The 71,643-nt window shown below is 46.1% G+C and overlaps 1 protein-coding gene across 3 annotated transcripts; it reads right to left on the reverse strand.

Annotated features, from left to right (window-relative positions):
- Nucleotides 1-1,160: 1,160 nt before the first annotated feature.
- Nucleotides 1,161-32,636, reverse strand: SEPHS1 (selenophosphate synthetase 1). 3 transcript variants are annotated; one of them, XM_030819281.1, is made up of 9 exons: nt 31,635-32,021; nt 29,143-29,413; nt 23,084-23,187; nt 20,603-20,710; nt 18,161-18,315; nt 14,032-14,122; nt 12,672-12,771; nt 6,496-6,708; nt 1,161-3,086 (listed from the first exon to the last, which is right to left on the reverse strand). In XM_030819281.1, the coding sequence occupies exons 2-9, from the start codon at nt 29,333-29,335 to the stop codon at nt 2,872-2,874; spliced, it is 1,179 nt and encodes a 392-aa protein (XP_030675141.1). In that variant the 5' UTR covers nt 29,336-29,413; nt 31,635-32,021; the 3' UTR covers nt 1,161-2,871. The 3 variants fall into 3 exon arrangements, with proteins under 3 accessions (XP_030675141.1, XP_030675142.1, XP_003257700.1); XM_030819282.1 differs by lacking the exon at nt 31,635-32,021 and adding an exon at nt 31,109-31,304; XM_003257652.4 differs by lacking the exon at nt 31,635-32,021 and adding an exon at nt 32,348-32,636 and having other exon boundaries at nt 1,166-3,086.
- Nucleotides 32,637-71,643: the final 39,007 nt, after the last annotated feature.

Consider the following 71,643-nt stretch of genomic DNA (forward strand, 5'->3'; position numbering starts at 1 on the left):
TGAGCTCAGTTTGAGACCAACATGGCAAAACCCTGTCTCTACTGAAAATACAAAAATTAGTCAGGCTTGGTGGCATGCGCCTGTAATCCCAGCTACTTGGGAGGCTGAGGTGGGAGAATCACTGGAACCTGGGAAGCAGAGGTTGCAGTGAGCTGAGATCGTACCACTGCACTCCAGCCTGGCTGACAGAGTGAGACTCTGCCTCGAAAAAAAAAAAAAAAAAAAAAAAGTTGCAAAACCAGGTCCTCTTACTTTCCCTGCCTTCCTCTGCAACATTCCTTTCAAGATCAGTTATTATTATTATTTATACTTTTAAGTTTTAGGGTACATGTGCACAACGTGCAGGTTTGTTACATATGTATACATGTGCCACGTTGGTGTGCTGCACCCATGGTTCTGAAACTTTTTTGGCCATAGCCCCATGGGGTCCTTATTTAACACATTCCCAAAGTCCCACACCCCAGAAATTCTGATTCTGTGAATCTGGAAAATCAGGGGCAGGAATGTTGCCTTCTAACACCCCGGGTGATTCTAACACAGGTGGATCTGGGCCACTATGCAATACTGTTTTTTGTTTGCTTGTTGAGACTGAGTCTCAAAAGAGCTTGAGTTTGTTTTTTGAGACTGAGTCTCCGTCGCCCACGCTGGAGTGCAGTGGTGTGATTGCAGGTTGCTCACTGCAACCTCTGTCTCCCGGGTTCAAGTGATTCTCATGCCTCAGCCTACCCAGCAGCTGGGATTACAGGCACGCGCCACCAAACCCAGCTAATTTTTGTATTTTTAGTAAAGACAGGGTTTCACCATGTTGGCCAGGCTGGTCTTGAACTCTGGACCTCTGGTCATCTGCCCACCTCGGCCTCCCAAAGTGCTGATATTACAGGTGTGAGCCACCATGCCCAGCCAACACTGCTTTAAATACAAATTCTTCCTCTTGGGATCATAAGACTTACACGGACCTCTAAGTACCCAACATTTTCTCTTTATAAATATCAATCTTCACAAAGATTATTTCCTTAAGTACATACTCCACTTAGCTCCCTCCTCTCAACAGGCCTGCCACTGAGGGAAAACACCAGCTCTCAGGGCACAGGCCACACTGAAGTTCAGATTCAGTCATCATTTAAAAAAAAAAAAAAAAAAAAAAAAAGCTCAACAGTAGGTTTATCTTACTCAGAGGTTTCCAACACACTTTATTTTGCAGACCACTGGTTTGTAGCTTTTGAGGACCAACATCTGTATCAATTCCTATAAAATGTCCAATCAATTTCAGTTCCGTAGCAGGCTCTTCCATACTGCACACCATGCTTATGGCTGGAGATTCAGTTAACACATGCGTGAAGGCTGCCCTGCCCGCTGGTTCCTGGAGGAGGGCGCGTCCGAGTTCAAGCCTCTTCCAGGAGCTTGATCTTCCCAGGGGTCATTTCCTTTGGCAAGAAGTCAGTTTACATGTGTGGCCTTGGTGCCTGTGAGCAGGAAGCACCAGAAACGTGCAGGATGTGCTGCTTTTTCTCTCATGAAGATGGGCACTTGAGGATCCAATGCCCTTGTGCTTAATGACAGGAATCCCTCCTCATTGCTTAGTAGGTTAAAATATAAGGAAGCCTCCACTTTACGAAACACAGAGAACACCTTTTTAGATTGCCTATTTATTCTAGAACTACAAAATTTAATTCAAGAAAATATAGGTCCCATGAAAGACTTAAAAGTTTTATAAAACTAAAATCTAGTTTTTCCCGATAAATTGTACTTTAGGCAAAACCCTCCCAACGCTTCTAAAATAATACTAAAAGGGGAATCTGATTATACAAGAGCAATTTAAAAAATTAAATATTTATTTGAATAACAAGTTTAAGTTCGAGCTGCAATGTTGGCAATGCAGGTTTTTAACACAGATCACAAAAACCGTGCACAAAAAAGTACTGGCGCAAAGGACAAAATAATGCTAAGAATTAGGCTAAATAGCTGCTGATTTTAACAAAAGGCCTGAAATCACTATACAAAATATAAAATGTATTAAACACTACCATCCACAGAACAGTCTTTATTATTGATTATATTTAAAAATTATTTGCGTAATTATATATTGAATTGTAAATGAGTATTATACATGAACCTCCATTCGGAAGGCAATTCCTTGTAGCACTATAGAACATCTAATTACATTGCAAAAATTATCCTTTTTTGCTATCGATAAAACAGTTAATGGTATACTGTAAATATCAGGAAGGCTACAAAAAAAGAAATAAGATTTCTTTTTTGTCTTCAAAGTGTTTTCCATGCAGTGAAGCACTTGCTGTGTTAAACTGAATGCACTACTGGAGAATGTTCTGGGTCCGAGATGCTCTTGAGAGACAAGACTAGGCTTTTCAAATCAAACACTCAAAGGAATCATGCAACCCTCTTAGGACTGGGATACCATCATGTGCCACTTACCAATGCTGTCTTTCCAGAAAACCATTCAAGACGCTTAAAAAAAAAAATCAGACTTATGATAAATATACATAAAATGAAGACACCAACTGCTATTTGACACGACGACTGGTAATGTCTGTGCTATGTGAGAGCACCTTTAAAAAGAGCCTATGCGGCAAGAGCTAAGTGTCTAAAGATTCAAAATGAATCAACAGTATTGGATAACAATATAATTCTCAACTCAGAAGCTGCCTCAAGATTAGGTGCATCTTCAGTTAATGTAACAGGAAAAAAAGGCAATGGATTTTATTTTATTAATTGTATCCACTTACAAACCGACCTAAGGTCACCCCGATGTGTAGACACAATGAGATTTTTGTTGTTTATAGTCTTTAATTGAAGTGATAAGGGAAATAGATCTATTTAAAAAAAAAAACCAAACAGCTATTTCTGTCTAGATTAAGAGGTGGCCCCGGGTGTGGGATTCACGTTTTGAGTGGCCACTTGTGGTGCAACCTCGATGATCCGGGGTTTGTCTATGATTCTCGCTGTGCGGTTGCCCTTCTCTACAATCCCAATAATCCATGCTTGGTGGCCTTCACCATATTTGGGGGACTTTATCTCTGCACAGAACCGAGCTGCTTGCTCACGTGGTAAACAGATCAGAAGGCCACCTGGCAAAAGAAAACAAGAATGACTGTTAGTGTTGACATGACAGCAGCTTCTCTGCCTCTGCTGCTTCTGCAGAGATCCAACTTCCATCAACAACTTGCTGCCACCTATATGCAAGTAGCTCTTCCCATTCAACTAAGCAGCTTTTTTTTTGAGACAGGGTCTCACTCTGTGGCCCAAGCTGGAGTGCAGTGGTACAATCACAGCTCAATGCAGCCTCAATGTCCTGGCTCCGGTGACCCTCCCACTTCAGCTTTCCCAGTAGCTGGGATTACAAGTGTGCACCACCATACCTGGCCAATTTTTTGTAGAGACAAGGTTTCACTGTGTTGTCCAGGCTGGTCTAAAACTCCTGGACTCAAGAATCCACCTGCCTTGCCCTCCCATAGTGCTGAGATTACAGGAATGAACCACCATTCCCAGCCTAAGAGGCCTATTCTATGCTGTAATTAAGCAATTGCTAGTAAACTCCTAACACACACACATATACACTCCAACTTTCAACTGTGAAAATGACCTATTTGTGAACCACATAACACTGTGTAGGGGTAAGGTGTTTGGGGCTTCAATAACCCATGTGGTAGCTATTTTTTCCAAGCTACACTGAAACAAATATTGACAAACAAAAGGGAACTTTTGATTCTCTACATCGACTCTCTCATTTTACCGAGAATGCTTTTTTGTATTTTTAGAAAATTTAAGACTCATGAAACAGTGTATGCCCCAAAGTATCTAGGTTCCAGTCTTGACTCTGTCATTATATCCAAAAGACAAACAGTATAAAATACATTAAAATAAACCTTTGTTGCTCTTTCCGGTAACTAGGCCAGAAAATTTTTTTCTTTTTTTTTTTGAGACGGCGTCTTGCTCTGTCTCCCAGGCTGAAGTGCAGTGGCACGATCTCGGCTCACTGCAAGCTCCACCTCCTGGGTTCACGCCATTCTCCTGCTTCAGCCTCCCAAGTAGCTGGGACTACAGGTGCCCACCACCACGCCTGGCTAATTTTTTGTATTTTTAGTAGAGACGGGGTTTCACCATGTTAGCCAGGATGGTCTAAGTAGAAATAAGATGATGAGGAAAAACCGTAGTCTACTTCTACAAAATGTAAAACCCTTGTGGCCAGTCACGGTGGCTCACGCGTGTAATCCCAGCACTTTGGGAGGCCGAGGCGGATGGATCATCTGAGATCAGGAGTTAGTTCGAGACCAGCCTGGCCAACATGGTAAAATCCCCTCTCTAAATTAGCTGGGCATGGTGGCACACTCCTGTCATCTCAGCTACTCCGGAGGCTGAGGCAAGAGAATCGCTTGAACCAGGGAGGCAGAGGTTGTAGTAGGCTGAGATCGTGCCATTGCACTCCAGCCTGGGCGACAAGAGCAAAACTCTATCATTAAAAAAAAAAAAAAAAAAAAAGTAAAAACTTCTTATTTCTGAAGAAAGGACACAAATTTAAATGGCTGGTAACATTCATCAATTCATTCAATTTCCATTCAGTGCCCAATTATGTGGCAGACACTGTCCTGGACAGAGCCTGAACCAGCAGGGGAAAAAAACCCTACCCTGTTGGAGCTTACTTCTAGAAAATAGTTTGTTTTTTAAACGGGAGGCTGAAGGTCCTCTATAAAGGCGGTGAGAGGCCTGGCGGAGTCTTGAAGCCCCCTCGCCACTGCACGGGTCGATGTGACCAGGGCTTTGTGTTCTCAGCACTGTGGTCCCTTGCCCCGGCCTACTACGGAATCTCCCAGGGGGCCGGCACAGACGCTGAGGCCCAGGCCTGCCCAAGATGCATCCCACCGTTTTTGGGAGGCTGGGGCTAGGCATGCGTATTTTTCTTTTTTTTTTTTGAGACAGAGTCTCACTCTGTTGCCCAGGCTGGAGTGCAGTGGGGCAATCTCGGCTCACTGCAACCTGTGCCTCCCGGGTTCAAGCGATTCTCCTGCCTCAGCCTCTGGAGTAGCTGGGATTACAGGGCACACACCACCACGTCCCGCTAATTTTGGTATTTTTAGTAGAGACAGGGTTTCACCATGTGGGTCAGGCTGGTCTCGAACTCCTGACCTCAACCTCTCAAAGTGCTGGAATTACAGGTGTGAGCCACCAGGCCTGGCCGGCACGTGTATATTTAAAATCCTAAGGTGATTCCACTCTTTTGTGGGTAGAAAACTAGAGTTCTAGAGGAAAGGAAATAGAAAAAGAGAAATCAAAAAAAAGGGAAAAATAGGGAGACTTAAAAGATGAAATAGTCAAGGTAAAGGGAACAAAGGGGGCAAAAGAAAAATGGCACTTTAGGAGGATGCACCATCTGCCTCTGGCTGGGGCCGCAGGAGCGGGAACGATCAATGGCGAGCCTGTAAGCCTGTGGGTGGTGGCCTTGGCGGCCAGCAGGCCATGGTGGAGTATCTGCCATGATGAAGAGGAGGACGTCCCACAAGTTCCGGACAGATGCGGCCACCAAATTAATGAGGAAACAAAAGGACGTTAAGCTTAGAAAAATGATAAGGGATATAAAAGCTCCCTAGTACTCAAATTACTGGGGCGTATGGTGTCAGACCTGCACTGCTGTCTGACGGCTCTCTCTACCTATGCTTGTTCCATCTTCCATTTATCCTCCATTTATGTTTCCTCTAATACATTATTGTACATCTAAGAAAAAAGAAAAATGGCACTTTAAAGACATAATATCCTATTGCATTCTTTTTTATTCTATATCATTCTTTTCTTTCTTTTTTTTTTTTTTTTGAGGTAGAATCTTGCTCTGTCGCCCAGGCTGGAGTGCAGTGGCGCAATCTCGGCTCACTGCAACCTCTGTCTCCCAGGTTCAAGCGATTCTCCTGGCTCAGCCTCCCAGGCAGCTGGGATTAAAGGCATGTACCACCACGCCCAGCTACTTTTTTTTGTATTTTTAGTGGAGATGGGGTTTCACCATGTTGGCCAGGCTGGTCTTCAACTCCTGACCTCACGTGATGTGCCTGCCTCAGCCTCCTGAGGTGCCAGAATTACAGGCAAGAGCCACCACGCCCGGCCCCTTTTTTTCTCTATCATTCTTAAAACCACGTTAGACAATTTTCAAGGAAAAAAATATCACCTGTTCAAAGTAACCTAGGAGTATGGCAGTTAATTTCAAATGCGAAGCTTTCAGTAAAAACTGAATGCTTACTTATTTCCCCCATCACCATATTCTTGCATCAAAAAGAGCACGGGCCACTCAACTTCAGCAAGGCTGCTGGATCCGCCCAGGATGGCGGGGACCAAACCCACCGGGAGGAAAGGCACCAGCTGCTGTGGAGGCCGAGATCGGCAGCACGGAACTCAAACAGAGTGGGGGCCCACTCGGGGTGGGGCTGCTGCTCTCTCGCTGAGCCTTCTGTTAGCCTCACTATTTGGTCCTCAGACGCGCCCAGCATCCTGTACCTGAAGTCTCCGGGCAGGTCCCGTGCATGAGGCCGAACATGTTTCCGCAGGCCTTGCTCACTGCAGCCATCTTGGCCAGTACCGGGAGGTTGTGAATTACAAACGACACCTCGTTCCTCTGCTGCTTGGCCAGGTTCTGCGCATGGCCCAAAATCCCGAAGCCCGTGATGTCAGTGGCGGCGTGGGCATTGAACGTGTGCATGAGTCCTGCAGCTGGGAGAGAGAGGGGCGACTCTGAGGAAAAACACCTTTCCTTAACTCAAAAATCTTACGTCCGCAATTAATCTGCAACTTCCTCACTTGTCAGGGAGATGACATATCGGAATATTGAAAACGCAATGTTGTAAAATCAACCAAAGACATAGTGAAATTCCAAAAGTTATTTCAGTTTGAGCCACCTGAAAACTATCAGAAGCTTCAATCAATAGTAATTTTCCAGTAAACTAAAAAAACTATGCAGAAAGATTATGATCTCAGGGGAAGGTAAACCTGCCAAGACCATCCTAAAACCAAAGACCAGCACTTTTTTCTTTTTTCTTTTTTTGAGACGGAGTCTTGCTCTGTCGCCCAGGCTGGAATGCAGTGGCGCAATCTCGGCTCACTGCAAGCTCCGCCTCTCGGGTTCACGCCATTCTCCTGCCTCAGCCTCTCCGAGTAGCTGGGACTACAGGCGCCCGCCACCACGACCGGCTAATTTTTTGTATTTTTAGTAGAGACGTGGTTTCACCGTGGTCTCCATCTCCTGACCTCGTGATCTGCCCGCCTCGGCCTCCCAAAGTGCTGGGATTACAAGCGTGAGCCACCGCGCCCGGCCTACTTTTTTCTTTTTTTGAGATGGAGTCTCGCTCTGTCATCCAAGCTGGGGTGCAGCGTACCATCTCGGCTCACTGCAACCTCTGCCTCCAGGGCTCAAGTGATTCTCCTGCCTCAGCCTCCTGAATAGCTGGTACTACAGGTGCGCCCCACCACGCCCAGCTAATTTCTGTATTTTTAGCAGAAACAGGGTTTCACCATATTGGCCAGGCTGGTCTTGAACTCCTGACCTCATGATCCGCCTGCGCTGGCCTCCCAAAGTGCTGGGGTTACAGACGTGAGCCACCACAGCCAGCCAAGACCAGCACTTTTTAAGAAGGCCTTGCTCAATATCAAGGTACTCCCGCTAAAGGTGAATTGTGTGAAAGTTTATTTTTAAATTTCCTTTTTTTTAAAGAGACAGAGTCTTGCTCTATTGCCCCGGCTGCAGTGCAGTGGCATGATCATAACTCACTGCAGCCCCATCCTCTTGGGCTCAGGCAATCGTCCTGCCTTAGCCTCCCAAAGCGCTGGGATTACAAGTGTGAGCCACTGCACCTGACCTATTATTTAATTTTAAAAAAATTTATAAGCTTTATTTTTTGGAGCAGTTTTGGGTTTAGAAACAAATTAAGTAGGAATTAACAGGAAGCTGCCATTACCCTTCGCCCCAGGTTTCGCCTATATTAACATGTCACATTAGTGTAGTGTATTTGATAAGTCAATAGTAATACATGACTATTAACTAAAGTCATAGAGGACACTAGGGTTCACCCTTTGCTGTCAATTCTACATATCCAACATTACAGTATCACAGAGAGAACTTTCATTGCCCTAAAAATCCTCAGTGCTCCACCTGGTCCCCTTCTTCTCCGATAACCTCTGGCCACCACTGATCTTTTCTGCATCTCTACAGTTTTGCAGAATGTCATACAGTTGGAATCCTTCTGTATGGAGCTTTTTCAGACTGGCTTCTTTCACTTAGTAATATGCACTTAAGATTCCTCCACATCTTTTCATGGCTTGATAGCTCATTTCTTTTTACTGCTCAATAATATTCCATACTACAGATACACTACATTTTGTTTATCCATTCATTCACTCACCTACTGAAGAAATGAATGATTGCTTCCAAGTTTTGGCAATTATGAATAATGCTGCTATGAACATTTGTCTGCAGGCTTTTGTGTGAATATAAGTTTTCAACTTTTTTGAGGGAATATCAAGGAGTATAATCGCTGCATCATATAACATATTTAGTTTCATAAGAAACTGCCAAACTGACTTTCAAAGTGGCTGTGCCAGTTTTCAGTCTTACCAGTAATGAATCAGAGTTCCTTCCTGTTTCTCTACATTCTTGCCAGTAGTTGGTATTATCAGCGTTTTTGGTTTTTTTTTGAGACAGGGTCTCGCTTTGTCACCCAGGCTGGAGTGAGGTGGTGCGATTACAGCTTACTGCAGCCACGACCTCCTGGGCTCAAGGGATCCTCCCACCTCAGCTTCCCAAGTAGCTGGGACTAAGGCGCAAGCCACCATGCCCAGCTAATGTTTTGTATTTTTTTGGTAGAGATGGGGTTTCACCATGTTGCCCAGGCTATTCTCAGTGTTTTGGATTTTAGCCATTCTAACAGGTATGTAGTGGCATCTCAATCACTGCTTTAATCTACAGTTCCCTATTGACGTATGACACTGAAGGTTTCCTTTTATGCTTATTTGCCATCTGTGTATCTTCTTTCATGGTGTCTGTCAAGGTCTTTGGGCCATGTTTAAATTGGGTTGCTTTTTTATTATTGAGTTTTAAGAGTTCTTTGTATATTTTGGATACCTGACCTTGAACAGGTATGTGTTCGGCAAAATTTTTCTCCCAGTCTGTGGCTTGTCTTTTCATCCCCTTAACAGTGTTTTTCACGGAGCATAAGTCTTTGATATTAATAAAGCCAAACTTACCAATTTTTTAATAGATAGTGCTTTTGGTGTTATAAAGTCAACACCAAACCCAAAGCCACCTAAATTTTCTCTGATGTTACTTTCTTCCAGTTTTATATTGTTGTGTTTTATTTAGGTCTACGAATCATCGATATGGTCTGGCTCTGTGTCCCCACCCAAAGCTCATCTCGAATTGTAATCCCCACGTCAAGAGCGGGACCTGGTAGGAGGTGACTGAATCATGGAGGCGGTTTCCCTCATGCTGTCCTCGTCAGGGTGAATGAATTCTCATGAGATCTGATGGTTTTGTAAGTGGCAGTTTCCCCTGCTCTTCTCTGTCCTGCTGCCTCATGAAGAATCTAGGTGCCTGTTTCCCCTTCACCATTTGCCACGACTGTAAGTTTCCTGAGGCCTCCCCAGCCATGTGAAACTGTGAGTCAATTAAACCTCCTTCCTTTATAAATTACCCAGTCAGCCAGGCCTGGTGGCTCATGCCTGCAACTCCAGCACTTTGGGAGGCCAAGGTCAGGAGTTCAAGACCAGCCTGACCAACATGGTGAAACCCCGTCTCCACTAAAAACACCAAAATTAGTGGGGTGTGGTGGCGTGCGCCCTGCAATCCCAGCTACTCCAGAGGCTGAGGCAGGAGAATCGCTTGAACCTGGGAGGCACAGGTTGCAGTGACCCGAGATCGCCCCACTGCACTCTAGCCTAGGTGACACAGTGAGACTCCGTCTACAAAAAAAACAATAATAGGCCGGGCACAGTGGCTCATGCCTGCAATCCCAGCACTTTGGGAGGCCGAGACGGGAGGATCATGAGGTCAGGAGATCGAGACCATCCTGGCTAACACGGTGAAACCCTGTGTCTACTAAAAATATAAAAAATTAGCCGGGCGCAGTGGTGGGCGCCTGTAGTCCCAGCTACTCGGGAGGCTGAGGCAGGAGAATGGCGTGAACCCAGAAGGTGGAGCTTGCAGTGAGCTGAGATAGCGCCACTGCACTCCAGCCTGGGCGAAACAGCGAGACTCTGTCTCAAAAAAAAATAAAAATAAAAATAAATAAATAAATAATAATAATAATAAATGAATAAATAAATTACCCAGTCTTGGCTATTTATAGCAGGGTGAAAACACACTAAACATTCATTTTGAGTTAATCTTTATGAAAGGTGTAAGATCTGCATCCAGAATAATTTTTTTCATATGAATGTCCACTTGTTCCAGCACCATTTGGTGAAAAGACTCTTTTCTCCAATGAACTGCCTTTACTCCTTTGTCAAAAATCAGTTGACTAGGACAGGTGCAGTGGCTCACGCCTGTAATCCAAGTACTTTGGGAGGCCGAGACAGGCGGATCACAAGGTCAGGGGTTGAAGACTAGCCTGGCCAACATGGTGAAACCCCATCTCTATTAAAAATACAAAAATTAGCCAGGCATGGTGGCGGGCGCCTATAATCCCAGCTACTTGGGAGGCTGAGGCAGAAGAATCACTTGAAATCGGAAGGCAGAGGTTGCGGTGGGCCAAGATCCTGCCACTGCACTTCAGCCTGGGCAAAAGAGCAAAACTCCATCTCAAAAAAATCAGTTGACTATAATATGGACCTACCTCTGGATTCTCTATTCTGTTCCTCTGATCTATAACTTTTTTTTTTGAGACACGGTCTCACTCTGTCACCCAGACTGAAGTGTAGGGGTATGATCACTACTCACTGCAGTCTCAACATCCTGGGCTCAAGTAATCCTCCCACCTCAGCCTAGCTTAGACTACAGGAATGCACCAGGCACAGCTAGTTTTTTTTTTTTTTTTTTTTTTGAAGAGACGAGATGGGGTCTCACTATGTTGCCTAGGCTGGTCTCAAACTGCTGGACTCAAGTGATCCTCCTGCCTCAGCCTCCCAAAGTGCTGGATTATAGGCGTGAGCCACTGTGCCTGGCTATAACTTTCTTGCAAGTAACAACAAATTACAGAAAATTTTTATTTCCAAATGAATTGTTAAAAAATAGGTAAAAGATAATTGTGGTACATTTCTTTGGTAGAACATTATCTAGCCATTAAAAATTATGTGTACGAGGAGGTGGTGGCTCACGCCTGTAATCCCAGCACTTTGGGAGGCCGAGGAGGGTGGATCATCTGAGGTCAGGAGTTCGAGACCAGCCTGGCCAACATAGTGAAACCCCGTCTCTACCAAAAATACAAAAACCCGCCGGGCATGGTGATGCGTGCCTGTAGTCCCAGCTACTGGGAAGGCTGAGGCAACAGAATTGCTTGAACCTGGTAGGTGGCGGTTGCAGTGAGCCAAGATCACACCAATGCACTCCAGCCTGGGCGACAGAGTTAGATTCTGTCTCCAAAAAAAAAAAAAAGTTTACTAGGATATGTAATATGGGAAACATTAGTCATGTCAAAACAACAAAAGCAGGCACTCCAAATACATAAACTTAAACTAACCATTATGTAGTGAAAACTTATACTAACCACTACTTTAAAACAACAATAGTAAACCACCAGCCAAACATGAAAAAAGTCCTGGAGGAATACATAAAAATGCTAGCCAGAGCTGTTCTGGGTGGAGGGATTATGGACAACTTTTTTCTCTACTATTTTCCATTTTCTAAAAACTTTTCTATAATAAGCATGTAATTCTTTTATAGTAGAAAATATGTATAAAATAAATGGGAAGAGAAGACATATTAAAAAACGCTTTTTAAACATGGCGTGCCACTGTAAACTGTGGTGAACACTTTGGAAGACAGTTTGGCACTATCTATAAAAGCTGAGCAAGTACTGATCTCTTACACGTGCATCAGAGGGCTGGGCTGAGGAAGCCCATAGCAGTCGACCCAGTGTGAAACAGGAGAGCAGAGAAGCCAGCGGAAAAATCAACACAGCAGTCAAAAGGAATCTACTACAGCTACATATAACAAGGAGACTCTCAGGAACGATGGTGGATAAAACAAGTAAAAAAAAAATGTAAAACTAATTTACTGCTTAAGAACACAAGGGCTGTGCAATAAAAATATTCTAAAATGCAAGAAAATAAACACAAAATTCAGTGGTTACCCCTAAGCAGGAATGCAGGGGATGGGTGGAAGAGGGGGCACCTCTAGGCTTTCAAGGTTATGTTCTGGAAATAGCTCCAGTATATTAAACTTTCTAAATTTCCATTCTGAATGGTTTGCTTCCAAATCTTACACAGGTAACCCACACAAATGCTTTCTAGAAATAGTTCCTCTGCTATGTCAGAGGTTAGGACTTCCTTCTTAACTATAAAGCACGGTAAGTTGGGGACCATCTGCAGTGATCTATGGAACGCCAACCTGGTACCAGGGGAAGATGGTCTGCAGTCACTGGCCAAAAATCTGGCCACATACCCTGAGACTGTATGTGGCCAGCAAAACCTAAGATATTTACTGTCTTGGACCCCTGGGACTGAAGCGCCCTTCCCGCCTGTCATACCTGTCCTGTTGAGCCTCGCCATGTTCATCATCGCCTCCTGGTAGGCCAGCTCTACATCTTCTTGGGTGACCACTAGTTTAATCTTATTCCATTTCTCAGGCTAATAATAGGAACGTAGGTGAGGGAGAGAAAGAGAGGAAAATGTGATTAATCTTCACTTCTAGCAACTGAAAAAAAAAAAACAGCAACTTTTTCTTATTTAACTTTTAAGGACTTTAATTCAGACAACTGAATTTTCCAACTCTGGTTTTTCTGTGGATAGTATTTTAGGTGTCCATTAGACCTGTCAGCATGGCGTCTTTTCTGTTCTCATCTCACATTTCTGTAATCAAATGCTATGATTTATTGGGTATATGTAGCCTAGCGGGACACACGGCGGCACTGCTGTACACGAAGTGTAGTGTCCTGCTAGTGGAAAAGGGTTCCCCCAGCCCTGACACTCCCTGCCTCGCCTGCTTCCAGCTCCCTGCTAGCTCAGGCCTGGGAGGTGGGGCTGGAAGGCACCTCTGTGCAACATCCCCACAATGGCCTTCCGCTCTGCTCCCCATCACAGGGGGAGGAGGGAAAAACTGCTAAAGAAAGTGGCAGCCTTAGAGAATTTCTCTACCCTGCTACATCAAGCTAAGATATACCAGGTTGATGAAAGACGTGCAATTATTGATTATTCTCTTTCAACTGTTTCTCAGGACTGGTAGTTTCAGATGATAGTTGTAGAAATTAAATGCACCATGATATGTGAGAATATACCCCAATCTTATTAATTTGTGAGTTGTTATGGCAATGAAGAAAACCAATCTTAAAGTATGATTATAGCTCAATGGAAAAATGACTCATGAGATACATCCTCATTATAGATAGATTCATTCTGCACAAGAGAATTATTTATCAAAATGTTCTGAGTTACTAATCAGTTTAAAAAGACAAAACTGCCAAACAAAAACAACCAAAAACTGCATAAAACAATTTAAACTGTCAATAACCCTGGTTTTATTTATACCCCAAACACTACGCCTTCCACAAATTCTCCTCCATATTATTTCTTAGTGATGTTTAAGACATGAAAGACGAAGCTATCTCAGGGCCAAGTAAACAAAGCTAACCCCCTGCCAAGCAAATTCTTTACAGAAAAATCTTAAAGCTCCAAGCTGGGGCTTACCTACTGCAATCAAGCATTCAATATGTAAATATGTAAAACTGTTATTTAAAGAATATGAACGATTCCTAGGATTTCTTTAAGGACTTGACTAATATTAACTCCCTGGATATGAAACTAAAACACCTCAATTCCCAAATCCTCCAACAAAAATTACCTGCAAACGTACCATTCCCCTCCCTCCCATCACAGCAGTGGTTTACTCACAATATCCAGCCACTGGTGCACAGCCACTGCCACCTGTGTCCCCAGGGGTTTTGTCAACACCAGCACGTCCCCTGGCACTGCATTGTCTGGCCTGAAGAAAAGAAAAGAGCACGTTCTAGTCAAACTAACCAAGGAGATGAGCTCATTGTCATTAACACATGAGAAGGAATCTGTCAAAAAGATATTTGCCTTTGCATTTACTTAAATTGAAGCCAAATACCAGCATGCATGGGACAGAGCCTTGCAACCTGCTACTGAGGCTATTGCTGGAACAAAACATTCAGCCGTCAGGCTGGACACAGTGGCTCATTTCTGTAATCCCAGCACTTTGAGAGGTCAAGGTGGGAGGATCATTTGAGCCCAGGAGTTCAGGACCAGCCTGGGCAACACAACAAGGACCCCATTTCAAAAATAATACATGTATTTTTAGAAAGAATGAAACATTTAGCCTTCAGATGTTTCATCAGGTGCAGATTTCCCCTCGACCACATACGAATGTGTGTGTAATTTTCACTACAGACCCAATAGCATTCAAAAGCTTCTGAAACAGAGAGTGCTTCTTTATGATGACTGATATGCTAGAGACTCAGGATAGATTTTTCGGCCCAGGGGATTTGGTGGATTTGCTGGCAATCTGTGGGTCTAATGTCTTGGTGATTTCTGCCTCCAGGTTCTCAAACTCAGACTGACCGATGGTGAGTTTCCTGCCTGGCACCCAGACGCCTTGGTGGTCCCTGTCTTAGAGACAGAAGGCAATACTAAAAAGGCACCTCTAAAAGACGACAACTGGTGCCCCGAATGAAACATCTACCACATTTGCAACCACACTACCAGGAAGCAGGTCTGAGAGTTGTGCCTTTTGCAGCTTCAGGAGCTGAGCTCCTGAATCATTCCATTCCCCGATCCTGGCCTCCTGAGGTACTCACCCAAGTCGATGAAAACAAAGCCAGGGCCACAGACTTCAATACCAACACCCAGCTCCCTAGGCAACCTATACCATTTGTATCCACTCTGAAAATAGAATTCTGTGACTATGCAAGAAACTTGTTTTCCAAAAACCAGACCTGAAGACATAAATGTCTTTTAATTCAGACTCAGTTGTACCATAAAGCTGATGTTCTTTTTTTAAAAATTTTTTTAAAATTATACTTTTTAAGTTCTAGGGTACATGTACACAACGTACAGGTTTGATACATAGGTATACATGTGCCATGTTGGTTTGCTGCACCCATCGACCTGTCATTTACATTAGGTATTTCTCCTAGTGCTATCCCTCCCCCAGCTCCCTACCGCCTGACAGGCCCTGGTGTGTGATGTTACTCGCCCTGTGTCCAAGTGTTCTCATTGTTCAACTCCCACCTATGAGTGAGAACATGCGGCGTTTGGTTTTCTGTCCTTTTGATAGTTTGCTTAGAATGATGGTTTCCAGCTTCATCCATCTCCCTGCAAAGGACATGAACTCATCCTTTTTTATTGCTACATAGTATTCTATGGTGTATATGTGCCACATTTTCTTAATCCAGTCTGTCATTGATGGACATTTGAGTTGGTTCCAAGTCTTAGCTATTGTGAATAGTGCTGCAATAAACATATGTGTGCATGTGTTTTTATAATAGCATGATTTATAATCCTTTGGGTATACACCAGCAATGGGATCGTTGGGTCAAATGGTATTTCTAGTTCTAGATGTTTTTTTTTTCTTTTTTTTTTGAGACTGAGTTTCACTCTGTCACCCAGGCTGGAGTGCAGTGGCACGATCTCGGCTCACTGCAACCTCCACCTCCCGGGTTCAAACCACTCTCCTCAGTCTCCTGAGTAGCTAGGATTACAGGCGCCTGCCATCGTGCCCAGCTAATTTTTTGTATTTTTAGTAGAGACAGGGTTTCACCATGTTGGCCAGGCTGGTCTTGAACTCCTGACCTCAGATGATCCACCCGTCTTGGCTCCCCGAAGTGCTGGGATTACAGGCATGAGCCACCACGCCCGACCAAAAGACCAACTTTTCTTAACAAGACATCAAATGTGGAAAGTGACAACTTGGTTGGGAGAGAAACTTCTCCGAAGAAGATACACAAACGGGTGGTAAGCACATGAAAAGATGCTCGGCCTCATCAGTCATCAGGCAGGCACAAATCAAAACCACAAAGACATTCCACTTCACACCCACTAGGCTGGCTAGAATCCAAAACACAGACAGGAAAACAGGTACTGGAGGGGTCATAGAGAAATTGGAATCCTCATACACTGCTGCTGGGAAAGTAAAAAATGGCACAGCCATTTTGGAGACCAGTCTGATGATTCCTCAAGTTAAAACATAATTACCACATGACCCAGTCAATTCCTAGATGTACACCCAAGAGAACTGGAACTTACGTCCACACAAAAACTTAGAATGTTCAATGGCAGCATCATTCCTAGTAGGTGGAAACAACCCAAAGGTCCATCACCTGAGGAATGGCTAAATAAAGCAGGGCCCATCCATGCAATGGATTATACAGCCATGGAAAGGAATGCAATACTGATTCATGCTACAACATGGATGGACGCGGAAAACATTCTGCTATGGGAATGAAGCCAGACACAACATGTCATGCTGCACGATTCCATTTCTATACAATGTCCAGAACAGGCAAATCCTTAGAGACAAAAGCACATTCTTGGTTGCCAGAGGATGGGAGCAGGAGGGAAATGGGAGTGAGCTACAGGGCTTCTTTTTGGGGTGATGAAAACGTTCGATAGTGGTGATGGGTGCACAACCTTGTCAATACTAAAAACCAACACATTGTATACTTCAAAATGCTGAATTCTATGTTATGTGAAATTTTGTTATGTGAATTATACTTCGATTAAAAAACCTAAAATGTCAGACGGGCGTGGTGGCTCACGCCTGTAATCCCAGCACTTTGGGAGGCCGAGGCGGGTGGATCACGAGGTCGGGAGATCGAGACCATCCTGCCTAACATGGTGAAACCCCATCTCTACTAAAAATACAAAAAATTAGCCGGGCGTGGTGGCGGGCGCCTGTAGTTCCAGCTACCCGGGAGGATGAGGCAGGAGAATGGTGTGAACCCGGGAGGCGGAGCTTGCAGCGAGCCGAGATCGCGCCACTGCACTCCAGCCTGGGTGACAAAGTAAGACTCTGTCTCAAAAAAAAAAAAAACCCTAAAATGTCTTAAAAATAGGATTAAAATACTGACACATGCTACAAAATAGATGACCCTTAAAAGTATGCTAATACTACGCTAAGTGCCAAAATCCAGGATGGGGCAAGAGGAATGAACAGTGAGAGCTGAGGAGGATGGGGTTTCTTCCTGCAGTGATGAAAACATCCTAACATCAACTCTGGTAACGGTTGTACAACTTGGAATATACTCCAAACCACTGACTCTTTAAATGGGTGAACTGTATAGTACACAAATTGTATCTTAATACAGCAATTTTTTTTTTTTTTTTTTGAGATGGAGTGTCGCTCTTATTGCCCAGGCTGGAGTGCAGTGGCGCGATCTCGGCTCACCGCAGCCTCCGCCTTCTGGGTTCAAGCGATTCTCCTGCCTCAGCCTCCCAAGCAGCTGGGATTAGAGGCATGCGCCACCACGCCCAGCTAATTTTGTATTTTTAGTAGAGACGGGGTTTCTCCATGTTGGTCAGGCTGGTCTCAAACTCCCGACCTCAGGTGATCCACCCGCCTTGGCCTCCCAAAGTGCTGGGATTACAGACATGAGCCACTGCGCCCAGCCTTGCGTTCTTGTTTTTTTGTTTTTTTTTTTTTTTGAGAGAGAATCTCGTTCTGTTGCCCAGGCTAGAGTATAGGGGCATGATCTCGGCTCACTGCAACCTCCACCCCTGGGGTTCAAGCGATTCTCCTGCCTCAGCCTCCAGAGTAGCTGGAACTACAGGCTCGCGCCACCATGCCTGGCTAATTTTTGTATTTTTAGTACAGACAGGGTTTCACCACATTGGCCAGGCTGGTCTCAAACTCCTGACCTCAGGTGATCTGCCCGCCTCGGCCTACCAAAGTCTGGGATTATATGCATGAGCCACCGCACCTGACCTTAATACATCAATTTTTAAAAAGAGAGGACAGACAGAGAAAAACAGGTCAGGTGATATGAAACAAAAATCAACTTACATGATAAATTCATTGGGCTGGCAGACAGTGGTAGCGACTCCTCCCAGGACAATCCAGGGGTTTAGTACTGTTTGGCCACCCGTTACTGACGTTCCTGCTTCCTCAGCTGCGTCTTTAAAACCTTGGATAATCAGAGGCATCACTTTATCCCTTTCCTAGGGTTGAAAAAGGTACAAATAAAAAGTCAAACAATTCTGTTCAAAACCCAGAAAAGAAGGTTTTTACACTTACAGTTATAAAAAGAACCATAAAATCCTAAAGGAAGTGCTCAAAGTTTACAGACAGGACATGTTGTTAACCAAAGCTAGGGGCCAGGCCTAATCGCTCACGCCTGTAATCCCAGCACTTTGGGAGACCGAGGTGGGCAGAGAGCTTGAGCCCAGGAGTTTAAGACCAGTCTGGGCAATGCAGACAGACCCTTTTCTCTACAAAACATGTAAAAATTGCTGGGTGACCGGGCACGGTGGCTCATGCCTGTATTCCCAGCACTTTGGGAGGCTGAGGCCGGCAAATCACCTGAGGTCAGGAGTTCGAGACCAGCCTGGCCAACATGGTGAAACCCCATCTCTACTAAAAATACAAAAATTAGCCGGGTGTGGTAGCATGCGCCTGTAATCCCAGCTACTTGGGAGGCCGAGGCAGGAGAATCACTTGAACCCGGGAGGCAGAGGTTGCAGTGAGCTGAGATCGCGCCACTGCACTCCAGCCCCGGGCACAAGAGTGAGACTTCATCTCAAAAAAAAAAAAAAAAAAAAAAAAAAAATTGCTGGGTGTGGTGGCATGTGCCTGTGGTCCCAGCTATTCCGGAGGCTGAAGTGGGAGGATGTCTTGAGCCCGGGAGGCTGAGGCTGCTGCTGTGAGCTCTCATCACGCCACAGCACTCCAACCTGGGCAACACGGAGATCTTGTCTCAAAAACAAAAACAAAAGCTAGAAAATATTTCACACTGTAATCGTTTTATCCACTGCTGGAAGATGTTCTAGACAACAATGTAAATAAAGCCCAGACACCAACATTGTCTGTGACTCAGCGCACTGGACCAGCCCTAGGTGTGATGACTGCTGAAAGCCAGCTGTCCAGTGCTCCTTGAGAATCTCAAGACTGGCTTCTTAAGCGCAGGCCCCCTGCCCTGGAGTAGGCAACCATCCCACCAAGGATTGGCTGCAGGCTATGAGTAACCCACACTGACACAGCCTGCGCCAAGACCACCATGCAGGATGACTACAGCCCATGTTCGAGGGCAGGAAAGGGCCTACTGGAAATGAGTTTCTCTAAGGCAGGGCAAACTGTTGGGGGATTTTGGGACAAAAACAAGTACCTGTCTATCTAAATAGGAATTCATCTCTGGTTCAAAGAACAGGTTCAGGCAGCAAGGGCACAGAACGCTAGGCGATGACACAGAGGCGTGAACACCTGGTGGCCCTAGCCCCTGTCACCATCTACATCCATGACATCCCTAGCCACAGCAGAGCGGGTGCCCTCTAAGTGCCACGTGTCCCAGATCTGTAAGGCTGTGCCTGATTCACACTGAGGCACCATTACTATGGCCGAAACTTTATTTTAAAAAACACACAGGTCGGGCGCGGTGGCTCATGCCTATGATCTCAGCACTTTGGGAGGCTGAGGTGGGCGGATCACGAGCTCAGGAGTTCAAGACCAGCCTGACCAACATGGTGAAACCCCGTCTCTACTGAAAATACAAAAATTAGCCGGGGGTGCTGGTGTGCCCCTGTAATCCCAGCTACTTGGGAGGCTAAGGCAGGAGAATCGCTTGAACCTGGGAGGTGGAGGGTGCAGTGAGCTGAGCTTGCGCCACTACACTCTAGCCTGGGTGACAGAGTGAGACACCGTCTCAAAAAAAAACAAAAAAACACACACACACAAATGTCTTGGGCCGGGCACGGTGTTTCAGGCCTGCAATCCCAGCACTTTGGGATGCTGAGATGGGTGGATTACCTGAGGTCAGGAGTTTGAGAACAGCCTGGCCAATGTGGTAAAATCCTGTCTCTAATAAAAATCCACAAATTAGCCAGGTGTGGTGGTACACGCCTGTAATCCCAGCTACTTGGGAGGCTGAGGCAGGAGAATTGCTTGAACCCGGGAGGCGGACGTTGCAGTGGACTGAGATTGCGCCACTACACTCCAGCCTGGGTGACAGAGCGAGACTCCTGTCTCAAAAAAAAAAAAAAAAAAAAAAAAGTCTTGGTTTCAGTCTACCGGGAAGAGAGAAAGGGAGCAGGTGGCAGAAGTGAAGAGATGAATAGGCCAGGCTTCTTCATTTTAATTTACTGGTAACTGCCAAAAAGTGCAAAGCTAGAAGGAGTGCAGGGAGCCATATGGCCTGCGCTCCTTGCTTTCCAGATGGGAAACCAAGTCTAACCAAGGCCAGAGATGCCACCAGGACAACATGGACCAGGCAGCAGCCGGGTAGCTCCTACTTACCCTGTCGGTCATTTTATTACTGACTCCAAGGAGCATCAGCATATTGTCACATTCCGTGACCCCCATTGCATAGAGGTCACTGAGGACATTGGCACATGCTATCCTGCCCTGGGAAGAGAGGGAAACGTGAGAAAGGATGACTGGGGACTTTCCATCTGCAGAAACTGAGTGAGCCATGGAGCGGACTCCACAGAGAACGTGGGGACTTTCCAGGAGTGGCAGCTACTGGGATGGGGTCCTCAGTTTCTATGATTTGCAGACTGGCAACCTTTCCTGCATCAGAGTCACCAGGCCATTCGTTTTTTCTCAGACATTCCTGTTACCACCTCTTTTTGTGCAGAACAAACAATGTACCAGTTTTTCTCCATTCTAAATTTTAGAAGTCTGCAATTTGTTTAGATAGGCGAAGCGGTATATGTGCAGCGAATGAGGAGGAGAAGCAAGGTTAGAACTGACAGTTTTGGGGGAAGAGCTATGGAGCGAAAAAGCCTGCAAACAACTCTCCTAAAGAAAAGTTGGAAACAGCCACATATCCCAAACAGATTCTAAAAATGGCTGGCTTTAGTGGTTATAGAGAAGGAGATAGTCTTTGTGCACTTGGATTAAGAAACGTTTGCAGTTTAGGCTGGGTGTGACAGCTCACGCCTGTAATCCCAGCAATTTGAGAGGCCGAATCAGGTGGATCACTTGAGCCCAGGAGTTAAAGACCAGCCTGGCCAACATGGCAAAACGCTGTTTCTACTAAAAATATAAAAATTAGCTGGGCATGGTGGCGCACACCTGTAGTCCCAGCTACTTGAGAGGCTGAGGCATGAGAATCGCTTGAACCTGGGAGGTGGAGGTTGTAGTGAGCTGAGATCGTGCCACTGCACTCTAGCCTGGGCAACAGAGCAAGACTCTGTCAATAAACAACAACAATAAACAACAATAAACAACAACAACAACCAAAAAAAATTTGTGTAGCTTCTTTTCAAGGTTGTATGAGATAAACAGAAAAATCATCTTAAGAAACAAATAAAAAATTACCCAGGGCTGAAGTCATATTGCTTTCAAAAGAAAAAGAGAAGCATTTCCCAGTAAATGATGTCATTTTATTAGGAACTTTAAAATACAATTCAACAGAAATGTGGTAATGAAGATTTTTTTATTGCCACTGGAGATTTTTAAAAGTTAAGTTGCCCTTATCTAAATTTTTATCTTTTATAGACAATAAAAAGAAAATACAAATTTTCCTTCTGACATAAGGATAATCAAACTCCCAAGTGTTATCATTTCCAATGGCTGTTTAGTTGCTTGCTTTATGCTTTCTTATACATTCCTGGAGGTCAGCAATGCAGCTCAACAACCATCTGTGGCTGCACTTGCAGTATCAAGCCAGTCCACGAGGCCAACAGGCGGTCTACAACTTGGACAAGCCAATCGCTAGTTGGGGGGGCGGTGACTTAGTGCCCCTTCTGTTCTGGGTGCTCTCATTTTAGGAGATGCTGGAAAACAATGGACTCTGGTTTTAGCCATCCCTGCCACCTGGTCACGTGGGACCTGGGCTGTGGCTTACCTGTCCAGTCTCAAGAGTATTGCTCCAGAGGAGAAAACGTACAGATGTGCGGAAGAAATATAGGTTTCCAATAATATGGTATTTGTCACTGGTACCTGAGGGTGAACACCTCCCACGTGGCTGCCTCATGATAAAGTCCCTACAGTGCAGCCTGCTCCCACTGTCCTTGCCACACATGAAGAACACCTGGCATTTTATAGCAAACCGGATTTTCCTAGTCTCCCACTGGCTCCTCCTAGGTGGTAGCAAATTGGGGTTAAAGGTTGGGTGGATCAAAGGGTGGCTGGCTGCAACTATGCAGTGAACAACTGGGGAACACACCTCAGCAGTGTATCATCAGTAGCCAGGAACTTTAACTCAGTGGTCAGAAACCCACTACGTACAGCGGCACATCACACGGTGGTGGGTGTCCAGGTGGCTGGGTTGAGTGAATTAACCAGATACCCGAATTAATGTTTGAGGCATCTAATTGTGATGAGATACTAGCTCCTTAATTTCCTGAAGGAAACATTTAGGATCAGTCCTATTACAGAGGACAGTAACATCTCCAGCCTAAAACACAGGGGTGATGGAGGTTACCAATGTCAAAGAAGGGAAGGTGCAAGAAAGAAGAAAATGATAAAAACCTTAGTCCATTGACACGCTACTCAACAAGAGGTGTTCTTACTCACAGCATGTACTCAGGTGCAACAGCAGCAGAGGGCCTTCCCTGCTTCCTCCCTAATTGCTTTATGCCCAGTGCCAAGTGTGGGCAGGGGACAGGCCCGAATTCAGTGACTGCAGGAGCCTGGGCAGGGTGGGGCAGCATAGTCGGGATATAACAGAAATAAAACCAAAACCCCACAGATACATACAAAACCCCAGCCACAACCCAAACCAAACGAATAAGCCCTTCCAGTCACAAAAACACATCGGCTCACGCTTACCATCATGTAAGGGTCGTCTACGATCGGGTAAATGTAATCTGTGGTTTGAACCAAGGAAAGCCCACCGTGCCTCAAAGGAATGACACAAGTATCCATTCCAATGCCTGTGGAGATGGAAGTCATTAGCATCCAAAAATAAAACGGGAAAGCCATTTCATTTTATACCACCAGTGCTCTGAACAGGAAGAGCTCATAAGATACTTATGGCAACTGCAGGCTGCCAATGAAGCCATGTGTTTCCTATCAAGAAGCGTAACTGAAATAAACGTGAAACATATCCAGCTTAGGATGGAAAATGCCAATGAAAATGTTACTCATCAAGACTCAACTCCAATATGGCATAGTTTTAAATCCTTAATGATGCCTTGAATAAAACTCTTTTTCACTGTATGACTTTTATTATTTTACTGTATTACTGTAGCGTGTGACTGGTACCATATGCAATTTCTTTGAAGATGAGAATCCTCTAAATGGAACTTGGGTTATCTTAATTATAGTTATTTTGAGTACATCTTTATAGACATTATCATATTGTCCCATCAGAAACTCTGTAAAATATTTTTACATTGAAAAATGCTATTACTTGTACATGTTAGTCAAAAGTGAAAATGACACACACACAGATGAAATGAAAAGGACAAATCCCAATTGACAATTCAACGGAATTTCCAGTCAAGCCTGGATATAAACACTCTGGCGTCTATGTCAGAGGAGTCCCAAGACCACCAGTAGTGGTCAAGATAAGCTACTCCTTGTCTTGGAGATAAGGCTGTACTCCTTTAAAAATTACTTGTAACGCAGGCATTTTACAAAATCAGACTAGCATTCCCACCAAGAAAGCTGAACACAGCGAGCAGCCCTACACCCCTCAGAAGGACACTCTTCTGTCCTCTTATGAGGACAGCTGTTCCTTGGTATCTGTGGGGGACTGGTTCCAGGACTCCCAGACACCAAAATCCACAGATGCTCAAATCACTGATTTGAAATGTCCCAATATTTGCATATAACCTATGCACATCTTCTCACATACCTTAAATCATGTCTAGATCACCTATGACACCTAATATGATGTAAAGGCAATGTAAATATTTGTTATACTGTACTGTTTAGGGAATAATGACAAGACAAAAAAAAGTCTGTGCGTGTTCAGATGCAACCATCCATTTTCTTCCCTGCATATTTTCAGTCTGCGATTGGTTGAATCCCCCGATGAGGATCCTGCAGATACAGAGGGGGACGCTGTACTTCTACTTTGCAGCCCAATAGCCAAAAGCAGGGAAAAAGCCAGAATTAGGACAAAAGGAAGCAAATTACGTATCTGAATCTACCCTATAAATTCAGAATTTCAAATAAGTTTAAGTCATATCTGAATCGCACTAAAATGACCTTTAATATTCTGCATAAGTGAAAGAGTGTGAAGCACTGCCTCACTCGGTCTCACAACAGCAGCAGACCTCACAGAGGTGGGTCATAGAGGCACCAGATCTTTCCTGCCGTAAAAATGAAATCGCGCTGAATAAAAAGCCATAGGCTGTGAAGACAGGCTGATTTTTTATTACACTAGATAACAAAGTAGAAACTTGCTGGAAGACCTTGCCTAGGGAATGGAGAAGTGAAGTTCAGAATGGCAAGTTTCAACAATTTCAGGCACTGGATCAGTTTTCATTTGTCAGAGGAGAATGTGTGCGATGATTCACGTCAATAGCCCATGGGCACAACCTCTCAGAAATCTGTCTCGCCACACTCTTTAGCACCTAAATAGAAAAATCATTCTCTAACTCAATGGATTCTCCCTAAATGGATAATTCCCACAACTGGTTATTCCGAGTATATTACTATTTACTTTGGAAAACAGTAAGAGGCAGTTTTCTTTCAGGCTTCCATTTAAACTGGAGGACTACTGAAAGAGACACTAAAATCGTTGCTGAATGTTAGCTTTAAATGTTTTTAATTTGAATAATCTTAAATTTGAATGAAATATATTTGATTTGTAAAGCACTTTATTTCTAAACTTAGCAAGTCCTTTGATAAGAGTAACTGGGGACTCTTGAGCACGCCCCTAGGGCTGAAAAGCAGCTCCGTTATCCACGGTTTCTCTTTCACACCTGGGCCACCACAGTCTACTAGAATAGGGTCTGGTGCTGTCCAATGTGGTTGACACTAGCCACAGGGGGTGGCTGCACATCTAACAGGTCCTGTAAGTATAAAACAGACACCTGATTTTAAACACCTAGTACCAACAACCAACATCTCATTAATAATGTCTTATATATACATATTGAAAAGACATTTTTATATATTGTGTTAAAATAGATGATAATTAATTCCATCTGATTCTTATTGGGTTTTTAAAAATATGACTACTATAAATTTGAAAATTACACATGTGGTTTGCATTGTATTTTTGGACAGCACTGGTCTACAGTGATTGGTTTAGAAATCACCAACCACATTTCAAGGAAGGAAAAGAGAAGAGGTGAGCCTGAGATGCCCACAGGCCTTGAAAAACTAGGGTTTCAAATGGAAAGAGAGAGGGACGGTCCAGAGGGAAGGTAACTGGGAACAGAGGAAAGTGCCACAGGGTCGGGGAAGCCTTAAATACTAGACTGAGCAGTTTAGGTTTAATGACCAGGAGGCAATGGGCAATCTTGCTGGAAGGTTTTCAGTAATACTGACATCCTCCATCAGAAAGACAACGCAAGTTACCATATCACTACCCACCCCCCCACCCCCGCACCACCCCCCCAGCAGCAGCAATCATTACTTGATAGCTCTTAGGTACCAGGCAACAGATGTCTCAGGTTCTAAGGCACATTTCTTTTAACATTTCTTTAGTTAGGATACATTTAGTAAACATGTGTACATTTAAAAGCTATTTTGGTTAACCCTTCAATTAACACCATTTTTGAAGCCAGAAAACGTGACATTCAATTAGAAAAAAGTTAAAAACATAAACAGGCTGGGCTCGGGGGCTCACGCCTTTAATCCCAGCACTTTGGGAGGCCGAGGTGGGTGGATCACTTAGAGTCAGGAGTTCCAGAGCAGCCTGACCAACATGGTGAAACCCTGTCTCTATTAAAAATACAAAAAAACTAGCTCGGTGTGGTGGTGTGCGTCTGTCATTCCAGCTACTTGGAGGGAGGCTGAGGCATGAGAATCAGGCCTGGCGACCTTGAGGGCCAGGGCCTTGAACCTGGGAGGCAGAGGTTGCAGTGAGCTGAGATTGCACCACTGTACTCAAGCCTGGGTGATGGAGTAAGACTCTGTCTCAAGAAAAAAAAAAAAAAAAAAAAAAAAAAAGATGGCCGGGTGCAGTGGCTCACGCCTGCAATACCAGCACTTTGGGAGGCTGAGGCGGGTGGATCACGAGGTCAGGAGATCGAGACCACGGTGAAACCCCGTCTGTACTAAAAATACAAAAAATTAGCTGGTAGCAGTGGTGGACGCCTGCAGTGCCAGCTACTCGGGAGGCTGAGGCAGGAGAATGGCATGAACCCAGGAGGCGGAGCTTTCAATGAGCAGAGATCCCGTCACTGCACTCCAGCCTGGGCGACAGAGCGAGACTCCGTCTCAAAAAAAAAAAAATAAAAAAAAATAAAATAAAATAAACATACAGCCGGCCATGGTGGCTCAAGCCTGTAATCCCAGCACTTTAGGAGGCCGAGGTGGGTGGATAACCTGAGCTCAGGAGCTTGAGACCAGCCTGGCCAACACCTTGAAACCCTGTCTCTACTAAAAACACAAAAAAAGGTAGCTGGGCGTGGTAGCATGCACCTGTAGTCCCAGCTACTTGGGAGGCAGAGGCAGGAGATCATTGCTTGACCCCAGGAAGCGGAGGTTGCAGTGAGCCGAGATTGTGCCACTGCACTCTAGCCTGGGCGACAGAGTGAGACTTCATCTCAAAAAAAAAAAAAAAAAAAAACTCAAAAAAACCCATACACATATACCATATATACGTGTGTACAGATGTATACACACACATGTATTATATATGTAAGTACAGATATACGTGGCACAACTACACACATTTTTGGTACAACAATGCAAAACAGTCATTTTTTTCTTCTTTTTGAGGCAGGGTCTCACTCTGTCACCCAGTCTACAGTACAGTGGTGTGACCTCAGCTCACTGTAGCCTCTGCCTCCCGAGCTCAAGGGATCCTCCCACCTCAGCCTCCCAAGTAGCTGAAACTACAGGTGCACACCAGCAAGCCCAGCTAACTTTTGTATTTTTAGTAGAGATGGGTTTCACCATGTTGCCCAGGCTGGTCTTGAACTCCTGACCTCGAGTAATCCACCTGCCTTGGCCTCCCAAAGTGCTGGGATTACAGGTGTGAGCCACTGCACACAATCCCAAACAGTAATTATTATTTTATAGATTAGGAAGCTGAGGCTCAGGAAGGCTGGGTGACATTCATGACATAATATGAGTGACTAGTAAGTGACTGTGCCAGAGGAAGTTATAAATAGTAATTCTTACTTTATCCCGTAATGTTTTAATTTCATTGGTTTTTGAGCATTAAGTATTAATAGCTTTTTTCTTGACAGTTATCTAACAGCTTACTCAGTATATTCTCATTTCTCGACAAATAAGCCAACATCAAACCCAGCTCGCTCACGTGGTATTTCTCCACAGCTTGGCCATCAGCTGGACGGCAGGAACCGTTTTCAAACTGAGCTCCTCAAAGTCCTGCAGGTCACCACAGACTGGGGTGTAACATTTCTTCCCTTCCAACGAAAGCAAGTCTGCTTTTATTTGCTTTCCCTATCTGGGAGGAAAGGAGACCCCAGGCTCATAACCAATGAACTTTACAGAATAATGGGCAAAAAGAAATGAAATGAAAACCTTGGCTGGGTGTGGTGCCTTATGCCTGTAATCCCAGCACTTTGGGAGGCTGAGGCAGGCAGATCACCTGACGTCAGGAGTTCAACAGCCTGGCCAACATAGTAAAACTCCATCTCTACTAAAAATATAAAAATTAGCTGGGCAGGGTGGCTGGGGCCTATAATCGCAGCTACTTGGGAGGCTGAGGCAGGAGAATCACTTGAACCCAGGAGGCAGAGCTTGCAGTGAGCCAAGATCATGCCACCGCACTCCAGCCTGGGTGACAGAGTGAGAATCCATTTCAAAAAAAAAAAGGAAGAAAACTGATCAAGTCACACAGTAATTATCAAACATCCAAACCTCAAAAACTATGCGTCGAACACAAGAAAAGTGATCACAGTCTTGTACCATGTACTTAATAAACTGCACAAGAAACACAAACAACATCCCAGGAGCCCAGAAATTGTTTCTAAGCTCTGTGTTTGGGAAAAGTGAAATCACTCATGACATCAGGAATGTAGTAAAGAAAAAGACATTGCCCTGGTTCCAGATGACATCCTGGGGTCAAGAACAGATCCATCCAGTCCTGGGTCTGGAGCAGTCCCACCTCCTCCCCACAACACACTTTTCGCCCGATGCACCCTGCAGAGAATCCCAATGCCCTCCTGACACAGTCACTGCCATCCAAGTACCGCACAGGAACCTTAACGCTGGAACTGCCTTTCCTAGGGCAATGAAGGGAATGTGAGCATTTTAGGAGTCCTTTTAGGAAAAGGGAATAAAGGATTCCTGCTTAATCTTCAGCTAACAGAAAATTCAATTTAATTAAAATTGAAAATTAAAAAAGTTTTTACTGTAATAACAATCTCAATTGCATACTCCATAATTTCAAAACTGTCAAGAGTACCCCTCTTGATGTGTTTCAAGTACTTTCTCTATGTAAGTTACAAGAACATAGCAATCATAACATTGATTGCTCTTCTAATCCTTCCCACAAAAATTAAATAAAAAATAAAAAGGGGGTACCATGTACATTGTTTGGGTGACGGCTACACTAAAAGCCCAGTCTTCACCATTATGTAATGTATTCATGTAACAAAACTGCATGTGTATTCCCCGAATCTATAAAAGCAAAAAAATTAATAATAATAAATAGGCAACATGGGAGGTGAGAAATCTGGTTTTTGACTCACTGATTGGAGTGCAGACCATCAAAGAAACACTGGGTTACCTACCAAGCCTTGGCATAACGGCTCCCAGAAACTGCTCATCTTCTTGGAAGTGGTTCTCCTGTAAAGATTCCAGCAATTTTTGCAGGACATCTTGGGGCACTTTGCAGCCTGTGCCCTTCAGTTCAGTGAATCTGGTTAGCCGGAAGCTTTTGTCCAATTCGTAACTTTCCGGGTTAAAGGACTCCCGCGTAGACATGGTTCTTGGGCCCCGCTCTCCTCACAGCTCAGCCCCTCCCCTCCCTCTGCGGGTTGGCTGGGTTCTTTATGGATCCACCTGGGTGTCACCAAAACACAAAGATGCCATGAAAAGAATTCCCACGGGAACCTGCCAGCGAATCAAGTGAATACATGACAGCGAAAAGTCAATGTGACAAGGGCTGAAATCATCAAGACCACTTATATTCATCACAGCAGTGCATATGACAAAATAGATCTTTTCATAAAGGGGCTCTGTCAGCAAAGACATCTATGCAAAATCTGACATCTGGACTGTGGTTTTAACTGTGGCAAGAGGGCCAGCCTGCAGGTTCACATGACACCATGCCACCTTGAATAGCAAATCCCAAAGGTTCTTCTAGGACTCAGCATTAGAACAGCACCTCTGGGCACTTCATGTGTCAACCTGGAAGCACTGTGGTTCAGAAAGCGGCGGTCCTCGCAAAGGTGACTTTTCTGCAAAATCTTTTGATATCTTTTGCTTTATCACATAGAAAAATGAAACGCCCAATACAAACTTCGCAGAAAAGGGCATTAATGTAAATGCATTGGACAAAATTCTTCACGATGCTAAATCCTAATTTTAGAAAAACACGTTTTCCCTCTGAGTCTAAAGAAAATACAACACAAGGCTGGGCGTGGTGGCTCATGCCTATAATCCCAGCACTTTGGGAGGCCAACGTGGGTGGATCACCTGAAGTCAGGAGACCAGCCTGGCCAACATGGCAAAACCCCGTCTCTACTAAAAAATTAGCTGGACGTGGTGGTGCGCGCCTGTGATCCCAGCTACTTGGGAGGCTGAGGCAAGAGAATCGCTTGAATCTGGGAGGCAGAGGTTGCAGTGAGCCGAGATAGAGCCACTGCACTCCAGCCTGGGGGAGAGTGATACTCCGTCTCAAATAAAAAATAAAAAAAATACACAACGCAATCCAAAACTAATAGGAGTCCTCTCTAAAGGGCACAACTTAAAAACTACAGTGGTAGTTTAACACAGTAAGGTCTGTGTTCTTCAGGCGAAAGCTTGTCTCTCTGATGTTTTCATGCGGTGCTATTTCCTAGAAAGCAAACATCCAGCCCAACAAACTAGTACGCACACCATTGACAAAATATGCTACTCCTCATTATTATTTCATTGCAGAACCGAAACAATAAATTAAGCCATACTAAATCACCAGCATTTCGGCCCTGTGTACCACCGTTAGGTTTCTGGAACAAGCATTCCTACGTTTTTTAGCCTTTGGGGCTAAAGGAAAAAACAACATGTGTTCCTCGAGTTTACAAACCTCGAGACTGATACTTTATTGGGACTAGAATTACAGACACCCCAAGTTTTAAGGTCGGTTTCCCCTATAAAATTTATGATTAAGAACATAATTCCCATTTATAGAGTTTTCTATCCCTTGGGACGCACATCGCTCATATAAATCTCACGAAGCCCGAGTTTGGGCAGTAATCCAAACCGTCTTCACAAAAACACGGTTTGAGATGAGCAATGATTTCGGAGGGAAACGTAACAAACGAACAGGAGTCAGCCTTCGAACACCATTCCAAAAAGCCTCCCTGCCTGGCCGCAAGTGACAGGAGACGAGAATTTTGAAGCCATCTTAGAGTTAGGGGAAAGTTTGAATACCACTTCGACTTGGAAGGCGTTTCAACAAAAACAACAAAGTCCTTTCCTCAAAAAACACCTCCCATCTAACACAGCCTCACCCCTACCAGGAAAAAAAAAAAAAGAAGAAAAAATCCAACTCACGAGGCATCCAGTTATTTTCCTACCTCCTATCTCTGTTCCTCTCCTGGCTCCCAAAAAGGTGGGGAGGGGAATTGTGGGGCGATCACTTCCTTTTAAAATACTATCTTCTCAGAGTTTTAAGGGTGGGAAAAAGTTTAAAACACCTTGTATCAGGAAGGCGCTCAGATTTAAAATTCCAAATGGTACTAAGGACACAAATCAGCCTCACATTCTAATGAAAAAAGTACTAGATTCTTACATTTTTGGAGGGCATGGGAAGGGGGAGGGGGTGCTCGGGAAAATGTGCAGTGATTAGGTAACCAGGGGGATCCATTTGCATTAATAAGGGACGGTGCCCGGCGATCCCGCAGCCACATGTTTACGCCTTTAAAACAATGGCATGAATATTTAAAGCAACGTTTAGCCCTTTCCTTCTCGGGCACGTTTCCATGGTTTGGTTTTTTTTTTTCCTCCAACGAGCGTGCGGAGCCGGGGAGCCGGTCAGCGGGGTGGGCCCGTCGCGTTGTCCCGCCAACCCCGGACCTACCTCCCCGCCGGCCCCGCACAATGGGGCGCGCTCTCCAGGACGCCCGCGTCGGAGGCGGCCGGGGAGGGGAGCAGGGAGCCCAGGGACACCTTCGGGCTCAGGCTCAGGCTCAGGCCCTCGCCGCCGCCTCGGAAGGCCCAGCAGGCCCGGACTGCGGGCGGGCGGCGGGGCGGAGGCGGCAGCTCGGGGCCCCGGCCGGGCCATCCCTGTTCGGGCCGGCGGGAGCCGGCGGGCACCGCGCGCGCGGCCCAGGAGCCGGGGAGGACGCCAGGACCCACCCGCCCCGGGTCGACAGGGCCCGCGCGGAGAGAGGGGGAGGCGGGGAGGCCCCGGAGGCACCCCGGGACCCCAGGCCAGCCGCTCCCGCCGCGCGCACGGGCCGCCGCCGCCGCCGCGCAAAAATGTCGGCGGGCGAAAAAATTAACCCCTGCGTGGCCGCCGCCGCCCTCCCCTCCGCTCCTCCCCGCCCTCCCTCCCTCCTTCCCCGGCCCCGCGCGGCGGCGGCGGCGGCGCGGGCGGCGCTTCTTTTTTAAAGCGGCCCCACCAAGCCCGGCGCTGCCCCTCTCCAGGCAGGGCTGGCGGGGCCGGCGGCGCGCGGCTCCCCGGCGGTCCCGGGCGGCCCGGAGGGGGATTTGCAACGGCCGCCGCGGGCCTGCGGACCCAGATTCCCCTTTAAGCCTGCGCCTCCCCCCCGCGCCGGGCCCGCCGCTTACCGGCTCGCTTTGCGCCCTCCGCCTCCTCCCGAAAACGGGCCGCGGGCCGCTCCCACAATGCACCGGGCGCGGCCGGGCTCCCTTAAGCGTCGCCTGAATAAAAATGCCGCGCCCGGCGGCGGCGGGGGCCCGGGCCCGCGCCTGGGCGCCGCGGGGGCTCGCCTGCCTCGGCGCGGCCCTGCGGGAGCCGGGCCGCCGCGCTCCCGCCGGCTGGGCGCGCGGGGGTCCTTTAAGGCCGGCCACCTCCCTTTAAGAGGCGGCCCGGGCTGCTGGGTGGCGGCGTGCGGCCCGGGAAGGGGGCGGGGGCGCCGTGCAGGCCCGAGCGCGGCAATGATTGGTCTCGGGGGAGGGGTGGGGGGTTGCAAACCCGAGGAGCGGTGGCATCCGTTGCATGATGCAAAAAAGGATTGATTTCAAAAGTTGCGAGTTGCATTGGCAGCCGCCCTTGGCGCCCGGGCCACCTTTTTCCCGGGCCCCGCTGCAAGCGCCGGGAATGTTTCAGCCACCTGGCCGGGCTCGACCGCGCGGCGGTCTGCCGGGCGCTGTCCCTGCTCCCTGAGTGAGCAGCGGAGCGTCCTGGAAAACAATGGTCATGGGAACAATTTGCACAGAAGGCTAGGAGCCCAGGAAAAGCCGCCGGGCGCCAGGCAGAGGTTTTTTGAAAACACAAACGGCGCGTTAGATGCTTGGGGACTCCCAGCATCTGTCCTTCCTATTGTTTAGCTCGGCTCCGGAGTTCACGGGAGCCTCGTGAAATGTGGAGACGTCCTGCAAAGTTTCTTGAACACTTCATGTGCGTGGTAGGAAGTCGAGGAAAAAGGTTTACGGTTCCCCCGCTGGTTGCATTGTTTGTCCTGCACATGTTCGAACGAACATGGCAGCCGCAATCCTGGATGTGTTCGAATTGACATCGTGGGGGAGCTTCAGGTCGTGAAATAACTTTTTTCCGGGCTTTCGATATTCTGAAGCATTGCTGATGAAAATAAAGCAAATGCTTTCAGATATCGTTTAGGGCTTCCCTTTAAAACAGCAGTGTGCAGGAATGCCGATCGAACTTTTCTAGGCAGTAGGTCAGCATTTTCCAAATGTATTTGGGAGCAGAAATGTTTTGGGTCACTGGACCGTGCTTTACGTGGCACGGCAGGTTGGCACGCTATGCAGATGCCCTTTTCGTTAATATTTACGCTTGCCAAGTTGCTCTGGGTTTTAATCCTGGGCTGGATGCAGAAGTGATGCCACCACGAAGACAGGCTGCTCCTGTCTTTGTGTCCTTTCTTCATACCCTGCAGTAAGTTTGCAAAGAACGTGTTAGCCTGCATTTTTTATTTTATTTTATTTTTATTTATTTATTTTGAGACAGAGTCCCACTCTGTCGCCTGGCTGGAGTGCAGTGGCGCGATCTCGGCTCACTGCAACCTCCGCCTCCTGGGTTCAAGTGACTCTCCTGCCTCTGCCTCCCCAGTAGCTGGGATTACAGGCGCCCACCGCTGGAGGATGACTTTTCCCAGAGGGGAAGACAGGGTCACGGTTCTCATTAAGAGGGTATTGTACTAGTTAAGCCCGGAGATGTACTTGAACTGAAAGCAAGGGGAATGTAGCCCAGGGAAGGGATTTGGTGTGATTTAGCACGTAGGAAGGAGAAGAAGAAGGATAAGATGACCCCAGGTTTCCAGTTTGCGGGAGGTGGGGGGTGGGGGGTGGGGGAGGGAATGAGGAGCGATGCTAATAATTTAAGAACTGCTGAAAGGCAAACAAGTTTCGGGGTGAGTTCAGCTTTGGAAATGTTAAATCTGAGGTCTGCCGGATGGTGTGGGGGTGGGGCTCAGAGTTGCAAATCTCAGGTCTGCCGGATATTCCAGACCAAAGTTAATAGCGAAACAGGTCCGGAATTTGGTGTGGGGATGGGGCTCAGAAATGCAAATCGGGGTGCCATCAGGATGTAAATGGTGTTTGAAGCCTCCGTAAGAGGTGAGATTAACCCCGAAGGGGGAGCTCAGGAAAAAAGTGAAAGAGACCTTGGACAGAGCTCTGCAGAAGTTGGAAATCAAGCGGCTGGGCGGGACAGAGGTTGATCCCCGCTGCGTCGGTGGGAGGCCACCATCTTCAGCTCTTCCTCCCCGCCTCCACCCACCACGAGCTCACCGGGAAGCAGTTCTATGCCGCAGAGGCCGTAAGCCACAGATGCCTTACTTCATCCAGGGCCACACTACAGCCTTGGCCCAGATCATCTGGCAGAGTCATGCGTCCTTTTCTTTGCCGGTGATGAGAGCATCTTCCTTGGGTACTGCTTTGAGCTAGTCCTACGCTCCCCCCCAACTCCCGGGCTCACCAGAACCCCATTCTAGGGAGCCATCCCCGCTGGATCCTCAGGCTCTGCTGGTTCCGTCCGAGAGATGGTTCTCCTGTGTTGCATTGTCTGGTTGGGGCTTATTAAAAATACCAGTTTCCCGCTGAGCCGGGTAGCTCATGCCTGTAACCCCAGGGCTTTGGGAGGCCAAGGCAGGAGGATCACTTGAGGCCAGGAGGTTGAGACCAGCCTGGGCAACACAATGAAACTGCGTCTCTACAGAAAATTTAAAAAGTATCCAGGTGTGATGGCGCATGCCTGTAATCCTAACTACCTCAGAGACTGCGGTAGATCATTTGAGCCCAGTAGTTCAAGACTACATTGAGCTGTGATCATGCCACTACACGCTAGCCTGAGTAACATAGCAAGACCCTGTCTCAAACAAAACAGAGCAAAACAAAAAGAACTAATTTACCAGCCTCACTCGAAAGATTACAGCTAGCAGATACAATGGGTTGAATTGTGTCCACCACAAAAGGTGTGTTGAAATCCTGACTGCCCCCCATACCTGTTAATGTGGCCTTACTTGGAAATAAAATATTTGCAGATTTAATCAAGGTAAGATGAAGTCATACTCAATTGTGATATGCCCTAAATCCTGTGGCTCATGTTCTTAGAAGAAAAGGAATATTGGGGCTGGGCGTGGTGGCTTATGCCTGTAATTTCAGCACTTTGGGAGGTGGAGGTGGGCAGATCACTTGAAGCCAGGAGCTTGAGACCAGCCTGGCCAACATGGTGAAACCCCATCTCTACTAAACGTACAAAAATTAGCTGGGCGTGGTGGCACTCGCCTGTAATCCCAGCTTTTCGGGAAGCTGAGGCAGGAGAATTGCTTGAACCCGGGTGGCAGAGGTTGCAGTGAGCTGGGATCATGCCGCTGCACTCCAGCCTGGGTGACAGAGCAAGATGTCTCAAAAAAAAAAAAAAAAAAAAGAAAAGGAAGATTTGGAGACAGCGACACAGAGGAGACACAGGGAAGATGGCCATGCATGTGAAGACCGAGACAGAGGTTGGAGCAATGCAGCTACAAGCTACAGCGGAGGTTGCTGTCAGCACCAGAAGCTGGGAGAGGCAAGGAGGAATTCCTCCCTAGAGTCTTCACAGGGAGCGTAGCCCTGCTGACACCTTGGCTTCCCACTAGCAGCCTCCAGGATTTAAACTACCCAAACCCAGCTTGCGGTCCTTTGTTATGGCAGCCATGGGAAAAGACTCCAGCAGGTCGGAGGTGTATGTGGTGGGGAAGGGATGCGAAGAATCCCCATTTTGCCAGGCTCCCTGGGTGATTCTGATGCTTTTGAAGAACACTGACCTAAGAATTCCACTTCCCCTGAAACCCAGAGGGAGGAGAGCCTGCCTGTTCTGTACGCCACATCCTGCTCACCCCAAAGCAGCAAAGCAGCTCCAGTGACATCACCTTCCTGTCACCTGCCTTTCTCATTCAGGGCTCATGCCATCCAGCACTGCTACCATCTGCTGCCAGAAGTGTCACTCCCCTGCATAGTTTGAATCATGCCCATTAAAAAGTGGCCCCTGCTCTGTCATCCCGGGGGATGGAGAGGGTCCATTCTCAGGAATAGCACCTGCTAGATGATGGATGTGCAGATCTGATGACCTTGACCTTAACTCCACTTTAGACACCCATTCTCATGGCCATGCTGTGAACCTTCTCGGCCCTGGAAATCTTTCATTTTTTATTCATTTAGAGATGAGCTCTCTTTATGTTGCCCAAGGTGGTCTCAAACTTCTGGGCTCAAGCAATCCTCCCACCTCAGCCTCCTGAGTAGCTGGGACTACTACCATGCTTAGCTAACCCTGGAAATCTTGAACACCAACACCCTCTCCCCCATCCCTGAGTCCTCTCCCTTCTTTACATCTGACACCCACACTCTAACTTCATGGGGGCCACCAGTCTCCTGAAGTGGATCCTTTTCATTCTGTTCAGCTTGGACCCCCTGAGGTTAGTTCTGCAGCCTCATCTCCCCTCAACCCTTTTCATTGACCATGTTCACCCCCAAATGTCCAAACTTAAACCCCTCTACCTGCCTTCTTTGTCCTTCCACTGGGCTGGAGGAAACTCAGAACTTAGAGATCCTGCCACGATGGGCATGTCAGCCCCCAGTGCCAGCTGGGCTTTTCTGACAGCTCAAAAATCATTGAGTATGTTATTCCTGATGTTCATTATTCTCCCCAAGGGCTGGTTCACACTTTGCTGCCTTCAAGAGCAGATGCACCTTACAGAAAAAAATTCATGTCCTCAAAGGAAACTGTAATTCCCCCACCCTTCCCTGGCCCTACTACACTCCTCTGACCTCCTGGGTCAGTGTCTCAGAGACAGGACTGCCCTCTGTCTGTCCCAGGCTGGTCCCTGCCTGTACCCTGACTTCCATCCCTCCAATGATAGCTAACCTTTGTTGAGGATTCACTACATACCCCACTGCACAGTGTTTTAAAGCATTGCTATTAGAATTCTCCCCACAGCCCCCTGCCGTAGGTACTACTATATGTTTTCCCTTCATGGGGATGGGAACCAGGGTTCAGACTAATTAAGTAATTTATCCAAGGTCACTGTCTTAGTTTGGGCTCCCCCAAAGTAGACCTGGAGACAAGCATTAGGGAGAAGGGAGTTAGTTAATTTGGGAGGTGATCCTAGGAAACATAAGTCATGAAGCAGATAGGAGGAAACAGAAGGGAGAAAGCCGGAAGGAATGTTAGAGTGGCTTAACACTGTGGGCACCTGGGACTCTGCCCTGTTGAGGCTGATCTGAGAAATGGTAGGGAACACCCCCTGGGGCAGGCAGACGAATGACGAACTCCAGTAGGTCTATGTCCCAATCCCCAGAGCCTGTGACTATGTTATGTTACAAGGCAAAGAGGAATTTCAGTTGCAGGAATTGAATGTACTGATCAGAGCCAAGTGTTGTAGCTCATGCCTCTAGTCTCAGCTACTCAGGAGGCTGAGGCTGGCAGATTATTGGAGCCTAGGAGTTCAAGGACGCAGTGGGGTATGATTGTACCACTGCACTCCAGCCTGGGTGACAGAGACCCTGTCTCTTAAAATAATTAAAGAAAAATTTGCTCATCATTTGAGCTTAAATTAGGGTGGTTATCTTGGATCATCTAGGTGGATCAATCACAAGCCTCCTGAAAAGTGGAAGAGGCAATAGAGAGCTGGAGAGATGGGAGCGTGAGAAGGAATTAGACTGACACTGCTGGCTTTGAAGATGGAGGAAAGGGCCACAAACTCAGGAAAACAGGTGCCCCCTAGAATATGGAAAAGACAAGGAAGCAGGTTCTCCTTTAAAGCCTCTGGAAGAGAATACACCTAGCTGATAGCTTGATCTTAGCTTAATGAGATCCATGTCAGACTTCTGGTCCACAGAACTGTCAGATCATAATTCAAGCTATTATAGGAAAGGGGCCCTGATCCAGACCCCAAGAGAGGAATCTTGGATCTTGCACAAGAAATAATTCAGGGCGAGCCGGGCACGGTGGCTCACACCTGTAATCCCGTCACTTTGGGAGGCCGAGGCGGGTGGATCACCTGGGGTTGGGAGTTCGAGACCAGCTTGACCAACCCGGTGAATTCCTGTCTCTACTAAAAATACAAAAATTAGCCAGCCATAGTGGCAGGCGCCTGTAATCCCAGCTACTCGGGAGGCTGAGGGAGGAGAATCGCTTGAATCCAGGAGGTGGAGGTTGCAGTGAGCCGAAATCTCACCATTGCACTCCAGCCTGGGCAACAGAGCAAGACTCCGTCTCAAAAAAAAAAAAAAAGTAAAAAGAAACAGGTGACATGGATTTTAATTTGTGTGTGTGTGTGTGTGTGTGTGTGTGTGTTTGAGATGGAGTCTTCTGTTGTCCGGGCTGGAGTGCATTGGTGTGATCTTGGCTCATTGCAGCCTCCGCCTCCCAGGTTCAAGTGACTCTCTTGTCTCAGCCTCCTGAGTAGCTGGGATCACAGACACCTGCCACCATACCCAGCTTATTTTTTTGTATTTTTAGTAGAGATGGAGTTTTACCATGTTGACCAGGCTGGTCTGGAACTCCTGACTTCAGGTGATCCAGCCGCCTCAGGCTCCCAAAGTGCTGGGATTACAGGCATGAGCCACTGTACCCTGCCTGAAAATTTCAAACAGAAGAGTGGGAATAGCGAATGCTGGAGGCTGGGTGCATGGGCTCCAGACGTAGCCCAAGCTCAAATCCTGGCTTCACTACTTACAGCTGGGCACTGTGGTAGCACTGCCCATGCCCATGCCTCCCAAAGTGCTGGGACTACAGGCGTGAGCCACCATGCCTGGCCACACATGGCTAATTTTTGTATTTTTAGTAGAGATGAGGTTTCACTGTGTTGGCCAGGCTGGTCTAGAACTCCTGACTTCGTGATCCACCTGCCTCGGCCTCCCAAAGTCCTGGGATACAGGTGTGAGCCACCATGCCTGGCCTCTTTTTACTTTTTAAAATGGGGCCACTTGAACCCTTAAGATGACACATGTGGTCACATCCACTTTCTAGTGGACAACGCTGCCTTAAAGGATTCCCGGTTCCCAGAGCCCCAGACACAGGCATTTGGGCACCTACATGAGTGTTACACAAACACTTCACATTCAACATGTTCCAGACCAAAATAATCATTTTCCTTCCCACTCTCCCCCTCCCATCACTCCCCACTATGTACTCCCTTGGCTGGTGGACAATCTCCTGTGTTGCACGTGGTGGAACCCTGGCCCTTATACTCAACTCCTCCCTCTCTTTTCAGTCCCTCTTCTGAGTCAATTCTACCACCTTGATATTCCCCATCTCTCATCCCCACTATTGTGGACTTAGCCTCATTTACGGTCTTTTGCTGTTTTGCTCATTTCCATCAGCCCAAAGTGATCCATGCAGCTGGAATGACATTTACGAAAGGCAAACCTGATCATGTCCTTTCCTTGCTTAAAACCGCGCAGTAGCTCCCATTGCCTGTGGCTCCATTTCTCAAAAAGTCTGGTCTTCATTCGTGGGTGTGCATGGATGAGTTAAGTAGGACATGGAAGAATATTTTATTTTTGTAGTTAGGGGTATTCATTTCAACACCCACTGGAAGGATTTAACTGAAACATAAAACCTGCGATTTCATGGACATTATTGTTCAGAACAAAAGTGAGTCAATTTAAATAAAAGTTTAAAGAAATAATAGCACAGGCTAAAGTAATAGCACTGACCAAGTAAATAATAGCTACAGGATAAAATTCAGACTCCTTAATATGGTAAAAAACAAAGCAAACAAACAAGAAAAAACCCTTTGTGACCAAGCTTGCCTGCTTGCTTGCTTGCTTGCTTTGCTTGCTTCGCTTGCTTCCTCTCTCCCTCCCTCCCTCCTTCCCTCCCTCCCTTCCTTCCTTCCTTTCTTTCTCTCTTTCCCCCTCTCCTCTCCCCGCCCCTTTCCTTTTTGACAGAGTCTCACTCTGTTACCCAGGCTGGAGTGCAGTGGCGTGATCTCAGCTCACTGCAACCTCCACCTCCTGGGTCCAAGCAATTCTCCTGCCTCAGCCTCCTGAGTAGCTGGGATTACAGACGCCCACCACCACGTCTGGCTAATTTTCGTATTTTTAGTAGAGACAGGATTTCCGAACTCCTGACCTCAGGTGATCCACCCGCCTCGGCCTCCCAAAGTGCTGGGATTACAGGCATGAGCCACCGCGCCCGGCTTACTTTTCTTTCTTTTTCAAGACAGGGTCTGGCTCTGTCACCCAGGTCAGAATGCAGTGGTGTCATCATACAGCTAGCTCACTACAGCCTTGAACTTCTGGGCTTGAGAGATCCTCCTGCCTCAGCCTCCCAAAGTGCAGAAATGACAGGTGTGAGCCACCGCAGCCAGCCTTCTACCTTTCTTCTCTAATCTAATCTACCATCTTCAGCCCTACAGCCACACTGAGCGGCTTCCAGATCTCTGGGCTCACTTCTCTTTCTTCACGAAGTGTCTCAGCAAGTACTATTTCTTCACCTGCTCTCCCTCATCCACCCTCCTCACTTCTGGTGAAAATGGATGATATCTAAACTTGTGAGATTCAGCTCCAAGAGTCTCCTCTCTGAAGGGCTCTCTAGATACTCTAGGGCACGTGAACACACTATTCTTGGTAGACACAGTAATAATCCCTGAAGATACCCTCATCATCATCTCCAGAACCTGTAAATGAATATAGTATCTTCCACGGCAAAAGGGCTTTGCAGATGTGATTAAACTAACGATCTTGAGATAGGAGACTATCCCAGATTATCCAGGTGAGCTCAGTGTCATCACCAGGGACACAGGAGGGTCCATAAGAAACGGATTATCCCCTGAAGGCTCCAGAAGACACACAGCTCTGCCCACTCATTTTTATTTGTATGTATATATGTATGTATGTATGTATTTGTTTTTTTTTTTTGAGACGGAATCTCACTCTGTCGCCCAGGCTGGAGTGCAGTGGCGTGATCTTGGCTCACTGCAACCTCTGCCTCCTGGGTTCAAGAGATTCTCCCATCTCAGTCTCCGGAGTAGGGATTACATGCCTGGGATTACAGGCATGTGCCACCGTGCCCGGGTAATTTTTGTATTTTTAGTAGAGACGGGGTTTCACCGTGCTGGCCAAACGGGTCTCAAACTCCCGACCTCCGGTGATCTGCCTGCCTCGGCCTCCCAAAGTGTTGGGATTACAGGTGCGAGCCACCATGCCCGGCTTGCCCACGCGTTTTAGACTTCTGAGCTCCAGAACTACAAGGTAATAGATTTGCATCGTTTTAATAGATTTAATAAGCCACCACTAAATTTGTGGCTTATTTGTTAGAAAAGTCAAAGGAAACGAATATCCCGTTCTCTGCACCACCTTATCTCTTGTGCAGTCCTCGTCATAGATCCTATCCAGCTGACTTGCAGTGGTGTTCCCTGTACCTAGCCTGTTCCTCCAAAAACCCCATCAAACCATGAGTGTCTTGCAGAAACTGTCTGGAATGTCTTTGCCCCCCAGTGCCTAGCACATTGCTTGAAATATGCTAGGAATGGCAGGAAAGTGACATTCTGGAATTTGGTGACAAAGGCAATTTCAAGAAGGGAAGAATATCTGACATTGCCAAAGTTACAGAAAATTAAAGTAAGATAAGGAATTGAAAATAGATCATTGGATTGAAGAGAACCCTAGTGGCCCTGGGGCTGGTTCCTTCCACAGGACCACCCCACTCCGTGTAGACCTGGCTTTGCAGCTCTAGAATTGTCCGTCAGCAGGGATTAGGGCCAGGGGACAAGTGTCAGAAGGTAGGTGTCTAAAGGGAGCAGAAATTCAGGTCCAGAACCAGGAGGTTCCAAGGTGACAGATTCAGGGCCAAGGAAAGCCAGAGAACCAGGAAGGCCAGATGGGGGCCCTGGTAGGTGAGGTGGGAAAGTGAGGCAGCCCGGACTGTATCCCAAAGTAGAGCCTGGGACCACCCACTGTGTATGCCCTGGAAGCCAGCATTTTCCTGTGGGCTGATTCTGTAAAAGAGCAAGACCATTAAGGCAAATTTTAGGTTGCATTTTGATCTTTTGGAGCCCTCTCTGTTTTCCCCTAGGCCCCAGCCTGGGGTTATTTATTTATTTATTTTATTTTTTTAGAGACGGAATCTCGCTGTGTCGGCCAGGCTGGAGTGCAGTGGCGTGATCTCGGCTCACTGCAACCTCCACGTCCCAGGTTCAAGCGATTCTCCTGCCTCAGCCTCCGGAGTAGCTGGGATTACAGGTGCATGCCACCACACCCAGCTAATTTTTTTTTGTATTTTTAGTAGAGATGGGGTTTCACTGTGTTAGCCAGGGTGGTCTCAGTCTCCTGACCTCATGATCCTCCTGCCTCAGCCTCCCAAAGTGCTGGGATTACAGGTGTGAGCCACCACGCCCGGACTTGCCTGGGGTTATTCTTGTAACTGTGTAGCTTTCTAGATCAGTTGAACTCTTCCAAGAGCAAGGGTTTTGGATCCCTGTCTGTATAAGACAAACTGGGCCGGATGCAGTGGTTCATGACTATAATCCCAGCACTTTTTGAGAGGCTGGGGTGGGAGGATCGCTTGAGCCCAAGGTGCAGAGAGCTATGATCTTGCCACTGCGCTCCAGCCTGGGCAACAGAGTGAGATCCTGTCTCTAAAAATAAAAATAAAAAAAGAGAAACTGGTCCTGTTTTTCCATGCTATGAAATTCCCAAGTGACCTGAATTCCAACAAAAATGGATACTGCTGAAAAGACCAATAAAGTTTTTTTTCTCAAACAACAGAAATAAGCTATCTCCCTACTTCCTTTTTTTTTTTTTTTTGAGACAGAGTTTCATTCTTGTCACCCAGGCTGGAGTGCAATGGTGCGATCTCGGCTCATCACAACCTCTACCTCCTGGGTTCAAGTGATTCTCCTGCCTCAGCCTCTCGAGCAGCTGAAATTACAGGCATGAGCCACAATGCCCCGCTAATTTTTGTATTTTTAGTAGAGACGGGGTTGGTTTCTCCATGTTGGTCAGGGTTGTCTCAAACTCCTGACCTCGGGTGATCTGCCCACCTCAGCCTCCCAAAGTGCTGGGATTACAGGCATTTGAGTCACCACACCCAGCCTCTCTACTTCTGTATATCATTTGTCTTTGTCCACCACTCTTGCCTACAAAGTCAGGTTAACAATAAGCCTTAGCACTGAGCAACTGCTAGTTTCCAGGCACTGCGCTGGGTACTGGGATCCCGTGAATGTTAGAATCCAAATCAGTGGACGGGAATTGTGGAAATATGAAGTGCTAAGTGGAGATTGCAGGATTTTGTTTCATTTTACTTTTGAGGGGAGAGGAGGGAATCTATGAACCTTCTGAAATGATGAGCAAAATTGTGTCTCCTTGACATTTCTGGGAAGAGTTCCTCACTTCCACCAGCTCCTCGGAGGGGTCTGTGACTCCCAGCCTAAGTATGGTGGTAAGTACTGTGAGGACAGCGTTTGCATTTGAGGGAGACTTTTGAAATATAGGGAGGACTTTACTATTCTATTAACTCATTATGCTACAGTAATTTCAGTAATCATCATTCCTTTTCATCAGTGGCCTTATGATCTTTGGTAGAACCATAGCTTTTATGACAAAAATAAAAAAGGTCACAACAGCTGGGCACAGTGGCTCACACCTGAAATCCCAGCACTTTGGGAGGCCAAGGCAGGAGGATTGCTTGAGCCTAGGAGTTTGAGACCAGTCTGGGCAACATCGCGAAACCTCATTTCTAAAAAAGTTTTTAAAAATGGCCCAGTGTGGTGGCTCATGCCTGTAATCTCAGCACTTTGGAAGGTTGAGACAGGTGGATCACGAGGTCAGGAGTTCGAGACCAGCCTGGCCAACATAGTGAAACCTCGTCTTTACTAAAAATACAAAAAATTAGCTGGGCGTGGTGGCGAGCACCTGTAATTCCATCTACTCGGAGGCTGAGGCAGGAGAATCACTTGAACATGGGCGGCGGAGGTTGCAGTGAGCCAAGATCACGCCATTGCACCCCGGCCTGGGAGACAAGAGTAAAACTCTGTCTCAAAAAAAAAAAAAAAAAAAAAAAAATTGCTGGGAAGGTGCACATGGCTGTGGTCCTAACTACTCAGGAGGCTGAAGTGGGAGGATGGCTTGAGCCCCGGGAGGTTGAGATTGTAGTGAGCTGTGATCATGCCACTGCACTCCAGCCTGGGTGACAGAGTGAGGCCCTGTCTCAAAAAAAAAGAAAAGAAAAGAAAAAAAGGTCACCAGGAATTCAAGCCATGGTCTTGGCACTTTTGTGTTTGATTTCAGAAGGAGTGAATTAATGATTTCACGCCTTCATTAAATGAAGAACACGCCAGAGTCCACCAAAGTTTAGAAACCCTCTCAGCCTCCAGGTCTCTGAGTGACGCTGCTGTCCCCTCTTCCAGGGCTGCTACCCATGCGGCACTCTGCAGTTAGGCTTAGAAAAGATCTCAAACCGGCCGGGCGCTTTGGGAGGCCGAGGCGGGCGGATCACAAGGTCAGGAGATCGAGACCATCCTGCCTGACACGGTGAAACCCCATCTCTACTAAAAATACAAAAAATTAGCGGGGCGTGGTGGCGGGCACCTGTAGTCCCAGCTACTCAAAGGCTGAGGCAAGAGAATGGCGTGAACCCGGGAGGCGGAGGTTGCAATGAGCCGAGATCGCGCCACTGCGCTCCAGTCTGGGTGACGGAGCGAGACTCCGTCTCAAAAAATAAAAATAAAATAAAAATAAAAATTATTGTTTCCCCCTTTTTTGATAGGTGAAAGATAATATTGAAAAACACCTGGTTTATTTTCTTTGATTGCATTTTCATCGACCTCACCCTCTGCCCCGTCCTGCCTCCACTAATTAAAATGAGTGAAATCTTGCACATCACTTCAGAAAGTGCAGATTCCCCTCTTCTAAATGAGATCTTGGTAGCCACCCACTTCTGGTTATTGTCTAAGTCCAAGTCCTTTTTTTTTGAGACCGGTTCTCATTCAGTGGCCCAGGATGGAGTGCAGTGGCACCATCATAGCTCACTGCAGCCTTGAACTCCTGGGATCAAGCGAACCTCTCACCTCAGCCTCCTGAGTAGCTGGGACTACAGTTGCACGCCACCATGCCCAGCTACTTTAAAAAAAATTTCTGGCCGGGCGCGCTGGTTCACGCCTGTAATCCCAGCACTTTGGGAGGTCGAGGTGGGCGGTCACGAGGTCAGGAGATTGAGACTATCCTGGCTAACACGGTGAAACCCCGTCTCTACTAAAAATACAAAAAATTAGCGGGGCATGGTGGCAGGCGCCTGTAGTCCCAGCTACTTGGGAGGTTGAGGCAGGAGAATGGTGTGAACCCGGGAGGTGGAGCTTGCAGTGAGCCGAGATCGCGCCACTGCACTCCAGCCTGGGTGACAGAGCGAAACTCCGTCTCAAAAAAAAAAAAAAAAAAAATTTCTGTTGAGATGGAGTCTCGGTTTGTCGCCCAGGCTGATCTCGAATTCCTGGGCTCAAGCAATTCTCCCGCCTTGGCCTCCCTAAATGCTGGGATTATAGGCGTGAGCCACCGTGCCCAGCCTAAATGAAAAGTTGTGATCACCTTGGTCTAGATGCATCCTCCACATTTTTCTTTTTCTTTCTTTCTTTCTTATTTTTTTCTTTTTTCTTTTTTTTTTTTTGAGACAGAGTCTTGCTCCATCATCCAGGCTGGAGTGCAGTGGCACGATTTCGGCTCACTGCAACCTCAGTCTCCTGGTTTCAAGCAATCCTCCTACCTCACCCTCCCGAGTAGCTGGGACTACAGGCACGTGCCACCACACCCAGCTAATTTTTGTATTTTTAGTAGAGACCGGGGTTTCACCATATTGGCCAGGCTGGTCTCGAACTCCTGGTTTCATGTGATCCTCCCACCTCTGATTCCCAACGTGCTGGGGTTACAAGCGTGAGCTATGCACCAGCCTCTTCACATTTTTCAGAATGAAATTGTGATAGGCTCTTCTTTGTCCCCCAGTGTTTAAGACTATCTGCATGTGGTCGTATTGTATTGAATGATGATTGTTAGAATCCAACTCCTGGCTCGTATTTATTGGGTAGGGGAGGGGAAGAAAGAGGGAAAAGTAAGGAGGAGAGAGATGCAGAGAAAATAGATTGAAAAGACAAGTATATGTGGATGTATGTTTCAGGCTACTTCCCACTCTAAGAAATTATTGAATAAAAATGGAATCCAGAACTAAGTCCTCAGTTAACTAGAGTTCGTTGTTCTCCAACAAGGGAGCAGCTATTTCTCCACATTCTTTGTTTCCAATGTTTAATCCATGGCAGACTTTACCCTTTGCCCCATGATTACCGTCTTCCTTAATTATTTCCCCTGGTTAGAGGCCCCTTGGGAGAAGAATTACAAAGTGAGTTCATCCCACCCAACTGTGACTGTCCTTGTTGGACACTTTCTCTGTCAGCAGTGTCGCCAGCCCTTATGCGGAGCATGGTTCAGGAGTAGACTCAACTTCAGAGACTCCAGACTCACAGTTGTATACAGCCTGGATGCAAGATGAGGAGAAGAGGGGCTGGGCGCAGTGGCTCACACCTGTAATCCCGGCACTTTGGGAGGCCGAGGAGGGTGGATCACTTGAGGCCATGAGTTTGAGACTAGCCTGGCCAACCCAGTGAACCCCCATCTCTACAAAAAATACAAAAAATAGCCTGGCCTGGTGGCTGGTGCCTGTAATCCCAGCTATTCTGGAGGCTGAGGCAGGAGAATTTCTTGAACCCGGGAGGCGGGGGTTGTAGTGAGCTGAGATCTGGCCACTGCTCTTTAGCCTGGGTGACAGAGTGAAACGCTGTCTCAAAGAAAAAAAAAAAGAAAAAAGATGAGGATAATAAATAAATAATGGTGGAAGTAAAAAATAGATTTCAACTCGCTCAGAGCTCCCATATTTGGATTGCAGGGGCCATTTCTCATTTTGGATGTCGTTCAGGTTTGACCTCGTTGGCTGGAATTTCTCTGAGCACAGCCAGTCCTCCGTCCTATGAGGTGCTCTGTTTTCTTTAAGGAGAGCGAGGGGAATGTTTCCATTTCGATGCTTGGCAGGGGGGTCCAAGCAACAGACGGGTTGTTGTACTTGAGCTCGAAGATCCTTTCCATGCTGAAGATTCTGTGATTCATTTGGTGCGGGGTGGGGGACACCCCTGACCATTTGTTGGTGGTGATTTCCTCGGCTCAGTCTGGCTTCTTGTTGATTCCGCTTTTCCGAATATTACTCAAATCCATCCACATTTGTCCTTCTCCACGAATTTAACCTTCATTCACATTCCATTTGTCTGAATGACCAGCGGTGGTCTCCCAACTGAAGTCTCTGCTTCCCTACTCTGTACCTACCCTCTGCGCCAAGATACCATCCCGAAGCACAGCTCAGATAAAGCCACACCCAAGTCTGAAAGCCTGGAGGTGCCCCATCCCAATCCTTTTTTTTCTTTTCTTTTTTGAAGCAGAGTCTCACTCTGTTGCCCAGGCTAGAGGGCAGTAGCCCAATCTCAGCTCACTGCAACCTCCGCCTCCCGGGTTCAAGTGATTCCCCTGCCTCAGCCTCCCAAGTAGCTGGGATTGCAGGTGTGCACCACCATGCCCGACTAATTTTTGTATTTTTAGTAGAGATGGGGTTTCACCATGTTGCCCAGGCTTGTCTCAAACTCCTGACCTCAAGTGATCCACGTGCCTCAGCCTCCCAAAGTGTTGGGATTACAGGCATGAGCCACTGTGCTTGGCCTTTTTTTTTTTTTCCTTTTTTGAAGCAGAATCTTGCTCTGTCACCCAGGCTGGAGTGCAGTGGCACAATCTCAGCTCACTGCACCCTCCACCTCCTGGATTCAAGCAATTCTCGTGCCTCAGCCTCCCAAGCAGCTGGGATTACAGGGGTGCACCACCATGCCCAGCTAATTTTTTGTATTTTTAGTAGGGTCGGGGTTTCACCATGTTGGTCAGGCTGGTCTCAAACTGCCCCCATTCCTTGAGCCCAAGTAACCAAGCTCGGCCAGTGGTGAAATACATGTTAACCCCCTTGTCAAGACTCCAAGTCCCCTCCCTCTGGCTGGTGAAAAAAGTCCTGCCTTTTGCAATGCCTTCTGCTCTGAAATTCCTGGAAATGCCAAGATGCTTCCATGTCCCAAAAATCAAACTTAGTTATGGCTCACCAGTACTCTCATTCTCACCCTTGAAATGTGAAAGGTGGGCCAGGTGCGGTGGTTTATGCCTGTAATCATAGCACTTTGGGAGGCCGAGGCAGGTGGATCAGCTGAGAACAGGAGTTCGAGACTAGCCTGACCAACATGGTGAAACTGTGTCTCTACTAAAAACACAAAAATTATCTGGGCGTGGTGGCATGCTCCTGTAATCCTAGCTACTCAGGAGGCTGAGGCAGGAGAATCGCTTGAACCTTGGAGGTGGAGGTTGCAGTGAGCCGAGATTGCAGCACTGCACTCTAGCCTGGGTGACAGAGTGAGACTCCATCTCAAAAAAGAAAAAAAAAAAAAAAAAAAAAAAAAGAAATGTGAAAGGTGAATGCCAGAGACTCAAAGATGTCAAGAACAACCAGCATCTCTTCCAGTTTTTTTGAGATTTTGAGCTTTAATTAATCAATTAATTATTTTTAGAGAAAGGGTCTTGTCCTGTTGCACAGGCTGGGTACAGTGGCGCAATCATAACCCATTGTAATCTCAAACTCCTTCCTTCGCTCAAGTGGTCCTCCTGTCTCCCTCCTGAGGAGCTGGGACTACAGGTGCACACCACCTTACCTAGCTAAGTTATTTTTATTTCTCTTAATAGAGACAGGGTCTCTCTATGTTGCTTAGGCTGGTCTCAAACTCCTGGCCTCAAGTGGTCCTCCTCTCTTTTTAATTAAAAAAATTAAAACTGCCAATGATTACAAACATAAGCGGTATAGTTAAAGCGTATATGTCTAATAATTTAATGCTTTTCACACACACATGCAAATCAGTGCAATATAATTATGCTATTTATAAGATAATTAGGAGTCTTACAATAAAAGTGCACCTTTCTATTTCTAAAAGTATGAGACTTTGACTTCAGAGTGAGAAGGATTTCTTTCTTTCTTTTTTTTTTTTTTTTTGATACAGAGTCTCAAAAACAGTGCAGCAGCAAGATCTCGGCTCACTTGCAAATTCTGCCTCCCGGGTTCAAGCAATTCTCTTGCCTTAGCCTCCCGAGTAGCTGGGATTACAGACGTGCACCACTATACGCAGCTAATTTTTGTATTTTTAGTGGAGACGGGGTTTCACCATGTTGGTCAGGCTGGTCTCAAACTCCTGACTTCAGGTGATCTGCCTGCCTCAGCCTCCCAAAGTGCTGGGATTACCGGCTTGAACCACTGCACTAGGCCTGTGAAGGATTTCTTAAACAAGATACAAAAAGCACAAATCAGAAGGAAAAATTTTGATAAACTTGACTCTTTTAGAGCTTATAATTTTTGTATGATAAAGAGATACTTAAACCACATTAAAAGACAAGCCAGACCAGGCGCCAGGGTTGAAGCCTGTAATCTCAGCACTTTGGGAGGCCAATGTGGGCGGATCCTTTGAGCTCAGGAGTTTGAGGTCGGCCTGGGAAACATGGTGAAACCCCATCTCTACAAAAAATGACAGAAAAGTTACCCAGACATGGTAGCGCACGCCTGTAGTTCCAGCTATTGGGGAGGTTGAAATGGGAGTATTACTGGAGCCCGAAAGCCAAGGCTGCAGTGAGCCAAGGTTGTACCACCGCACTCCAGCTTGGGTGACAGAGCAAGGCCCTGTCTCGAAAAAAAAAAAAAAAAAAAAAAAAGAAGACAAGCCACAGAATGAGAGTAGATAGTCACACAGCATATAATCAACAAAGGAGGAACACTTTCTAGAATATGTAAATAACTAAAAATCAATAAAAAATACATCCAATCAAAAAGTAACAAAGTTATGAACAGGGAATTCACAAAAGAAGCCATCTAAGTTGCTAATAAATACATGAGGCAGAGCGTGGTGGCTCATGCCTGTAATCCCAGCACACTGGGAGGCAGAGCAGGGCGGATCACCTGAGGTTGGGAGTTCAAGACCAGCCTGACCAACATGGAGAAACCCTGTCTCTACTAAAAATACAAAATTAGCCAGGTGCGGTGGCAGATATCTGTAATCCCACTTACTTGGGAGGCTGAGGCAGGAGAATCGCTTGAACCCAGGAGGCAGAGGTTGCAGTGAGCTGAGATCGTGCCATTGGACTCCAGCCTGGGCAACAAGAGTGAAACTCTGTCTCTAAATAAATAAATAAATACATGAAAAGATGCTCAACCTCACCAGTAATCAGGAGAATGCAAATTAAAACTAGATATCACTTTACAGCCACTACACTGGCAAAAATTAAGTCCAGTGAGTCTTGGCCACATATTGTGAGGAACATGGGGAAATCAGAGGTCTCTTACGCTCAGGGCAGGACTGCAAATTAGTAAAGCTGTTTTGGAGGGCAATTGGATACTTTCTAGTAGAGGTGAAGACACATATATCCTCTGATTCATTAGTGCCACTTCTAGGTGGATGTTTGTGCACAGAGATGCATACAAGGATGTTTGTAATAGCAAAAAATCGGAAATAAATATTCATTGAGAAAGGAGTAGAAGGCCGGGCATGGTGGCTCACGCCTGTAATCCCAGCCCTTTGGGAGGCAAAGGCTGGTGGATCACTTGAGATCAGGAGTTCAAGAGTAGACTGACCAACATGGAGAAACCCCGTCTCTACTAAAAATACAAAATTAGCCAGGCGTGGTGGCGGGCACCTGTAATCCCAGCTACTTGGGAGGCTGATGCAGGAGAATTGCTTGAACCTGGGAGGCGGGGGTTATGGTGAGCCAAGATCACAGCACTGCAGGCCAGCCTGGGCAACAAGAACGAAACTCTGTCTCAAAAAAAAAAAAAAAAAAAAAAAGGGGTAGAAAAAATAAATGTTGCACATTCATATCACAGCATACTATATAGCAGTCAAAATTCTGAAGCAACTCTAAATGTATCAGCACAAAGGAATCTTAAAACAATGGTAAGGAAGCCGTTTAATGAGTTTGGAGTTTCAATTTAGGATGATGAAAAAGTCCTGGAGATGGGTGGTGGTGATGGTAGCCCAACAGTGTGAATGTACTTAATGCTACTGAACTGTACGCTTAACATGGTTAAAACGGTATATATATATATATTTTTTTTTTTGAGACGGAGTTTCATTCTTGTTGCCCAGGCTGGAGTGCAGTGGCGTGATCTCAGCTCACAGCAACCTCTGCCTCCCAGGTTGAAGTGATTCTCCTGCCTCAGCCTCCCAAGTAGCTTCGATTACAGGCATGCCCCACCACGCCTGGCTAGTTTTGTATTTTTAGTAGAGACGGGGTTTCTCCATGTTGGCCAGGCTGGTCTCGAACTCCCGACCTCAGGTGATCTGCCCTCCTCGGCTTTCCAAAGTGCTGGGATAACAGGCCTGAACCACTGTGCTCGGCCTAAAATGGTAAACTTTATGCTGTGTATATTTTACTATAATTAAAAAGCATAGTGTTAAGTGAACAGAACAAGTGCAAGATAAAATGCATTATATGATTCCATTCATGAAATTTGAAAACACTAAATAATAATACTACTACATGCTTACTGAATATGTTTATCTATGACCAGAATGAGAAGGAGTCACATAAAATGCATGATATTCTGACTTTTGGGAGGGAGGGAGAAAAGCCAGAAGTGGAGTTTATGCTTGAACTTTATAACATTTTATTTATATTTATTTATTTATTTAAGATAGAGTCTCACTCTGTCGCCCAGGCTGGAGTGCAGTGGCGTGATCTCGGCTCACCGCAAACTCTCTCTCCTCGGTTCAAGTGATCCTCCTGCCTCAGCCTCCCGAGTAGCTGGGACCACAGACGCCCGCCACCATGCCTGGCTAATTTTTGTCTTTTTAGTATAGACGGGGTTTCGCCATGTTGGCCAGGCTGCTTGAACTCCTGACCTCAGGTGATTTGCCCGTGTAGGTCTCCCAAAATGCTGGGGTTACAGGCGTGAACCACTGCGCCCAGCCCACATTTTATTTGTTTAAAAAAACTAAGAAAGGCTGGGCGCCCATGCCACTAATCCCAGTAGTTTGGGAGGCTGGGTTGGGAGGATTGCTTGAGCTCAGGAGTTCATGACCAACCTGGGCAACACAGGAAGACTCCATCATTATTTAAAAAAAAAAAAAGAAAATATGTTAAGACCAGGCCTGATGGCTCATGCCTATATTCCAACACTTTGGGAGGCTGAGGTGGGGAATCACTTTAGTCCAGGAGTTCGAGACCCACCTGGGCAACACAGAAAAACCACATCTATACAAAAAAAATTTAAAAATTAGCTGGACATTGTGGTGTGCACTGATGGTCCCAGCTATTGGAAGGCTGAGATGGGAGAATCACTTGATCCCGGGAGATCAAGGTTGCAGTGAGGTATGACTGTGTTACTGCACTGCAGTCTGGGTGACAGAGCAAGACCCCGTCTCAAAAAAAAAAAAAAAACAACAAAAAAAGAAGTGTAAAGGACAGAGTGTTGAGACACAGCAATGATATCCTTCCCTGTTTTAGACGGGAAAAGACAGAAACATATAAGGTAAAGGAGAGAAATAAGTACAGTTTCACAGAACCTGGGGGAAAAGTATGTTTCTGTAAGAATGGAGTTATAAACAGCATCGAAAGCCAAGTAGACAGTGACTGGCAAAAAGTCACCGTGACTGCGAGGTTTGTTGTGGCGAATATACACAAAGTGCGTAATCGTGAGAACAGAGAAAACACCTGTGCCTTGCAAGGTCTCCCATGAAAAGCACCTCTTAGAATTTGAGGCTTGGTTGATATGTGAACTTTGTCACTTACTTCATTTAGAATGGCGTTTCTCAATCGGGAGACTGCAGACGTAATTAGACGAGATTGCCCTCCCCGCCCTTTAAAAGAGCCTGTGTATTAATCCAGATGAGACCTGTGGGTTTTGTGCAGATCCCCACTATGGCCGGTAGGAGGCAGCATAACCTAATGCTCTGAGTCAGGATCCTGTTGCTGGAATCTGTGCTCTGGCCCAGGGGAGGAGGAGCAGCTCATCAGCTCTGTGCTTACGTTTCTTTCTCTATACTCTGCAAAAGGCAGGAATTAACAGAGCTAAACACCCTCAAAATATTAAACGCTGCGGGGACGCCAGGCATCACTGCAGAAACCACAGCTGAATATAACACTATTCTCCCTGCTGCTCTCTGGCCCTAGGATCAGAAAAGCTCCACACTTTTAATGTTTTTAAATAAATAAATTTATTTTGAGACAGAGTCTCGACTCTGTCTTCAACTTTTATTTTAGATTCAGGTTGTGTATGTTCAGGTTTAGTATATTTCCATGATCCTGAGGTTTGGGGTACAATTGATCCTATCACCCAGGTACTGAGCATAGCACCCAACAGGTGATTTTTCATCCCTTGTCTCCTTGCCTCCTCCCTCCTTTCCCCCTTTTGGAGTCCTTAGCGTCTACTGTTCCCATCTTTATGTCCATGTGTACCCAAAGTTCAGCTCCCACTTATAAGTGAGAACATGCAGTATTTGATTTTCTGTTTCTGTGTTAATTCGCTTAGTTTAATGGCCTCCAGATGCAACTTTGTTGCTGCAAAGGACATGAGCTTGTTCTTTTTTTATGGCTGTATAGTATTCCATGGTGTATATGTAACCATATTTTCTTTATCCAATCCACTGTTGATGGGTACCTAGATGATCTCACGTCAAAAATTTTACATTCAGCTGTGGCTCGCATTATATTTCTATAGGACAGAGATTATATTTCTTTTTTTTTTTTTTTTTTGAGACAGAGTCTGGCTCTGTCCCCCAGGCTGGAGTGCGGTGGTACCATCTCAGCTCACTGCAAGCTCCGCCTCCTGGGTTCACGCCATTCTCCTGCCTCAGCCTCCCGAGTAGCTGGGACTACAGGCGCCTGCCACCACGCCCTGCTAATTTTTTTTGTATTTTTAATAGAGACAGGGTTTCACTATGTTGGCCAGGATGGTCTCGAACTCCTGACCTCGTGATCCGCCCACCTCGGCCTCCCAAAGTGCTAGGATTACAGGCTTGAGCCACCGCGCCCGGCCACCAGAGATTATATTTCTATTGAACAAAGCTGCTCTGAGCTATTAATAAGCTGGAAGTGTGTTGTGCATGTCTAAGAGGAGGTCATAGTAGGCAGGCAAGGTCTGGAAACACATTTGACCACAGAAGCATTTTTCACATAATATCTGGTTATCTATTTATTCTCCTTTATGGGATTGCAAAACAAAATCATGTCCATTAATTTCCTTGATCTGCTTGGAGTCCCATTTAGTGGATGTCTCCCCAGAAGTACGCTTCCCAAAGAAGTTAAATTTTTTTTTTTTTTTTTTTTTTGCGTCAGAGTCTCACTCTGTCACCCGGGCTGGAGTACAATGGCGCGATCTCGGCTCACTGCAACCTCTGCCTCCCGGGTTCAAGCAATTCTCCCGCCTCAGCCTCCCAAGCAGCTGGGATTATAGGCACCTGCCACCACGCCCAGCTAATTTTTGTATTTTTAGTAGAGATGGGATTTCATCATATTGGCCAGGCTGGTCTCTTGGCCAGGCTGGTCTCGAGCTCCTGACTTCGTGATCTGCCTGCCTCGGCCTCCCAAAGTGCTGAGATTACAGGCGTGAGCCACCGCACTTGGCCTAGAAGTTAATTTATTGAAACAAATCAGTGGAGGCTCTGCAAAGAAGCCCCTTATTGTTCTGACAGCTGTAACATGATGAAGACTGGCAGAAGCATCCTTCATGTAGGTGTCCAATGTGCAAGTGGTTTTAGCAAAACCAAAATGAAAGTACATTTTATCATTTCATTGTATCCCAGAGAATCATAGAAAATGAGATTTGAATGGTATCTAAATCCAGTACCCACAAGTCATATTCTTGATTGGGAACCAAACACCCAGCTGCCAATACTGTGTTAAATGTTTATTGAGCATCCACTATGCTCCAGGCACTTGTTTTATACTCACCAACAAACTTACCAAGCTGATTCTATAATGATCAGTACAATTTTGTAGGTATTAGGAAGATCAGAGAGGTTGGACCACCTCTTTGAGGTCACACAGCTGGAGGGAGGTGCTAGCATGCTTCTCCACTATGCTCTGCTACCGCTGGGAAGCGAAGAGACTTGCAAACATACCAAATATATTAATAATATTCCAGCCACTACAAATAGCAATATACAGGGTTTGCACTAGACCAATGACGGTTGTAATACAGTCAAAAGACTAATCATTTTTTACCAGTTTCAGAGTACTAAGACAACAATGTGGAAATGAAAAAACTGCCAGGCTCAGTGGCTCATGCCTTTAATCCCAGCATTTCAGGAAGCCAGGGTGGGAGGATCACTTGAGGCTGGGAGTTCAAGACCAGCCTGGGCAACATAGCAAGACCTCATCTCTACAGAAAGAATTTTAAACTTAGCCAGGCATGCGATGTGTGCCTGTGATCCTAACTGCTCAGGAGGCTGACCTGGGAAGATGGCTTGAGCGTAGGAGGTCGAGGCTGTAGCGAGCTCTGGGGGTGCCACTGCACTCCAGCCTGGCAGCCTGGGTGACACAGTGAGGCCAGTTTCTAAAAGAAAAAAATGGAAAAAAATAAAATAAAAAGTCTTGCGCGGGGCATGGTGGCTCATGTCTGTAATCCCAGCACTTTGGGAGGCCAAGGTGGGCGGATCACTTGAAGCCAGGAGTTCGAGACCAGCCTGGCCAACATGGTGAAACTGTGTCTCTATTAAAAATACAAAAATTACCCAGTCTTGGTGGTGGGCACCTGTAATCCCAGCTATTCGGGAGGCTGAGGTGGCAGAGTTGCTTGAACCCGGGAGGCGGAGGTTGCAGTGAGCTGAGATCACGCCATTGCACTCCAACTTTGGCAACAGAGTGAGATTCCATCTCAAAAAAATAAAAAAATAAAAAAGTTGAAATTTAAGAAATACTTACAGTATTAAAATAAAATGTTCTAATAGTCACATTGGAAAAGTAAAAAGAAACAGATGAAATTAGTTTTAATAATGTATGCTGTTTAACCCAATACACTCCAAATAGTCTCATTTCAACGTGTAACTAAAATTTTTTAAATGATTAAAAATGTCTTATTAGGCTGGGCGTGGTGGCTCACGCCTGTAATCCCAGCACTTTGGGAGGCCGAGGCTGGCGGATCATGAGGTCAGGAGATCGAGACCATCCTGGCTAACACGGTGAAACCCCGTCTCTACTAAAAAAAGTACAAAAAATTAGCCGGGCATGGTGGCGGGCGCCTGTAGTCCCAGCTACTTGGGAGGCTGAGGCAGGAGAATGGCATGAACCCGGGAGGCAGCGCTTGCAGTGAGCCAAGATCTTGCCACTGCACTCCAGCCTGGGCGACACTGCAAGACTCCGTCTCAAAAAAAATAAAAAAAAATAAATAAATAAATAATGTCTTATTAGGTCTTTTATTTATTATTTTTATTTATTTATTTATTTTTTGAGACGGAGTCTCCCTCTGTTGCCCAGGCTGGAGTACAGTGGCGCGACCTCAGCTCACTGCAAGCTCCGCCTCCCGGGTTCACGCCATTCTCCTGCCTCAGCCTCCCGAGTAGCTGGGACTACAGGCGCCTGCCATCGCGCCCGGCTAATTTTTTGTATTTTTAGTAGAGACGGGGTTTCACCATGTTAGCCAGGATGGTCTCGATTTCCTGACCTCGTGATCCGCCCGTCTCAGCCTCCCAAAGTGCTGGGATTACAGGCGTGAGCCACTGCGCCCGGCCAGGTCTTTTAAATATGATGCAAATTTTACACCTAAGAGCTCATCTCAAGTGCTCAGTAGCTATATGTGCCTAGTGGCTGCTGTACTGGATGGTGTAGGCTCAAGAGATTCTGTACTGCAAGGAAACCCCAAATAGAACCTGAGAAGTCACCAAGAAGTTACAGGGAAAATAATGGAAATGAGTAGAGTAAGCAATTGTGTTAATATAAAGGCCAAGATGTTAGAAGACAGCCTGTCCAGGAAAAGGCTTAGCTGACAGCACAGTTAGGTTAGATTAAAATGGACTCTGTTGCTGGGCACAGTGGCTCACGCCTGTAATCCCAGCACTTTGGGAGGCCAAGGTGGGCAGATTACGAGGTCAGGAGATCGAGACCATCCTGGCCAACATGGTGAAACCCTGTCTCTACTAAAAATACAAAAATTAGCTGGGCATGGTGGTGCGCACCTGTAGTCCCAGCTAGTCGGAAGGCTGAGGCAGGAGAATTGCTTGAACCCGGGAGGCAGAGGTTGCAGTGAGCCAAGATCGCGCCACTGCACTCCAGCCTGGGCGACAGAGCAAGACTCCGTCTCAAAAAAAAAAAAAAAAGAAACAAAAAGAAAAGGGGGCTTTGTTATGCAAAAATGAAAGCTCACTGAGAGTTAATGACTGTTCCCAGCATTTCTCTTAATACTCCAGGCAGGGATCAGGAGAGACACTTGCTGTCTAGGCCAGGAGGTGATTTGGTCTTGTGTTTATTTGTTGCTTTGAATTCTAGTTGAGTTGTTGCTGCTGTGTGTTTTAGGATGAGGCTGTGGAGAGTTTAGCCATTTTTTTTTAACTTCAAATGATGTGTGTCTATATGTATGTGTGTGTATATACAGTTTTTGTTTTTGTTGTTGTTTTTGTTTTTTGTTTGTTTTTTAAGACACAGGGTCTTGCTCTGTTTCCCAGGCTGGAGTGCAGTGGTATGATCATAGCTCACCGCAACCTTGACCTCCTGGGCTCAAGTGACCCTCCCACGTCTGCCTTCTGAGTGGCTGGGACTATAAGTGCGAGCCACCACGCCTGGCTAATTTTTAACATTTTTTGTAGAGATAGGGTCTTGCTATGTTGTCCAGGCTGATCTCAAACTCCTGGGCTCAAGCAATCCTCCCACCTTGGCCTCCCAAAGTGCTGGCATTACAGGCATGAGCTACTATGCCAAGCTTGCTATGTTAACCATAACTACTTATCAGACTCTTCAGTGAGAGATAATTTTAGCTCCCTGTCCCATTCTAATTCACTGGTTTCCAAACTTTTCACTGTGTCTTCCTGCTGACATTCTAGGCACTCCTCCTCTCGGCTCCCCTATCTTTATTTCATCTTTGGGCTAGCTTTCCTCCCCCAGACAGAAGCAGCCTAGATGCTCTGCTTGGAGCTCTTATTAAACAGGCTTGAAATACCTGGTCCCCTCTTAACCTGCTCTGAAATATTTCTTCTTACACGCCTCTGTAAAAGCATTTTACGATTCCCCATATTAATCTCTGTTTTTTTTTTTTTTTAATCAGTGCTGCATAATTGTACCATGAGCCACGATCATAAGTCAAGAGACCTTTCTCTCACCAGTGCAGATGATTGCTCCCTCCAGGTGTGTAGGAGGGAGGATGGCATGCCTTTAATCAAACCGTGAGCTTTTTCAGAGCTTCCAACCCACCATAAAGCTCATCCGAAGAATGTTTGCTTTTGCCTGTCAAATATTTCTCTGATCCAAAGTCTGTTAACAATTTAAACGTCAAATCCCCCTCTAAGGTTACTGAATGTGTATCTCTTTTTGTTATGAAATGAAAGTGTGTAATTATTCCAGCCAGGTTCGAAGTCACCTGATCTGGGCTGGTCTCTCTCCTGGGGATGCTCTGTGAGTATTAAATTCCCAAGTTCCCTTCCCAAGCTGGCAGTGCGACATAAGCAAACAGCTATCCGATAGCTGCTTTTGGAAGGCAGCAAACATCTGCCAGGCTTAGAGGAACCTGTTTCATGCAAGCATGCGCAGCTTATAGGGGTTCATCTTGGGACTAGCGTGCAGGCCCAGGCAATTGAGTGGGAACCACGTACTTTCAATAACTTTTTGACAACTAAGCACTTCTTCTTGAAGCAAGGATTTGTCTTATCTTTTCCCTTTCTTAGCTGCAAGAAAAGCATGTACATATTTTGTTGGTTGCAACTTTTCAAAAGTCCACTTTCTGGTTTTTGGTGCTTGAAACAACTTTTTTTTTCTTTTCTTTTCTTGTTTTTTTTTTTTTTTTTTTTTTTTTTTTTCTTTTTTTAGGATGAAGTCTTGCTCTGTCGCCCAGGCTGGAATGCAGTGGCATGATTTCGGCTCACTGCAACCTCCATCTCCCCGGTTCAAGCAATTCTCCTGCCTCAGCCTCACCAGTAGCTGGGAGTACAGGCACGTGCCACCACACCCGGGTAATTTTTGTATTTTTAGTAGAGATGGGGTTTCACCATGTTGGCCAGGCTGGTCTTGAACTCCTGACCGCAAATGATCCACCTGCCTCAGCCTCCCAAAGTGCTGGGATTACAGGCGTGAGCCACCGCGCCTGGCTTGACTTTTTTTTTCTTCTTTTCTTCTTTTTCTTTTTTTTGAGATAGAGTCTCACTCTGTTGCCCAGGCTATATAGTGCACTGGCACGATCTCGGCTCACTGCAACCATCGCCTCTCGGGTTCAAGTGATTCTCGTGCCTCAGCCTCCCAAGTAGCTGGGGCTACAGGTGCACGTGCCACCACGTGGCTAATTTTTTTGTATTTTTAGTAGAGACAGGGTTTCGCCATGTTGGCCAGTTTGGCTCCTGGCCTCAAGTGATCCAACAGCCTCTGCCTCCCAAAGCACTGGGATTACAGGCGTGAGCCATTGCACCTGGATCATCTCTATTTTCTTTCGCCAAGAATCCTTTGTAGTACCCAAATTTCATGATGTCATGGGAATGGAGTTAAACTGGAACCACTTACATTATATGACTAATTAAAGTCCGCTTTAACTACAATGACTAATAGGTCAATCCTGTTAGTGTAACATTCTGTTCCTGTCAGGAAGTGGTTATATAATGCGCGGTGGGACTGGTAGAAATGGTGGGTTTGTTCGTTTCTGGATAGTAAGTAATTAGCTTTATTTTGACTTTAAAAGTGTTAGAAGGTGGCCAGGAGCAGTGGCTCATGCCTGTAATCCCAGCACTTTGGAAGGCCGAGGCAGGTGGATCACCTGAGGTCAGTTTGAGACTAGCCTGGTTAACATGGCGAAACCCTGTCTCTACTAAAAAACACAAAAATTAGCTGGGTGTGGTGGCATGCACCTGTAATCCCAGCTACTTAGGAGGCTGAGGCAGGAGAATTGCTTGAACCTGGGAGGCAGAGGTTGCAGGGAGTTGAGATTGTGCTGCTGCACTCCAGCCTGGGGGGCAGAGCAAGACTCCGTCTCAAAAAAACAAAAAAAAGATATAATGGTCAATAAATGCATGAAAAGATGTTCAACATCATTAGTCATTAGAGAAATGACAATCAAAGCCCCACTGAGATACCACTTCATACCCACTAGGATGACTAGAATCAGAAAGACAGACAAAAGCAAGTGCTGGTGAAGACACAAAGAAATTAGAATCCTTGTATGTTGTTGCTGGAGGTGTAAATGATGTAACCAGTTTGGAAAGCAGTTTGGCAGTTCCTCAAAAGATTAAAAATAGCATTACCATGTGAACCAGAAATTCCACTCCTAAGGATACAACCAGAAGAAATGAAATATATGTCCACACAGTAATCTGTACACGAATGTTCCCAGCAGCATTATTCACAACAGCTAAAAGATGGAAACGACACAAATATCCATCAGGTGACAAATAGATAAACAAATGAGTTCTTAGAAATACCATTTGACCCAGCCATCCCATTACTGGGTATATACCCAAAGGATTATAAATCAAGCTGCTATAAAGACACATGCACATGTCTGTTTATTTCGGCACTATTCACAATAGCAAAGACTTGAAACCAACCCAAATGTCCATCAACGATAGACTGGATTAAGAAAATGTGGCACATATACACCATGGAATACTATGCAGCCATAAAAAAGGATGAGTTCATGTCCTTTGTGGGACATGGATGAAGCTGGAAACCATCATTCTCAGCAAACTATCGCAAGGACAAAAAACCAAACACGGCATGTTCTCACTCATAGGTGGGAATTGAACAATGAGAACACTTGGACACAGGAAGGGGAACGTCACACACCGGGGCCTGTCATGGGGTGGGGGGAGGGGGGAGGGATAGCATTAGGAGATATACCTAATGTTAAATGAAGAGTTAATGGGTGCAGCACACCAACATGGCGCATGGATACATATGTAAGAAACCTGCACGTTGTGCACATGTACCCTAGAACTTAAAGCATAATTAAAAAAAAGTATTTTTAAATAAAAGCCCAATAAAATAAAAACAAAAAACAAATGAGTTCTATATAACCACACAATAGAATAATACTCAGCCATAAAAAGGAATCAAGTGTTGATCCATGCTACAAAATGGATGAACCTTGAAAACACTATTCTAAGTAATAGAAGCCAGGTGCAAAGGATCATATATTGTGATGCCTTTTCTAGGACATATCCAGAATTGGCAGATTCCCAGAGACAGAAAATATATTGCTGATTGCCAGGGGTTGGGAATGAGGGGAATGGGAAAGACTACCATTGGGGACAGAGTTTCCTTCGGGGGTGACAAAAATGTTCTAGAATTATATGGTGGTGATGGTTGCACATCATTGGAATACACTGAAAACCATTGAATTGTGTCCTTTGAAAGGGTGAATTTTATGGTATGTATATTATATCTCAAAAGCAATCATGGGGCATAAATTACCTTGATCAGCTTCTTTTCTGAGAGCAAACATTAACTGGGAGGAGAAAGTAAATTCTTCCGGGCACGGTGGCTTACGCCTGTAATCCCAGCACGTCGGCGAGTGGATCAACTGAGGTCGGGAGTTCGAGACCAGCCTGACCAACATTGAGAAAACTTGTCTCTACTAAAAATGCAAAATTAGCCAGAAGTGGTGGCGCATGCCTGTAATCCCAGCTACTCAGGAGGCTGAGGCAGGAGAATCACTTGAACCTAGGAGGCGGAAGTTGCAGTGAGCCGAGATTACATCATTGCTCTCCAGCTTGGGCAACAAGAGTGAAACTCGGTCTCAAAAAAAAGAAAGAAAATAGAGATGAGTGAAGCCTCTGCATGGTCTGGATTCATGTTTGAGGCATGTCCTGCACCACCATCCGTGGACTCTTGTCAAATTGCTGCTATTGTCAATGAAAACATCCACGTGGCCTTTACTCTATCCCAGTGGGAAAAAGATACTCCCTGCCCTAGTGCTATTCCAGCTCTAAACATCTGTGATTCTGCAGGTTCTTAGTTTACTTCTGTAGGGAAGTGCTCACATTTGTTCCTTATTGGAACATTTGGAGAAAAAAAGTGTATGAGAAGAGCCAACAGGAACATCAACTTGGGAACACCCTTTTGGAAACGAGGTTGGAGCTGTGGCTTAGACTTCAAGGAAGCTGTTGAAACCTAACACAGGATGAGGCCCCCAAAGAAAGCCTGTGGTTGAACCCCAGAATTTGGCAGTCCAGTCATTGGTTACAAGAGTTGCTATTCCTCGGGGCATCTCCTTGCTTCCATTTCTTTCATTTGTCCTTATGGGGATAGTGAGTGAAATCAAGGAGGAGAAACCAAGAGGTCCCCACTCTGAAGGTAAAGAACAGAAATTTTGGCCAGGTGTGGTGGAGGCAGAAGGCAGGAGGATTGCTTAAACCCAGGAGTTTGAGAGCAGCCTGGGCAACATGGCAAAACCCCATCTATACAAAAAATACGAAAATGAGCTGGCCATGGTGGCATGCACCTGTATTCCCAACTATTTGGGAGGTTGAGGTGGGAGAACCACCTGAGCCTGGGAGGTCAAGGCTGCAGTGATCTGTGATTACGCCACTGTACTCCAGCCTGGGCGACAGATTGATACTGTCCAGAAACAAACAAACAAAAAACAGAATTTTTTTTTTTTTTCAGAGACATTTTCTTGCTCTGTCGCCCTGGCTGGAGTTCAGTGGCATGATCATAGCTCAGTGTAGCCTGGAACCCCTGGCTTCAAGCAATCCTCCCACCTCAGCCTCCCAAGGTGCTGGGATTATAGGTGTGAGCCACCGTGCCTGGCCCCAGCATAAATTTTAAACCAGAATGCACAGTGGCAAATGTGAGAATGAACTGAGGAGGGAAGGAGGGTGAGATTATAGAACCGCAAAGTAATTTAGTCATCTGGAGATCAGATTCAAAAAGAAAAAAGAGGCTGGGTGTGGTGGCTCATGCCTGTAATCCCAGCACTTTGGGAGGCTGAGGCGGGCAGATCACCTGAGGTCAGGAGTTTGAGACCAGCCTGACCAACATGGCGAAACCCTGTCCCTATTAAAAAATACAAAAATTAGCCAGGCGTGGTGGCGGGTGCCTACCCTAATCTTGTTATGCAAGTGAATTCTCCCTTTGGCTAGTGCCATCTTGTCTGCTCCTTAGTGTACATGTGGCTGGCAGAGAAGGGAAGATGGATCCGCCATGCTGAATATGTCTAGCTCACAGTTCCTGCTCACATTCACCTGTGAAAGCTCCCAACTTGCTTGTCTATGTCTGCAGACTTCCCAGGCTGCTCTTTGTTAGAAAATGATTTGGGACTCTTTTCATTAAAAAGAAAAAGCCTTACCAAGGACTTCCATACCCTTACTATCTGCCTAAGTGATTTCTTCCTAACTCCTATATCAATGTCTCTCATTTTCCATAAGATAAAAAGGAAACTCCCGAACAAAAAGGGACTTACACGGCTTAGAAAGGACCACCACCATTTAGAAAGGACATTTGGACCAGGTGTGGTGGCTCATGCCTGTAATCTCAGTGCTTTGGGAGGCAGGAGGTGAGAAGATTCCTTGAGCGCAGGAGTTTGAGGCTGCAGGAAGCTATGATGGTGCCACTGCACTCCAGCCTGAGCGACAGAGCAAGACCCAGTCTCAAAAAAGCCAGGGCACAGTGGCTCACGCTTGTAATCTCAGCACTTTGGGAGGCTGAGGTGGGTGAATCACCTGCGGTCAGGAGTTCAAAACCAGCCTGGCCAACATGGTGAAACCCCGTCTCTACTAAAAGTAGAAAAATTAGCCAGGCATGGTGGCATGATCCTGTAATCTAGCTACTCAGGAGGCTGAGGGACAAGAATCGCTTGAACCCGGGAGGAGGAGGCTGCAGTGAGCCAAGGTTGTGCCTGGGTGACAGAGTGAAACCCCGCCTCAAAAATAAATAAATAAATAAATAAATAAATAGACGTTTGATCACCTGTAAAATATTCCAAGGCAAAAATTTTGCGAGGAGAATTGAGACGACAAAAATCTCTCCACTGTAATCCTCGAAGACACAATTTTTGAAATTTAGAAAAAGTGTGTTACTAAGGGCAAGAATTCATGACACGCCCTAAAAAATACATGGGGATAAAAAAATGGGATCCTCTGATTTAGTCTTGCAGTTGCACCACACCAAGCCGGACAAGAAACAAACACTTCTCCATCTTCAATGAGACAGGAAGCAGGTATGAAAGACGCCGTTTTAGTGTGGCTAAAAAGACACGGCAATGCCAGCCAAGTAAAATACTTAGCGGAACTGGGGTGTGGACAGGAGAATGTAGGCTTGCACACGGGAGGTGGTGGAGTGATCCTTCCACCTTGGGGAGCAGAGCCAGGTTCCCGGGTTACTGAGCTGAGCTGGGCGGTTACTCAGCCTACAAACACAGGTTTCCCAGCACTTGAACTTGAGACTCCTGAAACCGACAAAGTGGTTCAGAATTCCTTGGAGGAGGTGGGGAGATGGTATCATCTCTGTCACTTGTGGGACTAAAGTCCATTTCATTTTGCCCAGCAATAGCCTAGAATCTGGCACCTGTGGGACTAAAGACTGGCAATAGCCTGGAAGAAGTGGGTGGGGAGCGCCAGGCAGGGCAGACCAGATCGCAAAGGAAAAAGAACCCTGGCATGCAAGCACCGATAGGAGAGGAAATGTTTGCTCAGCTGTAAAGGAGGGAGAGAAAAGGGAGAACGCACAGGCGGCGTGGCAGGTAAGTGTGGTCACGCGTGAGACAGAACCACTGTGAAAAATTCTTCGATTCTCCCATGGCAAAAGCCTCAGCCAGGCCAAGGGCAGGTAAAGGAATCCGAGGCTGATCGCCAACGACCGGAGGTTAAAGACACAGGAAGAGTTCAGAAGTTCAGGAAAATAAAAGCAGATTATCATTCAAGGGTTCTGTGAAGCAGAGAAAAGGTGAAATGACAGGAGGACCTGGGAGTGGCCGGGGTTGGGGGCGGGGAGGAAAGCGATCATTCCAGGTAAATTCCACCCGGAGGTGCGGCTGGAGAGGCAAGGAGCCAAGGCGCGCAGGTAGCGGGGTGCGCCCTCTTCGCTCGGAGCACCCTGTCGAGCAGAGCAGCTCTAAGCAAGGCCAGGCTGGAGGGAAAAGTGCAGGACTGTGCTGCTGGGCGGCCTTCATTTTTATACGACGGGGGAAAAAAAGCCCAGCCGATTTTTCTTTTCTTTTTCTTCCTTTTTTTTTTTTTTTTTTGTGACAGGGTCTCTGTCTCCCAGGCTGGAGTGCAGTGGCGCCATCTCGGCTCACTGCAACCTCCGCCTCCCGGGTTCAAGCGATTCTCCTGCCTCAGCCTCCCGAGTAGCTGGGATTACAGGCGCCTGCCACCACCCCCAGCTAATCTTTCATATTTTTAGTAGAGATGGGGTTTCACCTTGTTGGCCAGGCTGGTCTCAAACTCCTGAGCTCAGGCAATCCGCCTGCCTCGGCCTCCCAAAGTGCTGGGATTACAGGCGTGCGCCACCGCGCCCAGCGGAGTATAGTAGACATTTGCGTTTGTTAGCTCAGTAGCCTCAGAAACCCTGAGAGGTAGAGCTCAACACAGAAGCAGCTCAGAGCAGCTGGCAGCCTTTCCAAGTCTCGTGGCTGGGGGAAGACCCAGCTGGGATTCGGCTGACTTCTGAGCCTTTTACCTCTTTACGGCTCTGACACCCTAGAGCACCAACACAGCTGCTTCTGAGTGTATATTGAGACATTATATTTGTAAACTGCGTGTAACTTTCTGAATGAAGTTTTAGAAGCAGATGGCACACCCTCACCAGCTCATTTCTTGCCAGTAATCTCAATTGTTGGCACCAGAGAGTCAGTCAGATACTGCTTTGGAGAGAGAAAATATTGCCAGGCAAGGTAAAATCTTTAGCCTTTGACTCTTCAGCAAACTCAAACTGATCAGAAACCTAGGTCTTATTTTGCCAATAAGCAGGGACTAGAATACTCAATAATAGTGAGAGAAAGAACAGACCATGCAAATGTGGAGAACTGATGATGTTGCCAATTGAACCTAGGTGAAGAGAATTAATAGAAGCGATTCTTCCTCTTCCTGTCTCTCTCTTTTTTGGTGAACTATATGAAGATGCCAGGAGGGTTAGGGTAAAGATCATGCTTTTTTTTTTTTTTGAGCCAGAGTTTCACTCTTGTTCCAAGGCTGGAGTGCAATGGCACGATCTCGGCTCACTGCAACCTCCACCTCCCAGGTTCAAGCGATTCTCTTGTCTCAGCCTCCTGAGTAGCTGGGATCACAGGCATGTGCCACCATGCCCGGCTAATTGTTTTGTATTTTTAGTAGAGACGGGGTTTCTCCACTGTTGGTCAGGCTGGTCTCAAACTCCTGACCTCGTGATCTGCCTGCCGTGGCTTCCCAAAGTGCTGGGATTACAGGAGTGAGCCACGGTGTCTGGCCAAATTTTCTTTTAAGTAGCTTAAAGTCACAGGGGAAAACAAAACTATTCACATAGACTTTTTCTTTGTTTGAATTGGCAAATGCCATCAAGAGTCCAGGAGCTACAAGGAAGCGGTGACAATAGTAGCCTGTGTGGCTACCCTTTGTACATTTTGAATTCTCTACTAAGTTTTAAAATTTACTTAAAAAAGAGAATTTATGTTCCAGACTTAAGATTGCTTTAAGGAACAGACAGGGAAGGACATAAACACATCATCCTTCTGTTGATCCAGACAGGAGATGCTTTGAAATGGACAATGTCTAAGAGAGGGAGCTATGCTTTCCAAGCTTGGGTCCAAAGATGGAGGCTGTGCTGCTGAAGCTGTAAAGAGAGAGGGAGAGGAAGTGAATGGATTTGTTACAATCCTGTTTTTTTTTTTCTTTTCTTTTTTTTTTCTTGAGACAAGGTCTCTCTCTGTCACCCAGGCTGGAGTGCAGTGGCCCCATCATGACTCACTGCAACCTTGACCTCCCGGCTCAAGTATTCCCCCCACCTCAGTCTCCCAAGTAGCTGGGACTACAGGCGCATGCCACTATGCCTCGCTAATTTTTAAATTTTTTTGTAGACACGGGGGTCTCACCATGTTGTCCAGGCTGGTTTCAAACGCCTGTACTCAAGCGATCCCTCTACCTTGGCTGGACAAGTCATGCCTGTAATCCCAGCACTTTGGGAGGTGGGATTTGCTTGGCCTAATCTTGGCAATTTTTAAAAGAAAATCTTTATAAATAGAAATTACAGGAGCAGTGGTTCACACCTATAATCCCAGCACTTTGGGATGCTGAGACGGGTGGATCACCTGAGGTCAGGAGTTTGAGACCAGCCTGGCCAACATGGTGAAATCTTGTCTCTACTAAAAATACAAATAATTAGCTGGGTGTGATAGCAGGTGCCTATAATCCCAGCTACTCTGGAGGCTGAGGCAGGAGAATCGCTGGAACTTGGGCGGTAGAGGTTGCAGTGAGCTGAGATCGCGCCATTGCACTCCAGCCTGGGCAACAAGGGTGAAACTTCGTCTAAAAAAAATAGATTTCTCTAAATTGTAACATCTTTATCAGTGGAATAGGGGCAGGAACCCACATGACAGGGCTGTTCGAAGGTTGAGATCATGTGGGTAAGGCTCCTTGGACAGCAGTGGGTGAAGCAGTAGCTTCCAGCATCATTCTAAGCCTGTCTCCACAGGCAGGACGGCCAGGGTTCTGCCCATCTCACAGGTTGGCAGGATCTGCTGGCGCTCCCAATGGTTCTGGAAAAGAGATGTGAAAAGCGCAGGCAACCCACCAATTAGTGAGCAATTCCTGATTGCTTTCTGGCTGAGGTTATTTTTCTCTGTAGCCTTCGGTGGGAAATGAGTAGGACCTAAGTAATGGGAATTGGGGAACATAAAACCGAAGTAAGTGATGGTCAGTAGAATCAGGACAGTTGGACAGCAAAGGGAGGAAAAAGGGAAAATCTTCAAGAGAAAAGCAGACAAGTTAAAGGACATGATAGGGACACTTACAGATTCAGGGAGACGAGGGGAAAAGGAAATTTATACATCCAAGACAGAGAGGAAAAGTACATTCTAGGACTAGGTGGGGAATGACAAAAGCAGAAGAAATACAAAACTATCAAACGCCTGTGATAGTGTTCAGAAGCAATCAGAACAAGATCTGTGCGAATGAGAGGTCAGAAATGAGAAAATTGGGCAGGGTGTGGTGACTCACGCCTGTAATCCCAGCACTTTGGGAGGCTGAGGTGGGCGGATCACTTGAGGTCAGGAGTTTGAGACCAGCCTGGCCAACATGACAAAACCCTATTTTCACCAAAAATACAAAAATTAGCCTGGCATGGTGGTGGCGTGCCTGTAATCCCAGCTACTTGGGAGGCTGAGAGAGGAGAATTGCTTGAACCCGGGAGGTGGAGGTTGCTGTGAGCCGAGATCACGCCATTGCACTCCAGCCTGGGCAACAGCGCAGGACTCCATCTCAAAAAAAAAAAAAAAAAAAAAAAGAAAAGAAAATCATATGAGCGTATTTTTAAAAATGCATACAATAATATAAATACAAAAAAATACATTTAAGACGTTTAGGGAGAATCAAGACACGTAAGTGTTCCCTTTGTCCTGGTATTCAAGGCCTTCCATGATTTTGACCCAAATGCACCTAACCAGTCTCGGCCCTCACTACAATAAATAAAGTCATTTAGTAAATCTTTCTTTGCCAGGCGTGGTGGCTCACACCTGTAATCCCAGCACTTTGGGAGGCTGAGGCAGGAGGATTGTTGGAGGCCAGGAGTTAGAGACCAGCCTGGGCATCATAGTGAGACCCTGTCTCTACAAAAAAAAACAAAAAAAAAAACAGTTAAAAATCAGCTGGGTGCTGTGGTGCACACCTGTGGTCCAAGCTACTCAGGAGGCTGAGACAGGAGGACTGCCTGAGCCTAGGAGTTTGAGGTTATAGTGAGTTATGATTATACCACTGCACTCCAACGTAGGTGACAGAGCAAGACCCTGCCTTTAAAAAACAAAGCAAAATAAAACAAAAACCTTTCTTGACCACCTGTCTTGGGCTAGGAACTAAAAGAATGAAGCCTTGACTCTGCTCTTTTTATCTAATGGGAATGCCCTCTACTCCAGGTAGACCATCTCTCTTCAGAAAGCAAAGTTTCTTTCCCTGACACCTTTGCTCATACCCTTAAGAGCTGAAAAAATAACTCTCAGGGATGCACCTGGGATAAAGGCATTTCAGAAATTGCTTCCCCAGTAAAGGACCTGACGTTATTCCTGTTGCCTTAGATTGTTTCCCGAGCTTCCCTTGCCCCATCTATGTCCCACTTTCCCTCTCTGGCCCTTCAACGAATTCATTCAGCAGCGGCCCCCTCAAGGAGCTTGCAACCTAGAAGAGATAGAACAAGTACCAATAAGTGACTGTGATAGTGACCAGCATGTGGCAAAAGTGCTATTGCAGGAAGGGAAATGGTGGAAGAGGAGGGAAACAATGCACTAGAATGACTATGGAGGAGGTACCATTGGAGATGGAAGGGCATGAGTAGGACTACAGAGATTGGATGGTTGATTGAGTTGATTGAGAGCTGGTTGAGTGAGTATCTTGCATGGCTGCATTTGGTATGTTTGATGGGGGTAGTGGTGGTAGTGGTGTTTAAAATGAAGGTAGTGGTGGTAGTGGTATTTCGGTGATGAATCTGGAGAGCTTGATTTGAGCAATGCTGTGAAGAGCTTCTCTTGGCAGGCTGGGGAATTTGTATTTAATATAGTAGCCAATAGGGATTCATCAAACGCCTCTGAGCAGAAGAGTGACACAGAACCATGTAATCTTAGAGCTCAAAGGGGACTTAAAGGCCTTTAATTCCACCAAAAGTTTGACATCTCTGTCTACCAAGTGTGGGCTGGGAAACTAGTTTCTCACTGTCATGAGGATTAAATGAGAGGGCACTTGTAAAGCGCTCAGCCCATGGTTTGACACCTAATAAAGCTCAAATAATGTAGTAAAGCTCAATTAATGTTGACTGACACTGTCATCATCATCATCATCATCATCATCACCATCATCATCACCATCATCACCATCAGCTTGGCTATTATTTAGGAAGGTGTTCCTTAAGCCTTATTCCTCAGTTATCCTATAAGTATTTGAAGACAACTGTCCATTTCTGTGTGAGCTTTTTCCTCTTTAAATATTCCTGGTTTCTTCCAGCACTCCTTACGCATGGGTGTCACATTCCCTTACCTTCCTGAGTCCGTCTAGCCCTTGTAAAATGTGGTACACAGAATCCAGTTATCTGTCTGATCATAGCTGACCAGAGCAGGTTCTTCCTTTCTTTCATTCTAGAGATGATGCCTGAATTGAAAAAAAAAAAAAACCAAAAAGTTTTTGGCAGCCTCATCACATTGAATCTCGGAATATAATGCTGATTTAAACTCCCAAGCCATTCCCACATACACTACTGCTAAGCTGCAACCTTTCCACTCTCTCCTTGCACTTGGTCCCAGCACAGAGCTTCAGATTGCTTTATGATGATTAAATCTCCTCTTTTTGTCAGGAAAAGGCCCTGAAATGGGAAGAAAGATTACTGAATTTCCTTTCAATGAATTGCTGGGTATTATCTAGCAGAGGCTTCAGGGTTGTCTGATTTCACAGGGGTCTGTGTCTTTCATCGTTTTTGACTGAACTATTTTGTAACTGTAAATTATAGAAAACACAAGGTTATGGAAATGATTCTTGTCCATAGAGATACAAACGAGTTTTGTCTGGTAGAAATGCAATTGATTTCTACCCCAAAAAGAGGCTCTCAGTCTTGCATCTCTTAGTAAATTTATTTCCGCACTCCTGACTGCTTGTAGATATGTCTGTTCTTTGGATTCTCTTTCAGCCAGTTGTAATATTTTGCTGTCTGCATCATTAATTAATGAGTTAAATTAATTTTAAAATCTTGGACACATGTTCATTATATATATATATATACATGCATATATTTATGCATATATATTCATTATATATTATATATGCATATATATGCACATATATACACGCATATATTCATTATATATGCATATATGTGTGTATGTGTATATATATATGTGTGTGTGTGTGTGTTTGTGTATATATTTTTTTTGAGACAGAGTCTCCCTCTGTTGCCCAGGCTGGCGTGCAGTAGCGCACTCTTGGCTCACTGCTACTTCCACCTCCCGGGCTCAAGCAATTCCCATTTCACAGCTTCCTGAGTAGCTGGGACTACAGGCATGTGCTACCATGCCC

Source organism: Nomascus leucogenys, chromosome 9 (assembly GCF_006542625.1).
Source record: "Nomascus leucogenys isolate Asia chromosome 9, Asia_NLE_v1, whole genome shotgun sequence".
Taxonomy (NCBI): domain Eukaryota; kingdom Metazoa; phylum Chordata; class Mammalia; order Primates; family Hylobatidae; genus Nomascus; species Nomascus leucogenys.

Excerpts from the sequence above, each read along its gene's own strand:
- SEPHS1 (XM_030819281.1), bottom strand. The coding sequence starts at position 29,335 with ATGTCTACGCGGGAGTCCTTTAACCCGGAAAGTTACGAATTGGACAAA. Across the intron at positions 23,188-29,142 it reads AGCCGTTATGCCAAGGCTTG|GCATTGGAATGGATACTTGT; the intron begins GTAGGTAACCCA and ends CCATCTCCACAG. Across the intron at positions 14,123-18,160 it reads CAGCCCAATGAATTTATCAT|GCCAGACAATGCAGTGCCAG; the intron begins GTAAGTTGATTT and ends TCTTTTCTTCAG.